Raw genomic sequence first — 69,651 nt, forward strand, 5'->3', positions numbered from 1 at the left:
ACTAATAGCTTAGCCCTCTGCCACATTGCAACAGAAAAACCACTGATAGAGGATAATACGGGCCAGGTGCAGTGTTTCATGCCTGTAATCCCAGGGCTTTGGGAGGCCGAAATGGGTGGATCACTTGAACCCAGGAGTTCAAGATCAGCCTGGGCAACATAGTGAGACCCTGTCTCTAAAAAAAAAAAAAATTAAAAAAGTAGCCATGTGTTGTGGTGCCCACCTGTAGTCCCAGCTACTCGGGAGGCTGAGGCAGGAGGATTGCTTGAGGCTGGGAGGTAGAGGTTGCAGTGAGCCATGATGTGCCGCTACACTCCAGCCTGGGCAACAGAGCAGGACCCTATCAAAAACATAGGGGTTAATATGGTTGATCATTGTACTATTATAACTCTTCTGCAGAGAATTAATTTTTCCCAAAAAAACTTTAGGGGGAAATTTGGGTGGCTGTTTGGTGTATCTGCCTGCTTTTAGGAGGATGTCCGGCCCTGAGGCCAGCAATTCCAGATCTGGACCCAAGCCCTTCCTGATTTTCTTTTTTTTTTTTTTTTTTTTTTTTTTGAGACGGAGTCCTGCTCTGTCGCCCAGGCTGGAGTGCAGTGGCGCAATCTCGGCTCACTGCAAGCTCCGCCTCCCGGGTTCATGCCATTCTCCTGCCTCAGCCTCTCCGACTAGCTGGGACTACAGGCACCCGCCACCACGCCCGACTAATTTTTTGTATTTTTAGTAGAGGCGGGGTTTCACCGTGGTCTTGATCTCCTGACCTCGTGATCCGCCCGCCTCGGCCTCCCAAAGTGCTGGGATTACAAGCGTGAGCCACCGCGCCCGGCCAGCCCTTCCTGATTTTCGACAGCACCTCTTGCCATGAGCACCTTGGTTGCTCAGCCAACAATAGCACCACACCTGTCGTAAGGTAGGCACTCAAAAAATATTTGTCCAATGAACAGATAAATGAGTCATAAGTAAATGATGAATGAGTAAATGAATCAGGAGGATCGGAGGGGTTGGGTTATAATCCCAAAAGACACAGTCCCAAATGCTGTAATTCCCAATGTTGAAATCAAAAAAGATCAAAATCCCTACAGTCTAAAATCCCCAAAATCAAAATACCAAAAGAACAAAACCTCAAAAATATAATTCTGGAAAAGACAATCTTTTAAAAAGTCTTGGCCAGGCACAGTGGCTCACGCCTGTAATCCCAGCACTTTGGGAGGCTGAGGCAGGCGGATCACCTGAGGTCGGGAGTTCGAGACCAGCCTGACCAACATGGAGAAACCCCGTCTCTACTAAAAATACAAAATTAGCTGGGCGTGGTGATGCATGTCTGTAATCCCAGCTACTTGGGAGACTGAGGCAGGAGAATCACTTGAACCCGGGAGGCAGAGGTTGCGGTGAGCTGAGATCGCACCATTGTACTCCAACCTGGGCAACAAGAGCGAAACTCTTGTCTCAAAAAAAAAAAAAAGTCTTTAAAAAGGCATTTGTTTGGCCAGGTGCAGTGGCTCACACCTGTAAGCCCAGTTCTTTGGGAAATGAAGGTAGGAGCATCGCTTGGGGCCAGAAGCTTGAGACTACCTTGGACAACGTAGCGAGACTCCATCTCTACAAAAAATATAAAAATTAGCCAGGCATGGTGGTGCCCACCTGCAGTCCCTGAGTCCAGGAGGTCAAGGCTGCAGTGAGCTATGATTGCACTCCAGCCTGGGTGACAAAGCAAGACCCTGTATTGAAAAGAAAAAAAGAAACTTGTTTACATTTTTAAAGAGGATTTATTTGAGAAACGTATAAAAACACCACAGACACTTCATCAGCCACTCTACACGGTAAAATAGACAATAATAACCTGCATATTTTTGCAAGCATAAACACTTGGTATAGTAATGACAGTCACACAGGTCAACAGTTATGAACAGACGAACTGTACTCGTAAAGAAATAGGTCAAAAAGCAAAATGTATGAACGAGTATCACTCTGGTTTGTAATTTTGTGCACCCAGCTGTATAACTGTGGTCATCTGAAATGCTGCGACAGACAACCTAAGTCTTTTGATGAGACCCATTAAAAACCACAACAGACTGGGAGCGGTGGCTCACGCCTGTAATCCCAGCACTTTGGGAGGCTGAGGCGGGTGGATCACGAGGTCAGGAGTAGTTCGAGACCAGCCTGGCCAACATGGTGAAACCCCGTCTCTACTAAAAATACAAAAAAAATTAGCCGGGCATGGTGGTGCATGCCTGTAATCCCAGCTACTTGGGAGGCTGAGGCAGAGAATTGCTTGAACCCAGGAGGCGGAGGCTGCAGTGTGCCAAGGTCACGCCACTGCACTCCAGCCTGGGCGACAGAGCGAGAGCCTGACTCAAAAAACAAAAACAAACAAACAAAAAACCACAATGGGTCAGCACTGCATATACGGTGGCCCAAAGAGTCACGACCTCGAGATTTCTTTCACAAATTCAGGTGTACTAAAAGAACATCTCTTCAGTTACTGAGGGAGGTCCAACGTTTTTACGTACACACACCACGCTTACCCATGAAGTCACTCTGATCACGCACTTTCCTGGAGTTAACTTTCCCCCAGAAACTGCATAAAATGAATTAGAGCTCTCTAAAAGTCTTTACACAATTTATACCTCCAGTATTGGAAATGATGCAAAAGCGAAATACATAGCATTGTGAATTGGTGACCCTGTGTGAAGGGGCAGAAGTCGTACATGATCGAATAATTTGGCAGGGGAGATTTCCTGTATTTCATTTTTCACCTGCATTTTCATTTCTTCTGTAACCTTCGAAACACTTGCTGGGCTTGTGTTTGGAGAGTGGTTGTGGTCTGCTGATTTTGTAAGTGTGTGCTGGCCATTTGAAAGTCTGGTTATTGCCTGGCCATTGCAATTAAGCGATTTTCTGCTTTTGAAGCACCAATAATAATTAGGCTTTAAACTTTTATCTTTCATCATTAAGTAGCCTCATACATATAATACGGCCTTTTTTTTTCAAGGGGACAGTTTCACAGGTCTCTTCCATTGTGTCATAAGGAATACAGGAAGAAGGAATGATATTCGGCTTTTCCCAATACCAAATCTCTATTAATCAGGGTTCTCCAGGGAGACAGAACCAACAAAATATGGATATGGATGGATGAGAGGGAATTTATTGGAGGGGTTGGCTTACATGGTTATAGGGGCTGAGAAGTCTTATGATAGACCATCTGCAAGCTGGAGACCCTGGGGTGATGGCAGCTTTGTGGTTCAGTTCAAGTCTGAAGGCCTCAGAACCAGGGGAGTTGATGGTGTAACTCTCAGTCCAGCACTAAAAGCCTCAGGACCCAGTGGGGGCCACTGGTGTAAGTCCTGGAGCCCACAGACCAGTGAGGCTGGAGCAGATCTGATGTCCAAGGCAGCAGCAGCAAAGTCTGTCCCAGCTCTCAGAGACCAATTTGACTTCTGTATTTGTTCTGTCTGGGCTCACAGCTGATTGGATGGTGCCCACAAACATTGAAGGCACATCTTCCCCAACCAGTTCACTCAGGCCCACACACTAATCTCCTCTGGAAACACCTTTGCAGACACACTCGAAGACAAAACGATGCTTTTTATTATAATCATCATCATCATCATCTTGGTTAGGTTTCTAGGTATTCCTTAATCCAGTCAAGTTGGCCCACAAAATTAAGTCCATATATCTATCCCTGTTCAACTTGGCACTCTGGGGATATGCTTAAGTCATACTTAATTTTCGGATAAAGACAATAACAAGATAATAGGTCCATCTCACATGATGTAACTATCATGCTACAATAAAAAATGCACAAAGTCCTTCCCCAGAATTAGGCTTTCGGGACTTCAACATTGGAAATTTTAAGCTTTGTGGATTGTAATTTGGGGGATTTTGATATTAGGTGGATCACCTAAAGTCAGGAGTTCAAGACCAACCTGACCAACGTGGTGAAACCCCATCTCTACTAAAAGTAAAAAACTAGCTGGGCGTGATGGTGCACTCCTGTAACCCTAGCTACTTGGGAGGCTGAGGCAGGAGAATCGCTTGAACCAGGAAGGCAGAGGTTGCAATGAGCCGAGACTGTGCTACTGCACTCCAGCCTGGGCAACAGAGTGAGACTCTGTCTCAAAAAAAAAAAAAAGAAAAGAAAAGAAAAGAAAAAGAAAAATCATCTCTTGGGTGCTGTGGGTATTGTGTTCACTGGGTGACAAGATCGTTAGAAGCCCAAACGTCTGCATCATCACACATGAGCCCCCTGAATCTAAATTGTTTTTTGTTGTTGTTGGTTTTGAGATGGAGTTTCACTCTTGTTGCCCAGGCTGGAGTGCAATGGTGCAATCTCGGCTCACCACAACCTCCACGTCCCGGGTTCAAGCAATTCTCCTGCCTCAGCCTCCTGAGTAGCTGGGACTACAGGTGCACGCCACCACGCCCTGCTAATGTTTTTGCATTTTTAGTAGAGACGGGGTTTCTCCATGTTGGTCAGGCTGGTCTTGAACTCCCACCCTCAGGTGATCCACCCGCCTTGACCTCCCAAAGTGCTGGGATTACAGGCGTGAGCCACTGCCCCTGGCCCTGAATCTAAAAATTTTTTAAAGAAACAACTCAGGACTGGGCACGGTGGCTCACGCCTGTAATCCCAGCACTTTGGGAGGCTGAGGCAGGTGGATCACGAGGTTAGGAGGTCAAGACCATCCGGGCTAACACAGTGAAATCCCGACTCCACTAAAAATACAAAAACATTAGCCGGGTGTGGTGGCGGGCGCCTGTAGTCCCAGCTACTCGGGAGGCTGAGGCAGGAGAATGGCGTGAACCCGGGAGGCAGAGCTTGCAGTGAGCCGAGATCGCGCCCACTGCACTCCAGCCTGGGCGACAGAGCAAGACTCCGTCTCAAAAAAAAAAAAAAAAAGAAACAACTAAGAAACAAAATCAAATATGGCATGTTCTTATTTATAAGTGGGAGCTAAATCATGTGTACACATGGACATAGAATGTGGAATAATAGACACTGGAGACTCTGAAGGGTAGGGGCAGGGGGAGAGAGGAATAAGAAATTACTTAGTGGGTGCAATGTACACTATTCAAGTGATGGTTACACTAAAAGCTCAGACTTCCCCACTGTGAAATATATCCTTGTAACAAGAAAACATATCCATGTAACAAAACTGCACTGTATCCTTTAAATTGATATGAATAAAAACTACCACAGGGAGGGCGCAGTGGCTGACGCCTATAATCCCAGCACTTTGGGAGGCTGAGGTGGGTGGATCACCTGAGGTCAGGAGTTCAAGACCAGCCTGACCAACATGGTGAAACCCCATCTCTACTAAAAATACAAAAATTCGCCAGGCATGATAGAGCATGTTTGTAGTCCTGGCACTTTGGGAGGCCGAGGTGGGCAGATCGCTTGAGATCAGGAGTTCGAGACCAGCCTGGCCAACATGGCAAAACCCCGCCTCTACTAAATATATAAAAATGAGCCGAGCATGGTGGCAAGCGCCTGTAATCCCAGCTACTCAGGAGGCTAAGGCAGGAGAATCACTTGAAGCCGGGAGGTGGAGGTTGCGGTGAGCCGACATGGTGCCACTGCACTCCAGCCTGGGCGACAGAGCAAAACTCCATCTCAAAAAAAAAACAAAAAAGAGCACATGATAGAATGTATATTTATCGTGTTGTACATGCTCATGTGTTTATAACTGTTTCGCTTTTATAAATGTGGATGTATTGTTTGCAAATGCCTTATATGCAAAATTAAATGTATGGAAGTTCACAAGTCAAAAAACATGGGAGAAAAACATAATTCAGCCAGTAACATGGGGAACCACTGAGGATGAGTACCTCTTCACTGCAATCCACAACACGACTTGCTGCCCTGCAGCTTCTGGAATATTCAGCATGCAGATAAAATTATGCAGTTTCTAAGATCCCTTTGACACATTCAGGATTTTATCTGGAGATGGAAGGCAATCCCAGAAAAAGAAATCATGTCTTTTCTGCAAATGAGAGTGAGAATATGGTGTGTGTCAGCATGTGCAAACCCAAATCATCTATCTTCAAGTCTTAGGGTAGTAAATCACTGACTGTAACCTTTGAAAAACACCAAGCCTGTGGATTAGAAGCAGTGCTAGAATTTGTTTTTCATGGTGTTTCTTTCTTTCTTTCTTTCTTTTTATTTTCCTTACCTAAAGCTTAGAGTTGCAGACGTTTTTGATGCACACTGCCAACCTGCTCTCCCTCCTGGTCAGAACCATTCAAACTCCCTGGGAAAGACACAGGGACCATTGTATCCACTCCCTGGTCCCTTGTCCTCATTTCCTGCTGGTTGCCTGGCCTGAGATTCTGGTCCTGACCCAACCCTTGCTTCTCCACCTTGCTTTATTTGGCCTCAGGAAGCAAGTATCTCAGGTACTAGGCTCTCCCCAGAATACCCCAGACAAGATCCCAATACGAGGCACAGCTGAGTCGGAGCACTCTCCTATCCCATGCTGACCCAGCTTCCTGCACCTGTGTGGCCCCAGCATTCCCTGCAAAGTCTTCCCCATGAGGCAGGCGATGCCTGGGCCTCCACTCAGCCTCCCAAGTCCCACATCGTTGGGGGCTCCCCCTGTCAGCACGGCACCTCCTCCCTGATGAGTCTCCTGGCCCACTTCCTGGAATGCCCAGGCCAGCCTCCGCCATGCCACAGTCACTTCCTAGCAGCCCAAGCCACGGTGTCCACCGCCTGCCCTAAAACTCCAGGGCTCCCCATATTTGCAAAGATCGGATGCCATGGTTTTGAAATTCAAAGTCCTCCTTGATCAGGTCCCAACCACCAGCCAGCCTTGTCTCCCTTCACACACTGCACAACACACACATACACACACACACACAATGCATGTGCACACACCACACATACACGTGCACACATGCATGCATACCACACAAGCACATGCACAAGCACACACACACCACTCACACACATATGCACACCACACACGTGCTCACATACACACCACTCACAAACACACATATACACACCACACACGTGTGCTCACACACACACCACTCAAACACACATATACACACCACACACGTGTGCTAACATACATATGACAAACTAGCATGCATGTGCACAATACACACATACATCACACACATGCATATACACAACACACATTCATGTGTGCATACACACATTACACATCTAAGCACACACATGCACACATGCACATATGCACACACCACACATGTACATATAAACACATACACACATCACATGCCTGCATGTGCATACATGCATGCATACCACACACATACAACACATAACACACATACACCACACACACAGGTACACACATACCACACACATAAGCATGCACAAATACATACACATACACAATCACACACACACACAAGCACACATCACTCTCACACCCCGGCACACAACCACCACCCTCTAAACCAACCGCTGCTGTGCATTTACCCTGCAGCCTCCCCAGCCCGAGACCCCCCACCTTGCTCCTCTTCTCCATTATTCAAAACCCTACTCACTTCTCAAGCCCCAAGTCAAATGCCACAGCTTCCCTGAAAAGCTTCTCACTCGCCCTAGCTTGCCCTGTGCCCTAGGAGGAATAAACCCTGGAGTCGTGATCATTTGTCCTGGACATTGCCGTGCAGGGCCTTCAAAAGACCTTCCCACAACTGCAAGGAATTCTCCCCTTGGTAAGCCAGGACTCAGCCTCCCAGACACCCTCGAGAGCCAGCACCTCGCACAGGCGCCACCCATCAGATGCATCTCCACAAGGCCCCCACCCAGACGAGAGCACCCTGAGGAAGGACATCACTCTATGGAAAGTGATATGGGATTGAGAGGCAGCCGTAACAGACCCCTGGTGGGGCATCCCCCACGTGGAGGGCTGTGGGGAGAAAGTGGTGGGAGGAGCGTATCCATGGGGTGGCCTGTGGGGTCAAATGGGTGTTATGCTGGCTCATCTGATCCTCCCGCCTCAATCTCCCGAGCAGCTGGGACTACAGGCACATGCTACCATGCTCAGCTAATTTCTTTAAATTTTGTGTAGAAATGGGGTCTCACTATGTTACCCAGGCTGGTCTTGAACTCCTAGGCTCAATCAATTCTCCCACCTCAGCCTCCCAAAGTGCTGGGGTTATAGGCGTGAGCCACTGTGCCCAGCCCATAGCCTCCAATTCTGATCTCTGATCTCTGTCCCAACCCCTTCCCACCCAACACGTCTCTAAGCTACCTAAATTCCTTTCTATCCAGAGTGGCCTGTGTTGTTTGCAACTATGAATCCTGCCCAAAATACCTGCTCCCTCTGGGTTCCAACTCGTGCCTCTGCTACAATGTCCTGCTTTGGTGCGCCATACATTGTATCAGGGTTGTGTCTGTGGATTCCCAGCTACACTGCATATGCCTCAAAGAAAGGCTGTCTTCATTTGCCAGTTCTGCTCCTCTCCACCTACCTTTCCTTTCTTACCTGGTGTTATCAGTAAGGCAAGCCACTGTAACAAACAGGCCTCAAACACTCAACAGCTTAAATGCCAGGCGTGGTTGTTCATGCCTGCCATCCCAGCACTTTGGGAGGCCAAGGTGGGAAGATCACTTGAAGCCAGGAGTTCGAGACCAGCCTGGGCAATACAGCAAGATCCCATCTCTACAAAAAAAATAATAAAAATTTAGCCAGGCATGGTGGTATGTGTCTGTAGCCCCAGCTACCCAGGAGGCTGAGGCAGGGGGATTGCTTGAGCCAGGTCAAGGCTACAGTGAGCCATGATCACACCACTGTACTCTAGCCTTGGTAACAGTGGGACCCTGTCTCTAAAATTTTTTTTAATTTTATTATTATTATACTTTAAGTTTTAGGGTACATGTGCACAATGTGCAGGTTTGTTACATAAGTATACATGTGCCATGTTGGTGTGCTGCACCCATTAAGTCGTCATTTAGCATTACGTATATCTCCTAATGCTATCCCTCCCCCCTAAAATTTTAATAAAATAAAAATGTACCTCTCACTCACGGAACAGGCCAAGGTGGGGGTGCTCTGCTCCACTCGGTCATGCAGGGATCCAGGCTCCTTCAAGTCCACATCTGAGGAGCTTGTCTGCTGTGTATGTGTGTGGGTGTCCCATGCCTCCCAGCTGGCCATGGGGAGGCTCATAGGACAGCAGGACACAGGGCAAGCATGTGTGCTGTGACTCTGAGCATGTGTGGACGCCTCTGGCAGTAGGAAAACAGGTCTCACGGAGGAAGACACACGTGTTAGCAGTGAATTTTACCCCAGCCTTTCGTTCAGAAGAGCCACCCTCCTTCGAAAGGATAAGAGAGTCCCCCTTTAATGGTATTTTTCCCCTGGAGATAGATAGCCCCTTTTTAATGAAAATATAAAGAGGCCGGTGGGTGACTCACACCTATAACCCCAGCACTTTGGAAGGCCAAGGCAGGCGGGTCACCTGAGGTTGGGAGTTCGAGACCAGCCTGACCAACATGGAGAAACCCCATCTCTACTAAAAATACAAAATTAGCCGGGCGTGGTGGCATATGCCTGTAATCCCAGCTACTCAGGAGGCTGAGGCAGGAGAATCGCTTGAATCCGGGAGGCGGAGGTTTCAATGAGCTGAGAGCGCACCATTGCACTCCAGCCTGGGCAACAAGAGTGAAACTCTGTCTCAAAAAAAAAAAAAAAAAAAAGAAAAAGAAAATATAAAGAAAGGAGCCATAAGATCCCCTGCAGTGTCAGAGGCTCTCACAGCCCGATTTCAGCTCCTGTTCCCCAAGTGCCTGGTGCTCCACCCACTCCAGGCCATCCCTTATGCCCCCAAACCTCCTACAGTTTCCAGCCTCCGAGCCTTTGCATGTACCATTCTATCACCATCAATGCCTATCCCTTCCTTGTCTAACTGGAAAATTCATACGCACCCTTTAAGACCTAGTGCAAGTGTTATGTCATCTCCAGGACATTCCCTGGCACCCAGCTCCCCTGCAGCATTGCATTATCCCACATCTGTGCCCGCACAGGACATCATCGGCCATGTGGGTATCCATTTCTGCCTACCCGTGGTACCCTAGAGGCCTGGGTCAATGCACAGCTCAAGGTGTGTATTTCATAAATGGTTGTTTAATGAGGAAATAGATGAATGAACACATCCAACCTGTTTCGACTTCCACCCTCTGGAAAGATTTCACACCCATAGTCACCCCTGCACCATCCCAAACCCCCTTCCTTCCAAAGGCGTCACCCTCTGCGTGAGTCATGGCGTTGACAGAATCCAGCCAGCCTCTTTATTTTCTTCTGAAGAGGGAAATTTTTCATTCTCATGGATGACTACTCCCACATAATGCAAATAATCACCTTTCCGTGGCCCAAGAAAAGCTTTATTTAATCTCGCTGGCAGATGTCTTCAATGGAAAGATCCAGTGCAAATAAAAGTGCGGAGCTGAAATGTCAGGAAACTGAGCCACTCCCTGAACCAGCATGCGCGTGACCCAGGAGCCCCTGCAAAGTCACGGAGGCATGAGAAGCAGGGAAGCTTCCACCCTGGGACCGACTCCAGAGGAAGAAATAAAAAGCCCTCCCGTCCCCCTCCTCCTCTTGCTTCTCCTCCACTGTCATCATCATGCTCTGTGTGTGCCCAGCATTTTCTCTTTCTCTAAACACTTTCATAGGCACATCACGTGGGATCCTCACCACGCCCCTGTGCGGGCGTCATGCAGGGCTGGTTATCCCACAATAGCCTGGTTAAGCCCTCTCAGCGACGCAAGACTGAACTCATTCCAGCAAGAGTGCGGGAACCACGGCCTCTGTGCCGTGGCTGGAATCAAAGATGAGCTGAGCTCCCTGCAAGCAGGAGGAAGACTTCGAAACCCCAGGCATGAATCAAGGCTGCTGACACCTGCCAATTTGAGAATGGTCTCTCCAGAAGAGGAGGCAACTTCATTCTGCTAGTCGACATGTAAACTGGCTCAACCTTTCTCAAGAGCAATGAGATCGGACACCTCCCAGACCCGGGAACGCTAAGACCCAGCGCTGGGTGGAGAAAATCCACGACACAGACTTCCAACCTGCCGCAGATGGGCCACCGTATGACCTTGTGAAAACATCAGGTCACTCTGGACACCCCTGGAAGATGATGGAGTAGGACTTGAGTGGTTTCCAGCCTTTAGGGTCTGAAAGCGTGTAACATCAAACACCAAAAAGACCCACATTTCCTAGAAAGATGTTACACGTTTAGCAATATTGCACTGACACATGGGATATTACAAAGCACAGGTGTTCAATCTAGATTGTACCTGGTGCTACCCGTGAAGGGGTTCTGATTCTAAACCAGATGATATCTGGGCAGAGGAGCAGAAAGACCCAAGAGAGCCCTGCAATTAGTGTGATCTTGGACAAACTGCAACCTCTTTAGCCTTCCATTTGCTTCCTTGTAAAAATACTTCTGTAAATGGAGCTAATCATAGTGTGTACATTAGGGCAGATAGTCATCGTGAAGATTAAATTAGATGACACAGCACCAGACATATAGTAAGTGCCCAATATACGGTGGTATTATTATTAATAGAATCATTCTCTTTTTTTCTTTCTTCCTTTTTTTTTTGAGATGGAGTCTCACTCTGTCACCCAGGCTGGAGTGCAGTAGCTTGATCTCAGCTCGCTCACTGCAACCTCTGCCTCCTAGGTTCAAGTGATTCTCCTGCCTCAGCCTCACCAGTAGCTGGGACTACAAGCACACACCTCCACACCCAGCTAATTTTTGTATTTTTAGTAGAGACAGGGTTTTGTTATGTTAGCCAGGCTGGTCTTGAACTCCCGAGCTCAGGTGATCTGCCCACCTCGGCCTCCCAAAGTGATTACAGGTGTGAGCCACCACGCCCAGCCTGATCATTCTCATTTAACAATAATGATAAATGGCCAAGCGTGGTGGTTCACACCTATAATCCCAACACTTTGAGAGGCTGAGGAGGGAGGATTGCTTGAGGCAATCTCCAATGCCCAGGCATTGGAGACCAGCCTGGGCAACATAATGAGACCCCATCTCTACAAAAATTACACAAATTAGCCACACATGCTGGCATGTACTTGTAGTCCCAGCTACTCGGGAGGCTAAGGCAGAAGGATGGTTTGAGCTGGGGAGGTGGAGCCTGCAGTGAGCCATGGTGGCACCACTGCACTCCAGCCTGGGCTACAGAGCAAGGCTCTGTCTCAAAAACTAATAATAATAAATATAAATAAATAAAATGTAGAAATGAAATTATCCTAGCCTACATGCAAAGGTGAGTGAAGGCCCTTTAAATAAAAACGGAATGTGTCATGTCGGTTCTTCGATGCTGTTTCACTGCTGTGCTTCCGCGGAATCTCATCAGCTGAATGTTTCACTCCAGCACAAAACAGGCAGGAGTTACTTTATTTTGCAATTGAATGATCGCTTTGAGTTGTTTTTTTTTGTTTTTTGGGGGGTTTTTTGGTTTTGTTTTTGTCCCTGATCAATGTCAAGACTGGCAATCACAAACGTTCATGCCTATAGTGCAAGGCCAGTACCACCAACAGGTTAAGACACTGGCGGCGGGGGCAGGGTGGGGGCAGGGGGGCTGGTGCTGCACTGTCCTCGTGTTGTACTTTTGCTATTGTTCTTGACAGAGGCATTGAGGATGGGAGACAATAGACAGTGGTGGAGACTGAGGCTAACTGGGGACACATATGCAGATCAGGCTCTGTATTTTAATATGGGGGCCGGGCGCGGTGGTTCATGCCTCTAATCCCAACACTTTGGGAGGCTGAGGCAGGAGGATCACTTGAGGTCAGAGTTTGAGACCAGCCTGGCAACATAATGAGATCCTGTCTCTACCAGAAATAATTTTGTAATTAGCCGGTCGGCCAGGTGCAGTGGTTGACACCTGTAATTGCAGCACTTTGGGAGGCTGTGGCAGGCAGATCAATTGAGGCCGGGAGTTTGAGACCAGCCTGAGCAACATGCCAAAATCTCGTCTCTACTAAAAATACAAAAATTAGCTGGGTGTGGTGGTATACTCCTGTAACTCCAGCTACTTGGGAGGCTGAGGCACGAGAATCACTTGAACCCGGGAGTAGAGGTTGCAGTGAGCCCAGATTGCACCACTGTACTCCAGCCTGGGTAACATAGTGAGACTCTGTCTCAAAAAAAAACAAAAAAAAGAGAAAGAAGAAGAATTAGCTGGGCGTGGTGGTGTGTACCTGTAGTCCCAGCCACTTGGGAGGCTGAGGCGGGAGAATCACTTGAGCCCAGGAGGCTGAGGCTGCAGTGAGCTGTGATCGTGCCACCACACTCCAGCCTGACAGAGCAAGACCCTGCCTCAAAAAATTAAAAATATAAAATATGCATTATATATATATATAAATTTGGGGATGACCGCCCAGTTTCTTTAGTTCTGCCTCTGGTTTTTCTGACTTTTCTTTCTTTCTTTTTTTTTTTTTTTGAGATGGGGTTTCGTTCTTGTTGCCCAGGTTGGAATGCAATGGCACAATCTCGGCTCACTGCAACCTCCGCCTCCCAGGTTCAAGCAATTCTCCTGCCTCAGCCTCCTGAGTAGCTGGGATTACAGGCATGCACCACCACGCCCAGCTAATTTTGTATTTTTAGTAGAGACGGTGTTTCTCCATGTTGAGGCTGGTCTCAAACTCCTGACCTCTGGTGATCCACCCGCCTCGGCCTCCCAAAGTGCTGGGATTACAGGAGTGAGCCACAGCACCCGGCCAATTTTTCTATATTTTTAGGCAACCACCATCCCCCAGTTTTAAAATGTTGGCCCAATATTTTTTGTTAACACTGTGAGTCAAATAAAACATAACTGCAGGCCAGATTCAACCCTGAGCCACCATTTTGTGAACTTTCACTGGGCTTCCTCCGCCGCAGTCCTCGCCGTTACCTCCAGTATGTGTTGACAAGAGTAGAGAACGGCCAGGGTCACCATGCATGGTTGTCTAGGGTGTGCACTGCCCAAGGGCACCATACCTAAGAGGATACCGTTTCTATCACAAGCATCTAAGATTCGTACTAAGAATTTCCACAGTTTTCCAGCAGAGGGCAGTCACATGTCATGCTCCAACGAAACTGGCACATCACAAAAATGTTCAGCAATTGGAATAATCTGTCCTTCTGTAATCCACACAAAGGTGTTACGAGAATTAGCAGCAGGCCAGGTGTGGTGGCTCACACCTGTAATCCCAGCACTTTGGGAGTACGAGGCAGGAAGATCACTTCAGCTCAGGAGTTCAAGACCAGCCTGGGCAACATAGTAAGACCCTGTCTCTACAAAAAACTTTAAAAATTGGTCAGGCATGGTATTGCGTACCTGTGGTCCCCGCTACTCGAAAGGCTGAGGCAGGAGAATCACTTGAGCCCAGGAGGTGGAGGCTGCAGTGAGCTATGATCACAGCACTGCACTACAGCCTGGACAACAGAGCAAGACCCAGTCTCAAAAAAATAAAAAAGTTTTAAACCTAGCAGCAGCCCTGAAGGTGGAGAATATTGAAATTAATGGTCCTACTCTTTTGAGTTGTAAAAATGGAAGTTCCAAATAGCAAGCATTGGTGAGGTTAGAGAGGAACTGGGGTCCCTCCATTGCTGGTAGAAGTTAAATAGGTACACCTCCATTTGGAACTTTTCGGCAGCCCTTAAACAAGTTGAACATACAAATACTCATGACCCAGCAATTCCACTCGGTGTATATCCAGCAGCACCCATACCGGGTGCACCCAAAGCATGTTCCAGACCATTCATAGGCACACTGTCTGCAATGGCCCACACTGCAATGAGCTCCACTGTCCATCAGTAATGGAAATGGTAACTTGTGCTATATTCATCTGGGAAATATATCCCGCTGTGCAAATACGCCAACTGCTACTATGTGTAGTAATATATGAGGACAAATCTCACAAAAGTCACCTTAAGTCAGTGAAGAGAACACCCCATGTAATTTTGTTCCTATAAAGCGTAAACAGCAGGCAAAGCTAATCTCTGGTGTTTGATGTTGCGATAGCAGTTTCCCTTAGAGGTAAATGGGTAGTGGCTGAAAAGAGACACAAGGGGCCAGGCACAGGGGCTCACACCTGTAATCCCAGCACTTTGAGAGGCTGAGGCAGGCAGATCACCTGAGGTCAGGAGTTCGAGACCAGCCTTGTCAGCATGGCAAAACCCCGTCTCTACTAAAAAAAAAAAAAAAAAATTAGCCAGGCATCATAACGCACGCCTGTAATCCCAGCTACTTGGGAGGCTGAGGCAAGAGAATCACTTGAACTCAGGAAGTGGAGGTTGCAGTGAGCCAAGATCACACCACTGCACTCCAGGCTGGGCTATAATAGAGTGAGACTCCATCTCAAAAAAAAGAAAAATAGACACAAGGGAATCTGCTAAGGCAACTCCTGGTACCAGTACCAGTTCTTGGCCTGTTAGGAACCCGGAGGTTCAGCACGAAGTGAGCAGCGGGTGGGAGGATGAAGCTTCGTCTGTATTTCCAGCCACTCGCCATCACTCGCATTACTGCCTGAGCTCCGTCTCCTGTCAGATCAACTGTGCAAACCCTATTGTGAACTGCGCATGTGAGGGATCTAGGTTGTGTGCTCCTTATGAGAATCTAATGTCTGATGATCTGTCACTGTCTCCCATCGCCCCCAGACAGGACCATCTAGTTGCAGGAAAACAGGCTCAGGGTTCCCTCTGATTCTACATTATGAAAGTTGTAGAATTATTTCATTCTATATTATAATGTAATAATAGAAATATAATGCACAATAAATGTAATCTGCTTGAATCATCCCGAAACTGTCTCCCCGACCCAGGCCCATGGAGAAATTATCTTCTATGAAACTTGTCCCTGGTTCCAAAAAGCTTAGGGACCGCTGTTCTAAGGGGCTGGGGAGGTTCTGTTTCTTGACCTGAGCGGTAGGCACGTGGGTGAGTTCACTTTCATCCTTTCACACTCCTGCTTTGCACGTTTTTCTGTCTACATGCTATACTCCAATAAACATCTCAAAAGACAATTACGTATGTGTGTGTTAGACAGAAAGAAGGAAGAGGGGAGGGAGAGAAAACCACCGCATTCAAGCATTGCCGCCTCTAGGTGTAAGGTTCATTCCAGGACTGCCTGGAGTTGGCAACTTTGTATTCCTGCAGAGGAAACCCACTTCCTTTGATTGCCTGTGTTCTCGGGCCGACTTCCCAGATCTGCTGACCAGAAATCCTTCCTTGTGGCCACCCCTGTAACGGGGCTGGCATTTGCAATTCAAAAGCGTCTTTGGCCTTGTTTTTCCGAGGAAATGAAAACGCTATGCGTTATCAGCATATCATCCAACAATGTATCACCACGTTGGCACCTGACAGTGTTGATTTATGATTCCAGCAAGAAGAGCAGCCCCCAACCCCCCCCCCCCCAGTTCAGAAATGGAGACGTCGAGTCCTGAGCAACAGGCAGGAGAGACTATGAAGTTATCGTAGACTTGATGTCCACAAGTGCTGGTGAGAATGACTGTGCAGAAGCCATCTGAGCTCCCTGCAGATCTCACGACTCTTTTCCTCCTCCCCGTGCTCCCGGGTGCTTTGTCTCTCACACTGGGCGCCTGTGGAGCTGTTCTGCCTATGCATGCAGAAATTGAGAGGTGCCTGGGGTTCTTGTCCCCCCAGCCAGCTCTTAGCCAATGACGGGCAGATTCCAGAATGTGAAAGCCCCGCTCCCTTTGCCTGAGTCTGGACAGACCCTGGAGCATAACTTCCGCTGCAGTGCCTTCCTGCAGAATCGGGCCAAAGCCACCCCAGGGGGATTTTGCCAAAGACCTTACTCTGGCTTGGCTCCTGGGTCCCCTCCTGCTACTCCCTTCCAGACCTCCCGGGACCACGGCATTCCTATGTGGCTTGCACACAATTCCTTACCACAGAGTTTGCTTCTGGGGAACCTGACCTAAAACCGAGGGGAAAATGGATTCTAGCATTTTTCAGATTCAGAAACGGGAGACCCAAATGGCCCGGGCCTCCCGCCTCCCGCACACAGTCCTGTGTGTCAAGTTTCTGCAAGCACAAGCAAGAGGCTTGCAACGTGTTTGCAAGCAGTTGTCATCATTTCCAGGATTGGCTATGACTCGGGTTGCAATGTTTTATTTCAGTTCACAGACAGACACGGGCCACACTCCAGGGCTCATGCCCACATCCGTGGCTTGGAACTCGAGATGCACTGTCTAGGATGGCCAACATCAGGACAGCACCCACCAGCGGACAAGCCTGTTCCCAGAACAGCCTTCTTTTTTATTTTTTTGAGACAGGGTCTGGCTTTGTGGCCCAGGCTGGAGTGCAGTGGTACAATCATAGCTCACTGCAGCCTTGACCTCCTGGGTTCAAGTGATCCTCCCACCTCAGCCCCCCAGCCCCAGTAGCTGGGACCACAGGTATGCACCACCACGCCTGGCTAATTTTTTTTTTTTTTTTTTTTTTTTTTTTTGTAGAGACCAGGTTTCACCATGTTGCCCAGGCTGGTCTCAAACTCCTGGACTCACATTATTCACCCACCTCGGCTTCCTGAAGTTCTGGCATTACAGACGTGAGCCACTACACCCAACCAGAAAAATCTTCTTAACCCATGTGTTACTGAACCTTGATTTTGTTTTATTTTATTTTATTTTTTATTTTTGAGACAGAGTCTCACTCTGTCACCCAGCCTGGAATACAGTGGCATGATCTTGTCTCACTACAACCTCCACCTCCCAGGTTCGGGTGATTCTCCTGCCTCAGGCTTCTGAGTGGCTGGGATTACAGGTGCCCGCTACCACACCTGGCTAATTTTTGCATTTTAGTAGGGACGAGGTTTCACTGTGTAAGCCAGGATGGTCTCGGACTCCTGACCTCAGGTGATCCACTCGCCTCAGCCTCCCAAAGTGCTGGAATTACAGGCGTGAGCCACGGCGCCAGCCTGAACCTTGATTTTAAATAAACTAATCTGAATTCCGGTGGTCTTCCGCTAGTTTGAAGTGGAAGATAGCTTTTCTTCTGGAATCAAGTCTGCTATGCAGTAGCAGGTGGAAGCTCTGGGAGCTCAGAGACCTGGGAGCACTGCCACTCACTAACCACACGCCCTGGGATAGGCCACTGGCCCTCTCTGCCCTCCAAATGTCCCATCTATGCAATGGACACAAGAATGCCAACCTCTCAGGACTAGAGTGAGGATTGTCCAATAATATTAGGCCAGGTATGGTGGCTCACACCTGTAATCCCAGCACTTTGGGAGGCCTAGGTGGGTGGATCATTTGAGGTCAGAAGTTTAAGACCAGCCTGGCCAGTATGGTAAGACCCCATGTCTACTGAAAATACAAAAATTAGCCAGGTGTGGTGGCACTCACTTGTAGTCCCAGCTACTTGGGAGGCTGAAGCAGGAGAATCACTTGAACCTGGGAGGTGGAGGTTGCAGTGAGCCGAAATCGGGCCACTGCACTTCAGCGTGGGGGACAGAGCGAGACTCTGTCTCAAAAATAATAAAAGTAATAATATTATTATTACTAAATGGAACTGGGCACGGTGGCTCACACCTGTCACCCCAACACTTGGTTGAGGGCTCCTCCAGGAGGATCGCTTGAGGCCAGGAGTTTGAGAGCAGCCTAGGCAGCATAACAAGACCCTGTCTCTACAGAAAAAAAAAAAAATTGTAATTAGCTGGGCATGGTGGCACACGCCTGTGGTGGCAACTACTCAGGTGGCTGAGATGGAGGATCGCTTGAGCCCAGGAGGTGGAGGCTGCAGTAAGCTATAATCACACCACTGCACTCTAGCCTGGGCAACAGAATGAGACTGTCTCAAAAAAGACAAAAAACAAAAAACAAAAAAAAACAATAGAGATGCATTGCTTCACAGTTCCAGAGGCTAGACACCTGAAACCAAGGTGTTGGCAGAGCCCTGCTCACCCTGATCCTGTAGGAGAGGACCTTCCTGGCCTTGGCGTGTGGCTGCATGACTCCAACCTCTGCCTCTCTTATCACACGGCCTCTTGTCTCTTTTCTCTGTGCGTCTTGTATGGACATCAGTCATGATGGATTAAAGGTTCACCTCCCTCTGGGAGGGTCTCATCTTAACCAACTACATCTGCAACAGCTCCATTTGCAAATAAGGTCCCAATCACAGGTTCTGGGGGCTAGGACTGCAAAGTTTGCTTTGGTGGGAAACACAGTCCAGCTGATACCAATGGATAGACAAATAAATGGTGGTATCCCATGCAGTGGAAGGTTGTTCAGTCATAAAAGGGAATGAAATTCTGATACATGCTACAGCACAGATCAAACTCGAAAATGTCATGCTAAATGAATGATGCCAGACACAAAAGGCCACATATTGTACAATTCCACTTATGGGAAATAGGCTGAACAGGAAAATCCATAGAGACAAAAAGTAGATTATAGGGGCTGGAGGGAAGGGAAGAATGGGAAGTGATTGCTCATGGGCGTGGCGTTATTTTTAGAATAAGAAAAAATGTCCTGGAATTAAACAGCAGTGACAGCACAATTTTGTAAATATACTAAAAACTACTGAGTTGTACACTTTAAAAGGGTGAATTTATGGTATGTAAATCGCATCTTGATTTTCAAAAAAAAAAAAAAAAAAAGACCCTGTTTAAGAGGATGAAAAGACAAGCTACACACTGGCAGAAAATGTTTGCAAACCACATACACCCCAAAGGACTGGTATTTAGAGTATATTTTTTAAAAAGGAACTCTTCAAAAATCAACAGTAAAAAACAATCTAATTAGAAAATGGGCAAAAGAAATGAAGAGACATGGCTGGGTGCAGTGGCTCACGCCTGTAATCCCAGCATTTTGGCAGGCCGAGGTGGGTGGATGACCTGAAGTCAGAAGTTCAAGACCAGCCTGCCAACGTGGTAAAACCCCATCTCTACAAAAATGCAAAAATTAGCCAGGCATCATGGCAAGTGCCTGTATTCCCAGCTACCTGGGAGGCTGAGGCAGGAGAATCGCTTGAACCTAGGAGGCAGAGGTTGCAGCAAGCCAAGATGGTGACATTGCACTCCAGCCTGGGTTACAGAGCGAGACTCTGTCTCAAAAAAAAAAAAAAAAAAAAAAAAAAGAAGAAGAAACATTTCACTGAAAAAGATACACAGATGGAAAATAAACACATGAAAAGATGTTCAATATCATTATCCACTGGAAAGATGCCCATCAAAACCACAACGAGATATCACGAGACACTTATCAGAACAGCTAAAGTAAAAAATAAAATAAAAATAGTAACGCTGGGTGCAGTGGCTCATGCCTGTAATCCCATCACTTTGGGAGGCCGAGGCAGGCAGATCACAAGGTCAAGAGATCGAGACCATCTTGGCCAACATGTGAAACCCCGTCTCTACTGAAAAAAAAATACAAAAGTTAGTTCGGCATAGTGGCGCACGCCTGAAGTCCCAGCTACTCAGGAGGCTGAGGCAGGAGAATTGCTTGAACCTGGGAGGCAGAGGTTGCTGTGAGCCGAGATTGTGCCACTGCACTCCAGCCTGGGCGACAGACGGAAACTCTGTCTCAACAACAACAAAAATGGTAACAATACAAAATGTTGGTGAGGATGCAGGGACTAGATCCCTCATATGTTGCTGGTGAGAATGTAAAATGGTACAGATACTCTGGAAAAGAGTTTGACTCTTTCTTCAAAAACTAAACATGTACCTATCATACAACCTAGCGATTGCACTCTTGGGCATTTAAACGAGAGAAATGGAAAGTTACGATGACACAAAAACCTATACATGATTGTTTGGAGCTGCTTTATTCACAATAACCAAAAACTGAAAACAACTCTGAATTGTAATCCCCATGATCCCATTAATCCCCACATATCAAGGGCGGGACCACGTGGAGGTAATTGGATGATGAGGCCGTTTACCCCAGGCTGTTCTCGTGATAGCGAGTGGGTCTCACAAGATCTGATGGGTTTTTTTTGTTTTTGTTTTTGTTTTTGTTTTTGTTTTGAGACAGAGTCTCACCTGTCGCCTGGGCTGGAGTGCAGTGGCGCAATCTTGGCTGACTGCAACCTCCACCTCCTGAGTTCAAGCGATTCTCCTGCCTCAGTCTCCCAAGTAGGTGGGATTACAGGTGCCCGCCACTATGCCCAGCTAATTTTTGCGTATTTTTAGTAGAGACAGGGTTTCGCCATGTTGGCGAGGCGGTCTCAAACTCCTGACCTCGTGATCTGCCCGCCTCGGCCTCCCAAAGTGCTGGGAGTACAGGCATGAGCCACTGCGCCCCGGCCGAGATCTAATGGTTTTATAAGCATCTGGCAATTCCCCTGCTTGCACTCACTCCATCCTGCCGCCCTGGGAAGAAGATGCCTGCTTCTCCTTTGCCTTCAGCCACGATTGTAAGTTTCCTGAGGCCTCCCCAACCATGCAGAACTGTGAGTCAATTAAACCTCTTTCCTTTATAAATTACCCAGTCTCAGGGGTTATTTCTCCATAGCAATGTGACAATGGACTAGTATAAACCCCTTGCCCTTCAATGAAACGGTAACATCCTCACCCCGAACACTTCTAATTTTATTAATTTATAATTAATTTATAATTAATATAAAGGAACAAACCATAGATACACATAATAACTTTTATGGTTCTCAAGGGAGTTATGCTGAGTGAGGAGAAAAAGCCAATCTCAAAAGGTTACATACTACAGGAATCCATTTATAAAACATTCTTTAAATGTAAATGACAACGTCACAGAGATGAAGAACAGATTAGTGGTTGCCAGGGATTAGGAACTGGAGTGAGTGGGTGGGTGTGACTGTAAGGAGTAGTGATGGAATAGTTCTGTATCTTGATTGTGGTGGCTGTCACACAAATCTGCACAGGGGATAAAATTATATCACACACACACACACACACACACACAGAGCCAGGCCTGGTGGTTCATGCCTATAATCCAGCACGTTGGGAGGCTAAGGTGGAAGGATCACTGGAGGCCAGGAGTTCAAGACCAGCCTGGGCAACATAGTGAGATTCTGTCTGTACAAAAATTTTACAAATAGCCAGACATGGTGGAGCATGCCTGTAGTCCCAGCTCCTCAGCAGGATGAGGCAGGGGGATCACTTGAGCCCAGGAGGTCAAGGCTGCGGTGAGCCATGATCTTGCTACTGCACTCCAGCCCGGGCAACAGAGGGATACCCTGTCTCAACACACACACACACACACACACACACACACACACACACACACGCACACACACAAATGTATGTATATTGCTGTTAAAATCAGAATTAGGTCTGTGGATTGTACCAATGTCAATTTCCTGGTTTTGATGCTGTACTACAGATATGCAAAACGTTACCATTGGAGGAAACAGAATGACGAGTACATGGGACTTCTCTGTACTCTTTTTCTTCAATTTCCTATAAACAGAATTATTTCAAAATAAAGAGTGTGCTGTTGTTGTTTTTAGAAACAGGGTCTCACTCCGTTTCCCAGGCTGTAGTGCAGTGGTGCGATCATGGCTCTCTGGGCAGGGAATGCATTGTTGTGATGAAAAATAAGACATAAGTGGAAGTCAGTGGGTTGGAACTCTGGGAAAGACTTTTTTTTTTTTAAGTGGCTGACTATGCCTTTTTTTTTTTTTTTCTTGAGATGGAGTCTTGCTCTGTCACCCAGGCTGAAGTGCAGTGGTGTGATCATAGCTCACTGCAGCCTCAAACTCCTGGGCTCAAGCCATCCTCCTGCCTCAGCCTCCCAAGTAGCTGAGACTACGGGTGGTTATCATTATGCTCGGCTAACTTTTTAACTTTTCTAGAGACAGGAGGTCTCACTATGTTGCCCAGGCTGGTCTCGAACTCCTGGCCTCAAGTGATCCTCCCACCTCAGCCCCCAAAGCTCTGGAATTACAGACTTGAGCCACAGTACCGCAGACAATGCCCTTTAAACCACTCTTCTTCCTCCTATCTGGAATGTGGATGTGATGGCTGGTGCTGCAGCAGCAGTTAAGACCATGAGGTAACCTTGAGAATGGAAGCCCAGAGAATGCAGAGGATGGCGGGGACAGAAAGACAAGGAGAGCCTGGGACATGGGGACTCCACAGAGCTGGAGACCTGACCTGGGCTGAGCTGCCCACTTCTGATATTTAAGCCACTCTTTTTCTGCTACTTGCAAACTCATCCCTCAGTCCCCAACCAGGGCTCAAAAGACCAGTGAGAATCTGGAGAACCAGGCTGGAGCAGGAACAAGAGCAAAGGCATACAGAGACTTAAGAAGCAAGGGGCCAGGCGCGGTGGCTCATGCCTGTAATCCCAGCACTTTGGGAGGCCGAGGCAGGCAGATCATGAGGTCAGGAGATTGCGACCATCCTGGCTAACACGGTGAAACCCCGTCTCTACTAAAAATACAAAAAATTAGCCGGGCGTGGTGGCGGGCGCCTGTAGTCTCAACTACTCGAGAGACTGAGGCAGGAGAATGGCGTGAACCCGGGAGGCGGAGCTTGCAGTGAGCCGAGATCGCGCCACTGTACTTCAGACTGGGCGACAGAGCGAGACTCCGTCTCAAAAAAAAAAAAAAAAAAAAAAAAAGAAGAAGCAAGAACCATACCCAGGAAGGTACGGGTGGCCCCATCATTGTCACAAGGCAAGTCCTCTCCTTGCAGGAGCAGCTGGGACTATAAACAGTCACTGGCAGGCAGAAGCAAGCCACACCCTTTCCTGGAAGCCAAGTCACGGGTTGGGACAAGAAAAGAGACTGCATAAGTCTGTACATTTTCCTTCTAAAAGTCCCTCTTTGGCCCAAGTGTGGTGACTCATGCCTGTTAATCCCAGCACTTTAGGGGGACCGAGGCTTCAGGATGGCTTGAGCCCAGGAGATTGAGACCAGCCTGGGCAACATAGCAAGACCTTGTCTCTATATTTTTTAATTTTAGAAATAACTAAAAATAAATAAAAGCCCTTCTTGGGAGATTTTGCTTGTTTGTTTGTTTGTTTGTTTGTTTGTTTGTTTGGAGACAGAGTCTCACTGTCACCCAGGCTGGAGTGCAGTGGCACGATCTCAGCTCACTGCAACCTCTACCTCCCGGGTTCAAGCCATTCTCATGCCTTAGCCTCCCAAGTATCTGGAATCACAGGCACCCACCACCACACTCGGATAATTTTTTTGTATTTTTAGTAGAGAGAGGGTTTCACCATGTTAGCCAGGCTGGTCTCCAAATCCCAACCTCAGGTGATCTGCCTGCCTCAGCCTCCCAAAGTGCTGGGATTACAGGTGTGAGCCATCGTGCCTGGCCAATTTTGCTTGCTTATAGTTATGATGTTTCCAGAGAGAAACATACCCACTCAGTGTCGCAAATAAAACACGAGTTACAAATAGATGTAACAGTCAGGAAGGCTTTCTCCACCATGCCGACCTGCAGATGGTGGGCGATCTCTTGTGCCCACATCAGATAAGCCTTGCCAGGTCAGAAGCCCAGTTGTTTAGACAAGCAACAAAGCCTGTCTCAGCAGAGAATTAGAAGCACTACAGGGAATGTCTCCATACAGCTTAATATACTGTTGTTCCCCCTTGTCCACGGTTTTGCTTTCTGCAGTTTCAGTCACTCATGGTCAACTATGACCCAAAAATATGACATGGAAAATTCCAGAAATAACCGGTTATAAGTTTTAAATTGCACGCTGTTCTGAGCAGCGTGATTAAGTCTTGCAACACTCGGCTCCATCCCACTTGGGACATAGACACCTTTGTCCAGGGAATCCACACTGTACATACTATCCACCTGTTGTCACTTAGTAGCCATCTCGGTTATCAGATTGAGAGATCACAAGAAAAGGAATAGTACAGTATAAGATATTGAGTAGGCTGAGCATGGTGGCTCATGCCTGTAATCCTAGCACTTTGGGAGGCCAAGGCAGGTGGATTGCTTGAGGCCAGGAGTTCAAGATCGGCCTTGCCAACATGGAGAAACCCCGTCTCTACTAAAAATACAAAAATTAGTTGGACGTGATGGAACATGCCTGTAATCCCAGCTATTTGGGAGGCTGAGGCAAGAGAATCGCTTGAACCCGGGAGGCAGAGGTTGCAGTGAGCTGAGATCATGCCAATGAACTCCAGCCTGGGAGATAGAGTGAGACTCCATCTCAAAACAAGCAAACAAACAAACAAAGATATTGTGAGAGAGAGAGAGACCACATTCACTTAACTTTCATTACAGTGCATTGTTACAATTGTTCTATTTTATTATTAGTTGTTTTTAATCTCTTACTGTGCCTAATTTCGAAATTAACCTTTATTATTGGAATGTACACATAGGATAAAACATAGTATGTTAGGGTTTGGTACTATCTGAGGTTTCAGGCATCCACTGGGGTTCTTGGAACATAATCCCCACAGATAAGGGGGGACTCCTGCAGTGTTTGTGAGGGAATAAAAGGATAGGAAATCCCTTTGAAGTCCTAGAATTTCCCTCTCATTGTAATTTTCAAAAATTTAAGGGTGCTCTGACCCCACAAGGGGAGTGATATGGTTTGGCTCTGTGTCCCCACCCAAATCTCATCTTGAATTGTAATCCCCAGGTGTTGAGGGAGGGAGGGACCTGGTGGGAGGTGACTGGATCATGGGCGCGGTTTCTCCCATGCTGTTCTTGTGGTAGTAAGTGAGTTCTCACAAAATCCAATGGCTTTATGAATGGCAGTTTCCCCTGTGCTTTCACTCTTCTCTCTCCTGCCGGCATGTGAAGAAGGTCCTTGCTTCCTCTTTGCCTTCCGCCATGATTGTAAGTTTCCTGAGGCTTCCCCAGCCATGCGGAACTGTGACTCAATTAAACCTCTTTCCTTTATATTAGGTTGGTGCAAAAGTAATTGTGATTTTTGCCATTGTAAGTAATGGCAAAAACCACACTTCTGTACCAACCTAATAAATTACCCAGTATTGTGTGTGTCTTTATAGTGTGAGAATGGACTAATCTAGGGAGGAAAGCCCTAATTTTGACACATTCTAAAACAAACGACCCCACAACAGGGACTGGGGAAGAAAGGCAGGAAAAAGCCCCGCTGACTTTTAGAATCTTTCTTCTTTTGCCGCTGCTTCAGTTTCTAGAGGAAGAGCAACCAGTTGGTTCTACCTGGGTTCACATGACACCATTTGGCTTCTGGAGGGGAGCCCTGCTTACAAATCTCAACCCAACGCCACTGGGTGACATCCAGGGGGTAAGGGATGGACAATTCCTCAAGAGGAAACCAAGGGGAATGGAGAACTGGGGAACAAAGAAAAAATAATGTCCATTCCAATTAATTTAAACTTTTTTAAAAAAGAAAACTGAAGCTCCAGATATGCAAGGTGATACTAAGATAGCATATTTGTGCTTTAAAAGAGTTTGAGGCCGGACAGAGTGGCTCATACCTGTATCCTTAACACTTTGGGAGTCTGAGGTGGGAGTCTCACTTGAGGACAGGAGTTTGAGACCATCCTGGGCAACCCATCTAGACCCTGTCTCTACCAAAAATCTTAAATTAGCCAGGCATGGTGGCGTGCACCTGTAGACACAGCTATTCCCAGAGGCTGAGATGCAAGAATTGTTTGAGCCCAGGAGGTCAAGGCTGCAGTGAGCTATGATCGCACCACTGCACTCCAGCCTGGGTGACAGATCAAGACTCCATCTATTTATTTATTTATTTATTTATTTATTTATTTAATTGAAATAAGGTCTTGCTCTGCTGCCCAGACTGGAGTGCAGTGGCATGATCTCGGCTCACTACAACCTCCACCTCCCAGGTTCAAGCAATTCTCCTTCCTCAGCCTCACAAGTAGCTGTGATCACAGGCATGCCTCACCACGCCCAGCTAATTTTTTCTGTTTTTAGTAGAGACAGGATTTCTCCATGTTGGCCAAGCTGGTCTCAAACTCCTGACCTCAGATGATCCGCCTGCCTCAGCCTCCCAAAGTGCTGGGATTACAGGCATGAGCCACCATGCCTAGCCACCATCTCTTTAAAAAAAAAAAAAAAAAAAAAAAAAAACGAGAGAGAGTTTCCATGTCCAAATGGATTCTATACTTATATCAACCTGGACAATTATGTGGTTCTCTCCAGTCACACAAAGAGAAGTGAAACAGTCCCTGATTATTAACAAGTTCCCAGTCTCGAAAGGGAGCAAGATATACATGCCACAGAGCAAAAAATGATTGGTAAGAACTGTTAAAGATAACCTACCCAAGCATCAGGGGAGAACAGAGACCGAGGTCGTTAATTCTTCAAAATCAGAGTACGCTTCCTGGTGGAGGTGGCATTTGAATAGGAGATGAGAATAGAGAACAGAAATTTGGAACAAATGATGTAGAGCTTTGAATGTCCTGCTGAATTTTTCTGTAACACTATTGTTGAAGGTTTTTGAGCATAGGAATAAACATGATCTTATCTCAGCAACAATGTAGAAATTAGATTGCCCCAGCGGGGGAGATTAAAGGTTAGAAAACTAGTAAGAATGTTGTTGCAACAAGGCAGATGAGAGATAAGCGCCTGCTTTAGAGGACTGGGAAGTGAGGGTAATGATGGGAAACCACATTTCAGGGAGCTGGACTGGGCAGGTCCTGATGAATAATTGGATGGTGGGGGTCAAACAGAACATAATGCAAGGCTTCTGTCTTGGGCGATTTGGTGAATGGTGATGCTATTATTCAATCTGGGACACTCAGGAGCAGTGTGCAAGGGGAAGAAGGTGAGGTTGATTGGGGTCAGATAGAGCTTGCGATATTTCAGAGATACACTGGCGGGAATATTCTGCAGGCTGCTGGAATTTTTCTTCTTTTTTTGAGACAGGGTCTTGCTCTGTTGCCCAGGCTAGAGTACAGTGGCACCATCTTGGCTCACTGCAACCTCAACCTGGTGGGCTCCAGAGATCCTCCTACCTCAGTCTCTCGAGCAGCTGGGACCACAGGCACTCACCACCACACCTGGATAATTGTGTTTATTTTTTGTAGAGACGGGATCTCACTATATTGCCCAGACTAGTCTTGAGCTACTGGCCTCAAGCGATCCTCCCACCTCAACCTCCCAAAGGGCTGGGATTACAGGCATGAACCACTACGCCCAGCCCAGGGTGTTGAAAATCTTGAGTCCGAAACTCAGGAAGAAGCCAGGTGTGGTGGCATGCATCTGTAATCCCAGCTACTCAGGAGGCGTAGGTGGGAGGATCACTTGAGCCTGGGAGTCCGAAACCAGCCTGTGTAACATAGGGAGGCACCATCTTTAAAAATTAATTAATTAATTAATTAAAATTCAGGAAGACTGGTCATTGGTCATCATTATCTTTGAACAATGAAATTATGGATGATTTTTATTTGATTATTTTTAGGGTTCTTGATAGGTACATGTTACTTTTATAGTTACCAAAAAGAATTTTTTTGAAGAATAACTAAAGGAGGAGACAGGTTACGATAAGATAAATCAAGATGATCGCAGACATGGCAGAACATGCGGACAGAGCTGCGGAATTAGAGTTTGTTCAGTTCAGATCCACAGTTACTGTACATTTCTGCTTTGTCAGGCTCCAGAGCCACTGCCATTAACAGGACAGTGAGTGACGGATGTGGTCCCCATCCTCAGAGAACCCCAAGGAGTAGGAAGGTGCAAGGAGAGGAGAGATGAACAGATGTCCCACTTTGCAAAAAAGAAAAAAAAAAAGGAAGGGCAGATTCTGGAAGCTGCAGAGCTCTACGTCTTGCAGCTAGGCAAAAATTCTAAAATCTTGCAAATCCTATGGGAACAAGGCACAGATGGGTGGTCCTTAGGAGACAGCCAGGACCCACCAGGAATATTCCAACCAAAGGAAGCTCATTTTCCTTCTGGAGAAGGGAAGACTAAAGAGATTGCTTATCAGGATTTCAGCCAGACATTTGACAAAGGTCTCGTGACAATCCCACGGGTGAGTTAGACGAATATGGGCTGGAGGGGAGTGGAGTGAGTGTGAGTTCAGATGCAGTAGAATGACCCACCGCATGCAAAGATTTGATTAATGAGCTGATGTCAATCCAGAGAAAGGTCCTGAGACCTCACAGTTCTCCTCTTGGCTCTGTCCTGTTTGTCATTTTCTTGACCAGAGAAACAGATATTGGCTGAGAATGAGGAGCTTAATGAAACCTCTTGGAAAAAAGGAGCTGGTTTGTCTTTTATGATGCGAAATTGCCACCACTGCATGCGTTTCTGCAGGTCCCAGACGACCAACCACCTCCCGTGAAGATGAAGCAGAGTCCAGCCCTGGGTGAGAGACCTTAGTGGTGTCCTCCACTGTCCTTCCCAAATCCAAGATCCTTCCAGTCTGCAAGCGTCCTTTGGACACTGTCACCCAAAAGTCTGCCATTTTTGCAAAGCCGGTGTGTCTACCCCAGAGCCCATCCTCTTAGGCTGAAGGCAGTGTGGTTTTAAGGGAGGCACAGGGTCTGTGCAGCCAGTGACACCTGAGTTCCCATCGCCAACCATGCTGTCCAGGTGTGTGCACTAAGACAAATGACTCCATCTCTCTTTCGGCCTCAGTTTCTTTTTCTTTTTTTTTTTTTTTTTTGTGACGGAGTCTCGCTCTGTCGCCCAGGCTGGAGTGCAGTGGTGCGCGGTCTCTGCTCACTGCAAGCCCTGCCTCCTGGGTTCACGCCATTCTCCTGCCTCAGCCTCCCGAGTAGCTGGGACTACAGGTGCCCGCCACTGCGCCCGGCCAATTTTTTTTTTGTATTTTTTTTTTTTTTCAGTAGAGATGGGGTTTCACCGTGTTAGCCAGGATGGTCTCGATCTCCTGACCTCGTGATCCACCCGCCTCGGCCTCCCAAAGTGCTAGGATTACAGGTGTGAGCCACCGCGCCCGGCCCGGCCTCAGTTTCTTTATCTGTAAAAGGGGTAGGTTCTACCTACCTCTTGGAGTTTGTGGGGCTTAAATAAGGACATGCTGTATACATCAAGTATTTGGATTGACCACCACAAAGACAAATCACTACTGAACATCTCTCAAGTGCCAAGTAGTCTATAGGTTGTGGGTGTACAAGAGACACAACCCCGGCCTTCACCGCAGCATTTACTATCCAGGGCAGACATGGATGGTAAATAGACATTTACAACAGGCAAATAGGGCCAGGCACAGTAGCTCACGCCTGTAATCCTAGCGCTTTAGGAGACCAAGGCAGGTGGATTGCTTGAGGCCACGAGTTCAAGACCAGCCTGAGCAACATGGTGAACCCTGTCTCTACTAAAAATAGAAAAATTAGCTGGGTGTGGTGGTGCGTGCCTGTAATCTCAGCTACTTTGGAGGCTGAGGCACGAGAATCACTTAAACCTGGGAAGCGAAGGTTGCAGTGAGCCAAGATCGTGCCACTGCATTCCAGCCTGGCTGACAGAGCAAGACCCTGTCTCAAAACTAAACTAAAATAAATAGGCTAATAGGCTGGGTGCAGTGGCTTACACTAGTAATCCCAGCACTTTGAGAGACTAAGCGGGGAGGATCACTGGAGCCCAGGAGTTGGAAACCAGCCTGCGCAACATAGTGAGACCCTGTCTCTATTATATATATAATATATATATTATATATTGCAATACATATTATATAATATATTATATATATTATATATGGCAATACATATTATATATTATATATTATATATTGTAATACATATATAATATACTATATAATTATATGTAATATACATGTAATATATATTATATATTACATGTAATATGTATTATATATATAATTTTTTAATGGGTAAATAAGCCAAAGAATATATAATAACAATCTGAGGGAAAGACGTCAGGGAAAAGGAGAGTGAGAAAATGCCTTTCTGTGGTGAGAAAAAAGAATCATCCTCGGAATCTGACAAATGGCGATCCATTTCCACACCACCAGGTCAGGGCGCTCAAGTCTGCTGGCTTTGAATGGGCATCTGTCTTGCACAATTCCAAGCTGATTTTCACTGGCACATCAGCAAGCTGCTGCTGCTGCCAGGGTCCCCTTCACAAGACCCCCTCCCAGCCAGCCCGTTCCTTCCCGTCAACCCCCATTCCTTCCCCTCAACCCCCCTCCCAGGGCCATCGCCAACCAGGTTCTTATCCCTGATCATATGCTTCTACACCCACAAACAGTGGATGAAACTCTGAGGACCCAAGTCTTCCACCCCCACTTTGGCATGGGTTTTGAAGTGTGGGCCATTCAAGGCCCTCTGTGATCTGTTCATGAGGCTGATCATCGTCACATCCAACATTTGCTGGAGCTTTATTATGTGCTATGCTGAGTCTTTTGCAGGCATTTACTCATTCAATACTCACCCCTACTCAGGTGATTCATCCCCGCTGACAGTTTTGGGGAGCTCAGTCAGGCACTGAGAGGAGAAGGAGCCCCCGCCAGGTCACATGGGTAGGTCTCATGGGATTTGAACCCAGGCTCCAATGCACCCAGGGAAGAAAATCATGCCCATCCCATCCGTCTGTCGAGTTTGGTGGGCGGCCTGCACCTAAAACGACTGCCTCTTCCTAAAGCCTCCATTTGTCTTGAGAAATAGAGAGAGAAAAAAAAAAACAATAATTGAATGAGCAATTCAAAACAGTATTTTTATGCTAAACATGCTTATATCACGGAGTAGAATGCAAACTATGTAGGACCATGTTTAAGACAAAGCTGACAGTTTCAGGAGGGTTTCAGAGAAGCGGGCCCTGGAGCGCTTCAATCTCAGGGTCTCAGGATACCGGGTGGGTGCAGAGAGGAGGCCTGGCCTCTCCCCTCCTGACTCCTGCTCTACCATCAGTCTTGCCCACCCACTCCTCAGTCTCTTTGTCCACACTGTGCTCCCCTCGGCCCCCACCCTACTGCGTACAAGACCCCCACTCTTCCCCAGCAACCGCCTTCTTTCCTCTGAACTTCCTGACTCTCTCCTCCACCCCTAGCGTCTGTTTCCTTTTCATGGGCAGTTTTCAATGTCTCCAATAAAATCAGCATCTCCTGGCAGCCAAGAGATGGTCATTGCTTCTCCAAATGGCCCAGAGCCACATCTTGCCCGTGGTACACGCTCTCGGGGACCACACGCTGAGAGCTTCAAGGGCAGGTATTTCCCTGTAGTTTGGGGCCATCCCTACCAAAAAGCTATAGCCCCCTCGGAGTAACACCATGTTCCATGAATTCCAGCTTTGTTTGGGTTTGTTTGTTTGTTTGAGATGGAGTCTCACTCTGTTGCCCAGGCTGGAATGCAGTGGCATGATCTCGGCTCACTGCAACCTCTGCCTCCTGGGTTCAAGCGATTCCCCTGTCTCAGCCTCCCAAGTAGCTGGGATTACAGGCATGTGCCACCATGCCTGGCTAATTTTTGTATTTTTAGTAGAGATGGGGTTTCACCATGTTGGCCAGGCTGGTCTCGAACTCCTGACCTCAGGTGATCCATCCGCCTCAGCTTCCCAAAGTGCTAGGATTACAGGCATGAGTCACTGTGCCCAGCCTATAAATTCCAGCTTTGACTGCCTAAGCCTAGTTCATTACCAGCGAGAAGGGGAAACTATCAAGAACTCCTTTTTTTTTTTTTTTTTTTTTTTTTGAGACAGGGTCTCACTCTGTTACCCAGGCTGGAGTGCAATGGTGCAATCACAGCTCACTGCAGCCCTGACCTCCGGGGCTCAAGCCATCCTCCTGCTTCAGCCTCCCAAGTAGCTGGGACTACAGGTGCACACCACCACACCCAGCTAATTTTTGTATTTTTGGTAAAGACAGGGTCTCGCCATGTTACCCAGGATGGTCTCAAACTCCCAGGCTCAAGCGGTCCTCCCACCTCAACCTCCCAAAGTGTTGGGATGACAGGCATGAGCCACCACACTCGGCCCAAGAACTCTCTGTTTCGTGTAAACATGCATAGCTGTGTTTTCGCTTTAAAGCCACTAAGCATGCTTCCTGCCCACTCCCTGCTGCTGCCCCCTAAGATCTCGCCTCCAGATGAGGTCAAAGCCCTTCTTAGGGCTGTTCTCAGCTCCCCCAGGTAGCACATCTGCATAGTTCACATGCATTGCTTTAGGGTGATGCTTAATTGCTATTTGTTTCTTTTGCATGGAATCTGGGTCTCTAGCACTCAGCAGGCTGCCTGTCACACAGTAGGTGATCAATAAACGTGGGTAGGATAATTAAAGGAATGCTCTCCCACTCCAGCTGACACATGCCAGCCTCCCAACCATGTCCCACGTTGTGTTTTTGAGAGCTGCTCAGGGCGGCGCTGCTGTAACTGGTGCTTTGGATGTATTCTAAGAGCTACAGCTCAGACCAGGAGCCCTGGAGAACAACAGGCCAGTTCAGACGATTACAGCAGGACTGATGGCGTGAAGTCGGGGAGAAGCCGCTGCAGGTTTTCTGTTCAATTCCCGTCCTGCACTGCCATCTCCAGGGCACAGGAGCCCTCGCCAGGATGATCAAAGCGGCAGCCAACCCAGCGGGAAAACATGCAACATCACCCTCGTGACCAGGGCTTTTGATCTGGGAAGGTCGGAGCGGATTGGGAACATTTGCTCATCATTCCTCTCCCTTTGCTGTGCAGCGGTGAGAAAACGGGGAAAGCCAGTTGTTCAAAGCACATCTCCTACGCTATTAGCTGGTGAGACTACAGGACCAAGACAGGGAGTGCCCCGGCCCAGCGCTCACACTCCATGGCAATGTTCCTAGCCAGCTACAGGGAGCTTGCACAATACGGATTCCAAGGCAGTCGCCTGGGGTGGGGCCTGCAAGCTGGCATTTCTAGCAAATCCCAGATGCAGCTGATGGTGCAGGTCTGAGCCATGGTTAATCTGTGAGGGGCAAAATGTGGTGCGAAGGCCAGCAGCAGCAGCGCCTGGAAGATTTTTTTTTTCTTTTTGAGACAGAGTCTCACTCACTCTGTCACCCAGGCTGGAGTGCGGTGTCGCAATCTCTGCTCACTGCAACCTCAGCCTCCCGGGTTCAAGCAATTCTCCTGCCTCAGCCTCCCGAGTAGCTGGGATTACAGGTGCCCACCCACCACCACGCCCAGCTAATTTTGTATTTTTAGTAGAGACAGGGTTTCAGCATGCTGGTCAGGCTGGTCTCCAACTCCTGACCTCTGGTGATCCGCCTGCCTTGACAAATGTATCTAAGTGTCCTTTGGCGTGTAGATTATTTTGTCACCACGAGGACACTTTAAAGATACATTGGTGGTGCAACGTTCCTGGTGCTGGTAGGAAGACATTTATTTCTTTATTTGAGTCAGGGACACCAGACCCCTGTGACATGCAATTTACCTACATAATAAACCTGCACATGTACCCTTGAACCTAAAATAGAAGTTTTAAAAAGCATTAAAAAATATATAAAAATATATATTATTCGGCTGTGTAAAAAAAAAAAAAAGTGTCTTTTTGTGGGGGGGAGGCGGCAGGACAGGGTCTCACTCTGTCACCCAGACTGTAGTGCAATGGCGCGATCTTGGCTCACTGTAACCTCCACCTCCCAGGTTCAATCAATTCTCCTGCCTCAGCCTCCCAAAGTGCTACGATTACAGGCATGCGCCACCATGCCCAGCTAATTTTGTATTTTTAGTAGAGACAGGTTTTCTCCACGTTGGTTAGGCTGGTCTCGAACTCCCGACCTCAGGTGATCTGCCTGCCTCAGCCTCCCAAAGTGCTGGGATTACAGGCATGAGCCACCGCACCCGGCGGAATTCTATTGTTTTTTTAAAAAATATTCACTGTGTACCCAGTTATCTTATTGAATTTTCTTTTTTGTTGTTGTTGTTTTTTGTTTGTTTTGTTTTGAGGCGGAGTTTCACTCTTGTTGCCCAGGCTGGAGTGCAATGGTGCCATCTCGGCTCACTGCAACCTCCGCCTCCCGGGTTCAAGCGATTCTCCTGCCTCAGCCTCCTGAGGAGCTGGGATTACAGGCATGCACTACCACGCCCAGCTACTTTTGTATTTTTAGTAGAGACAGGGTTTCTCCATGTTGGTCAGGCTGGTCTTGAACCCCCAACCTCAGGTGATCCACCCGCCTCGGCCTCCCAAAGTGCTGAGATTACAGAGGTGAGCCACTGCACCCAGCCCAAATTTTCTTATTGTTCATGGCAGTTTTCCAGTCAATTGCCAGGTTTCTAGGCATAGGTCATGTTATACACAAAAAGTTTTTAATCAGTCCTTTATTTCAGCTCTTCCGAAACTATCTGTGGTGAAGGATCATGTTTTGGTTTTCTAAAATAGGTGACAGCCAGGCATGGTGGCTCATGCCTGTAATCCCAGCACTTTGGGAGGCCGAGGCGGGTGGATCACTGAGGTCAGGAGTTCAAGACCACCTGACCAACATGGAAAAACCCCATCTCTACAAAGATACAAAAATTAGCTGGGCATGATGGCGGGTGCCTGTAAACCCAGCTACTTGGGAGGCTGAGGTGGGAGAATCACTTGAACCCGGGAGGTGGAGGTTGCAGTGAGCCTAGATCGTGCCATTGCACTCCAGCCTGGGCAAAAGAGCGAGATTCCATCCCAAAAATAAAATAGATGAGAAGTTCATGAAACCCACTTTTGACTAATTTCTTTTTTTTTATTTTTTATTTTTTAGACAGGGTCTTGCTGTGTCGCCCAGGCTGGAGTGCAGTGGCCCAATCACGGCTCATTGCATCCTCACAACCTCTCAGGCTCAGGGGATCCTCCCATCTCAGCCTTCCAAGGAGCTAGGACTACAGGAGTGCTGGTTTTTGTGTTTTTTGTACAGATAGGGTTTCATCATGTTGCCTAGGCTGGTATCAAACTCCTAGCTCAAGTCATCCTCCCTTTTTGGCCTCCCAAAGTGCTGAGATTACAGGCATGAGCCACCAAGTCCGGACTCTAAATGCTTAGCTTCTGTTTCTGTACTTAACTTGTCATAGACAAGTACACAATTGGCAGAGGAGAGTGGTCCACAGATCTCATTTTGAGTGTTATTGTTTCAGACCTGTCTAGCTCTAATGTTATGATGTTAGATTCCAAACCAATAGTACATTCTCTTTATTCTCTCTTTTTTTTTGGGGGGGGATGGAGTTTCGCTTGTCGCCCAGGCTGGGGTGCAATGGCGTGACCTCGGCTCACCTGCAACCTCCGCCTCTGGGTTCAAGCGATTCTCCTGCCTCAGCCTCCTGAGTAGCTGGGATTACAGGCGCCCGCCACCATGCCCGGCTAATTTTTGTATTTTTAGTAGAGACAGGGTTTGTCATGTTGCCCAGGCTGGTCTCGAACTCCTGGCCTCAAGTGATCCGCCTGCCTTGGCCTCCAAAAGTGCTGGGATTCCAGGCGTGACCTCGAATGTTGAGTTAGCAAGCTCTGTTTCTTACTGCAAGATCATTAACAAGGATTATGCAAACCTGGATCCATGAGTTTCCTAGTACTTGGTTTGTACATATGTGTTTAATACACTTTTTATGTCTAAAGCCAGGAAAAAAGGAAAAGAGAGAAGGAGATATATCTCCAGGGAGATATATATATATATATGTGTATATATGTATATATATATATGTGTATATATGTATATGTGTATATATATGTATATATATGTGTATATATGTATATGTGTATATATATGTGTATATATGTATATATGTGTATATATGTATATATGTGTATATATATGTATATATGTGTATATATATATATATATTTTTTTTTTTTTTTTTTTTTTCAGACGGAGTCTCGCTCTGTTGCCCAGGCTGGAGTGCAGTGGTGTGATCTCGGCACACTGCAACCTCCACCTCCCGGGTTCACACCATTCTCCTGCCTCAGCCTCCCGAGTAGATGGGACTACAGGCGCCCGCCACCACGCCTGGCTAATTTTTGTAATTTTTAGTGCAGACGGGTTTTCACCGTGTTAGCCAGGATGGTCTCAATCTCCTGACCTCGTGATCCACCCGCCTCGTGATCCACCCGCCTCGACCTCCCAAAGTGCTGGGATTACAGGCGTGAGCCACCGCGCCCAGCCGGGATATTTATATGGATATTGAAAAAGTTCATGGGTTTTCTCCAAGCTGGGGAGTAGAGAGGGGAGTAAGAGGAACTTGAGCCAAAAATAAGTTTTAGAACTTCTAACCATACTACAATTTGGCAGGGAGGAAAAACTACATCTTCGAAAACAGACGCTTCAATTAGTATGTCTCTTTTACTATTAACTAGTGTCACAAGTGACATTAATGGCCTAATCGTTCTGCTGCAGCGGAACTGTCTCCAAGTCTCAGATCCCGTAATTATACGTTGGACTGCGCGTGTCTTACAAGATCTTTGCGGTACCCTGCGGAGGAACGGCGTCTGGGATTCTGCCAGTTGCAGGGTTCTGCTGGCAGAGGAACATGACATGTGCAGCTCAGGGGTCAGGGAATTTTACCTGGAGGATCTTCAGGACCTACAGTCCTGGCCGGGCCTCCCAACCCTGCTGGCCAGCAGTGAAGACCACCGTCAACTCTGTGCAGGCCTGTTTTCCAAGGGTCTTCATTCTAAAATCAACCATTGGTGCCACTGAGGGAAGGGGGGTGCCACCAGACGGTGTGGCTACCCTGTCCCCAGGCTGTACCCCATCAGCAATATCCTCACTGCCAAGCAACAGCTCCTCTGCTTCTCCCAGACCATGGTCATCATAAAGTTGCCTCTTTATTTTTATTGTTATTTCCCTTTAGTCTCCAACCTCCATTCTCACACCCAGTTATTGTGTTTCATTCTGACACTCTTTGCTATCTACTGCTATGGGCCTGTTTAGCAACTTCTAGAAATGAGATGTGAGGCCAGGCGTGGTGGCTCATTGCCTGTAATCCCAGCACTTTGGGAGGCCGAGGTGGGTGGATCACCTGGGTCAGGAGTTCAAGACCAGCCTGGCCAACATGGTGAAACCCCATCTCTACTAAAAATACACACACACACACACACACAAATTAGCTGGGCGTGGTGGTGTTCGCCTAAAGATCGCACCACTGCACTTCACCTAAAGGTCCTGACCTGGGCGTGGTGTAGCTGTTTCCCAGCTACGAGAGGCTGAGGCGGGAGGATGGCTTGAACCCAGGATGCGGTTGCAGTGAGCTGAGATCATGCCACTGCACTCCAGCCTGGGCCACAGAGTGAGACTCTGTCCCCCCGAAAAAAAGAAGAAAAAAAGAAACAAGACGTGATATAAACAAACTTTTTTTTTGGGGGGGGGGGACAAGGTCTTGCTCTATCACCCATGCTGGAGTGCAGTCAACCAGGCTGGAGGTCCTAGCTCACTGCAGCCTCAAACCCCTGGGCTCAAGCAGTCCTCCCACCTCAGCCTCCCAAAGTGCTGAGATTACAGGCATGAGCCAGCGTGCCGGCCTCCGCCTTCTTCTTTACCTTAAAACTCCTTCCTGGCTGGGCGCAGTGGCTCACGCCTGTAATCTCAGCACTTTGGGAAGCCGAGGCAGGCAGATCACGAGGTCAGGAGATTGAGCCCAGTCTGGCCAACACAGTGAAACCCTGTCTCTACTAGAAATGCAAAAAATTAGCAGGGCATGGTGGCACGCGCCTATAGTCCCAGCTACTCGGGAGGCTGAGGCAACAAAATTGCTTGAACCCTGGAGGCAGAGGTTGCAGTGAGCCAAGATTGCGCCACTGCATTCCAGCCCGAGCAACAGAGTGAGGCTCGGTCTCAAAAAACAAACAAACAAACAAACAAAAAGCAAACTCCCCCTCACTCACATGCTCCCACTACCTGGTCTGGTCTATCTGTTCCACCAAAATACTCCTGGCCTCAGGGCTTTTTGCACTTGCTTTTCTCTGTCCCTGGAAAGTCCCTTTTGCTCCCTCCCAATCTCCCCATTGCTATCTCCTTGTCAAAGAGGCCTCAGGTCAAAGGGCCACTGCCAGAGAGTTCTTCAGGATCACCTGATCCAGATCACGGTATTTTCCTAACCACCAATGCTTACCGCCAACCACCTGATGGTTTTGTTTGTGTTTACTGACCACATCCTCTGTAGGAATATAAAGTCCACGAGAGAAGAGTCCTTACCTGTTTTCATCACTTGCGTCTGCCTTGCTCCTTTTATAATGCTTGGCATCTACAAAGCAAGGATGCCTGTTTATGCTAAGTGAGGGCTCTACCATTTGAGCTAATTCCCCAGCTCGAAGGATGCACGTGTATGAAACAAACAAATACACCAGGGGGACATGCTCATAAGAAGATAAGAAGAAGCATTTCACCAGGGGGACATGCTCATAAGAAGATAAGAAGAAGCATTTCCACCAGAGAGAACATCAGAGCAGCCCTGAGGCTGGGTGTTCGAGGTCAGAAAGGCAGCCAGGTGGAGCCGGAGGAGTTCAAGATGATGACACAGGCAGGGGCGAGACCCATCGGGGAGCAGGGCTGAGCCTCTTGGATCACAGAGAGGATATGGCCACGGGACAGACACAATGTGATCTGATCTGCACCGCGAGTGGTAAAATAGGCTTAGCATACAATTTAAAAGCTTAACCTTTTTATTTTTGAGATGGAGTCTCGCTCTATCACCCAGGCTGGAGTACAGTGGTGCGATCTCGGCTCACTGCAACCTCCGCCTCCCGGGTTCACGCCATTCTCCTGCCTCAGCCTCCCGAGTAGCTGGGACTACAGGCACCCGCCACCACGCCCGGCTAATTTTTGTATTTTTAGTAGAGATGAGGTTTCTTCATGTTGCCCGGGCTGGTCTCCAACTCCTGACCTCAGTTGACCCGCCCCTTTCGGCCTCCCAAAGTGCTGGGATTACAGGCGTGAGCCACTGCATCCAGCCAAGCTTAACCATTTTCAAGCGTGCAGTTCAGGGGCATTAAGCACATCCACACTGTTGTGTGATCACCACCACCCATCTCTAGCACTCTTTCATCTTCCCAAACTCAAACGCTGTCCCCATCAAACACTCACACCCCCTCCCTCGGCCCCCAGCCTCTGGGAACCACCATTCTACCTTCTGTACCTATGAACCTGATGGCTCTAGGAACCCCATATAAGCAGAATCATGCATGGTCTGTCCTTCTGTGTCTGGCTTATTTCACTCAGCACCATGTCCTCAAGGTTCATCCATGTTGAAGTATGTGTCAGAATCTCCTTCCTTTTTAAAATTGTGATCACGCCTGTAATCCCAGCACTTTGGGAGGCCAAAGCAGGTGGATCACCTGAAGTCAGGAGTTCAAGACCAGCCTGGCCAAGATGGTGAAACCCCGTCTCTACTGAAAATATAAAAATTAGCCTCGCGTGGTCTGTAAACCAGCTCCTTGGGACGCTGAGACATGAGAATCACTTGAACCCAGGGGGCAGGGGTTGCAGTGAGCTGAGATCGGGCCATTGCACTTCAGCCTGGGCAACAGAGCGAAACTCTGTCTCAAAAAATAATAATAAAAGAAAGCTGTGATAAAACATACAAAACATTAGGGTAGTTGGGGGGGGCTGGGAAAAGGGGATGGTTACTGGGTACAAAAATATAGTTAGATACATAAGATCTAGAATTTTCTAGCACAGCAGGGTGACCACAGTCAGCACTAATCTGTTGTACATTTTAAAATAACCAAGAGAGTGCAATTGGAATGTTCATCACACAGAAATGATGAATGCTGGGGGTGATGGAAACCCCATTTACCCTAATGTGATTATAATACAAAGATCTCATGTGTCCCATAAATCTATATACCTACTATGTACCCACAAAAATTAACAATTAAAAAAATTTAAATTAAAAATATAGGTCAGGCAAGGTGGCTCACATCTGTAATCCCAACACTTTGGGAGGCTAAGGTGAGAAGATCACTTAAGCCCAGGTGTTCAAGACCAGCCTGGGCAATATAGCAAGACCCCGTCCCTACCAAAAATAGAAAAAAAATGGCCAGGCATGGTCGCTTACGCCTATAATCCCAGCACTTTGGGAGGCCGAGGCAGGCGGATCACCTGAGGTCAGAAGTTCGAGATCAGCCTGGCCAACATGGTGAAACCCCGTCTCCACTAAAAATACAAAAAAATTAGCTGGGCGTGTTAGTGCACGCCTGTAATCCTAGCTCCTCAGGAGGCTGAGGCAGGAGAATCGCTAGAACCCGTGAGGCAGAGGCTGCAGTCAGCCGAGATCGCACCACTGCACTCCAGCCTGGGTGACAGAGCGAGACTCTGTCTCAAAAAAGAAAAAAAAAATTAGCTAGGTGTAGTGGTGCCTGCCTGTGGTCTCAGCTATTTGGGAGGCTGAGGTAGGAGGATCGCCTGAGTCCGGGAGGTGGAGACTGCAGTGAACCGTAATGCCACCATTGCACTCCAGCCTGGGCAACATAACAAGACCCTGTCTGAAAAATAAAAGTAAAAATTTAAAAATAGAGATATATAGATATACACAACATAAACTGCACTCCACCTCTTTTAAGGCTAAATCGTACTGCATGGTATGCTCCTCCCTAGGACTGATGTGTCTCGAGGGGGCCTCTTAGCTGCTGGGTGCAGCTGCCCAAGGGGGCACTGCGGGGCCCGATGCTGCCCTCCATCCAGGTCACCACTGCACCTCCACGACCACCTACAGGGGCCCCACTTTGCAGGCGAGAGCCCCGGGCTTAGAGGCCAGTGGCCGGCCTGCGCAAGGACACGCAGCAGGTGAACCCTCTGCAAAGCGAGGAGCAGGGCTGGGGCGGGCCGGGGGGCGCCTCTCGGCGCCCCTCCCCTGCCCGGCCGCAGAGCCCGGCCCCGCCCGGGCCCTGCTCGCCGCCCGCCCTGCGCCGCCACTGCGCAAGCGTAGGAGGAGCAGCGCGGCGTAGCCTTAAGGCGCATGCGCGGGCGGCGCAGACGCGCGGAAGGCTCCGGTCCCCTCGCGTGAATCCGCCGATCCGGGCTTTCGGGCCCGCCGGGAGCTCTGTTTATAAACATACCTAGCGGCTGCCGGCGAGGGGTAACCCTAAGGGGAATGGGGTCGGAGGTCAGAGGTCAGCGGGCGCGGGGTCGCCGGCCGTGAGACCGGCCCCTCCACCCTCGGGGACTGCTGGCTGCGCAGCGTGGCCGGCCGGACCGCCCTACCGCGGACCGGGGCTGCCGGGGCGCCACGTGGTGCGCACGTGGTCCGGCCCCGGCGCGGCGGCTCCCCTCCCCCACAGCGCGAGCCGGGCCGCAGCGCCCTCTGGCGGCGCCGCGTTGCATATTGCGCGTGCGCACAACCGTCGCGAGACGCCTTCCGGTGGCGCGGCGGGGTCCCTTGCCCCCTCGCGACGGCTGCGTCGGGATGTTCCGGGGCGGTGGGGCCGCCTGCCCAATGTCGGGCGCGCGAGTGACAGGTGGAGGCCGGATTTGTGCAGGTTCTTCAAGGCTCCAAAGGGAGGAGGGAGCCTCCGAGAGTCCACGTGGGGCCGGTGGGATTCGCAGGTCCCATTTTCTAAACATTGGGTGTTCTCGAACCTGGGGGGCGCGGGTTGTGTCCGCCCCCAGGAGGGATGACCATGCCTGGGTCAGTGGCTGCGTAAATAAATAAACGAATGGGGAGGAAATTCATAAAATATTAAAAGAGTGTTGTTTCAGATTTTTTACTATGTCACCTCTTATAGATTTTATGAGACTGTGTTTTTTTTGGAGAAGAGGTGTCTCCCTGTGTTACCCAGGCTGGTCTCAAACTCCTGGGCTGAATCCATCTGTCCGCCTCAGCCTCCTGAAGTGCTGGGATTACAGGCGTGAGCCATGGTGCCCGGCCTGTTGAGATTCTACATGAAATCTATTGGGCGTTTCGTAAGCCCTCAGTCAGTGGTAGTTGTTATAGTTGTTGCTTAAAAACAAAAACAGAAAGAAATGTTATACCCTATTCCAAAAGGATTTGAGCAAGGTTTATAAAGATTAAAAAGCAAGTGGCAGGGAAAAATAATACGCAAACTTCCTCCTGACTTTTTCTGCCATTTTATAGCAAAGGCTAAGAATTACATTGCCACTGTTGGTTGTTTCTGTAAAATTAGTGTTCCTCAATTTATCTACTCTAGGGTCGTTTTTTTTTTTTCTTGAGACAGGGTCTCACTCTGTTGCCCAGGCTCGAGTGCAGTGGCACAGTCATGGCTCACTGCAGCCTCAGCCTCCTAGGCTCAAGCGATTCTCCTGCTTCAGTGTCCCGAGTAGCTGGGATTACAGGCTCGAGCCTCCATGCCCAGCTAATTTTTGTATTAATATATTTTATAGAGCCAGGGTTTTGCCATGTTGCCCAGGCTGGTTTCGAACTCCTGGCTTCAAGTAATCCTCCCACCTTAGCCTCCCAAAGTGCTGAGATTACAGGCATGAGTCACCACGCCCAGCTCAGCAGCATCCTTTATTATTTTATTTTTTATTTTTGTAGAAACAAAAGTCACTGTGTTGCCCAGGCTGGTCTCAAACTCCTGGCTTCAAGCAGTGCTCCCACCTCAGCCTCCCAAAGTGCTGGCATTACAGGTCTGAGCCACCGCTGCCAGCCCGTCTTAAATACAGTCATGCATCGCTTGAGAAAGGGGATACCTTCTGAGAAATACGTTGTTAGGCAATTTCATCCTTATGTGAACATCATAGTGTGTAATTGCACAAACCTGGATGGTACAGCCTGTTGCTCTTAAGCTACAAACCATTAACATCATGTTAATGTGCTGAATACTATGAGCAATTGTAACACAATGGTAAGTATTTACGTATCTAAACATAGAAAAGAGAAGGTGGGCCGGCGCGGTGGCTCACGCCTGTAATCCCAGCACTTTGGGAGGTCGAGGCTGGCGGATCACGAGGTCAGGTGATCGAGACCATGCTGGCTAACACGGTGAAACCCCCGTCTCTACTAAAAATACAAAAAAAAAAAATAGCCGGGCGTGGTGGTGAGCGCCTGTAGTTCCAGCTACTCGGGGGGCTGACGCAGGGGAAGGGTATGAACCCAGGAGGCGGAGCTTGCAGTGAGCTGAGATCGCGCCACTGCACTCCAGCCTGGGCAACAGAGTGAGACTCCATCTCAAAAAAAAAAAGAGAAGATAAAGATATAGTATTATAATCTTACGGTGTTATAATCTTAGAGGACCACTGTCATATATGGCGTGAATGGTTGGCTTATTGCGTGACTGTAAATACCTACTATGTGCCAGATATAGCTCCGGACTCTGAGGAGCCTGGGTTACCTCTATTTAGGTCAACGGAAAATCTAAACGTGGTTACATTATAAAGGAAAGCCAGGAAGTACATATCCTAATGGTCAGGCTGATGGTACATGTTGAACAATCAGCTGGGGAAGGACTGCATATATACACACACATTTATTATAAATGTTACTGGTATGAAGCGTGTGTATCATATCAATTACAAATAATGATAAAACACACAATACTCTTTTTGTAAATTCCATAGTCAGTTGATTCTCAGAGAATGCTTTCCTTTAGCATTGCTGAACTCCCGTGTCCATAGCCAACCAGTGCTTGAAATTGAATTGTAATCTGCAAGGTTGAGTTGCTACCCAACCCACCATTTTCCCAGTAAATAATGTTTGGTCTGGTGGGGTGGCTCATGCCTGTAATCCCAGCACTTTGAGATTGTATGGGAAGCCAAGGCAGGAGGGTCACTTGAGCCCAGGAGTTTTTGTTGTTCTTGTTTTTGTTGTTGTTGTTGTTTGTTTGTTTTGAAACGGAGTTTCGCTCTTGTTGCCCAAGCTGGAGTGCAGATGTGATCTCAGCTCACAGCAACCTCTGCCTCCTGGATTCAAACGATTCTCCTGCCTCAGCTTCCCAAGTAGCTGGGATTACAGGCATGCGCCACCACGCCCAGGTAATTTTGTATTTTTAGTAGAGAAGGGGTTTCTCCATGTTGGTCAGGCTGGTCTCAAACTCCCGACCTCAGGTGATCCTCCTGCCTTGGCCTCCCAAAGTGCTGGGATTACAGGTGTGAGCCACCACACCCAGCCAAGCCCAGGAGTTTGAGACCAGCCTGGGCAACGTAGCAAGATCCTGTCTCTACAAAAAATAAAACAATTAGCAAAGCGCGGTAGCATGCACCTGTGGTCTCAGCTACTTGGGAGGCTGAGGCTGGAGGATTGCTTGAGCCCAGGAGTTGGAGGCTGTGGTAAGCCATTATCACACCGCTACACTCCATCCTGGGCAACAGTGAGACCCTGTCTCAAAAAAAAAAAAAAAAAGTAAAATAAATGTAATATTTGAAAGGAGTGTTGATATTTTCACTTATGTTAACAAGTAAGAAATGAAGCAAAACACATATAGATCCGAACTTTGTTTGTTCCTCAATGATGTCAGCAACTTCTTTGCTGTATTGGAGCATGGTTTTCTATTACTGGGTGAATAGTTCCTCAACATTTTGTGCTATTCACAATGTAATGGCTGTAGACATCACAGAATTTGAAGTTTAACCACATTGTTAGTTTTCTCTATTAATTTCTTATGTCTAGGGTTTGGCAAATGGATTCTGCAGAGTCAGATGGTAATTATTTTCCACTTTTCCAGACACGTACAGTCTTTGGCGCAGTCTCTTTTGTTTTGCTTTGTTTTGTTTTTACCACCCTTTAACAATGTAAAAAAAAAATTTTTAGCTCAAGCAAGAGCCAGATTTTGCCTTCAAGCCCTGAATTGTAGCATTTTCAGATTTTCACAGTGTAAATATCTCTGCAATAATTGATCCAAGCTGCCAAGTGGAGTATCTGAACCAATGCAGAGTATCTGAACTTGGAGTTGGGAAGATAATTTCCAGTATGCAGATGGAGTAGAGTAACCTCAAAAGCATAGATTACAGTAAAATAATTAGGACATGATAAGTGTTGAGACCCTTTCAATAGAATTTATGTCACTGCAAGTTTAATGTAATTTTTTTTTTTTTTTTTTTTTTTTTGAGATGAAATCTCTCTCTGTCGCCCAGGCTGGAGTGCAGCGGCGTGATCTCGGCTTATTGCAACCTCCACCTCCTGGGTTCAAGCAGTTCTCCTGCCTCAGCCTCCCTAGTAGCTGGGAGTACAGGTATGCACCACTGTGCCTGGCTAATTTTTGTATTTTTGTAGAAACGGGGTTTTGCTATGTCACCCAGGCTGCTCCCAAACTCCTGAGCTCAAGTGATCTACCCGCCTCAGCCTCCCAAAGTGCTGGGGTTATTACAAGTGTGAGCCACTGTGCCCAGCCTAATATAATTTAATTTTTAATAATGACTGTTTAACAGCCAATTCACCGAAATTCCTGAAAGTTCAACAGTTGGCTCTCGTGAACAGCTCCAACTCAGCATTAGTCTTATCTGTAAGTGGAGATGGGCTTTGGGGATGGTAGACAGAGTTCCATTTCTTAGCATGGGTTACCCTTAGACACACCTGAAAGTGACCCCACCCAAGGAGCCACACCCCTGTCTCACCCCCTCCCTTGAGTGTGTGCAGGGCCTGTGATGGGCTTCTAACTGGTGGAACATGGCAGATGGGGCAGGTGCCATTGCTCGGATCTGGTTATGTTATATGGAAAGGGCAAGGGGCTCCTATTCCCATCGCTCCCATGTTCACATGACATTATAGGAGACCCCAACTTGGTCCACTGGAGACAGAGATGCTCCTGCTGGCCTTGCAGAAGCAAACAGCATGTTGTGAACAGCCCCTGGAGAGGACCCCATGGCAGGGGACTATAAGTGGCCTCCAGGACCTGAGGGCAGCCTCCAGCAGAAGGCCAGAAAGAAGCTGGGGCCCTCGGTCATATGGCCACAAGGAAATGCATGCTGCCAGCAGGCTGAGTGACCTTAGGAGAGGATTCTTGCCCAGTTGAGGCTCTGGATGAGAATGCAGCCCAACTCAACCTGGATTACAGCCATGAGAGGCTCTGAGCAGAGGACCCAGCTGAGCTGTGCCCAGATTCCTGCCCCAGGGAGACCGTGTGGTACTAAATGGATGTTGGTTTAAGCTGCTAAACTTGTGGTCATTTGTTACACAGCAATAGCAAACAAATACATAATTATTCAACATATGGATGCACCTTTCTGTGTGTGTGTTACATTTCCCTTTTTTTTTTTTTTTTTTTTTGAGACAGATTCTCACTCTGTTGCCCAGGATGGAGTGCAATGGCATGATCTCATCTCACTGCAACTTCCGCCTCCCAGGTTCAAGTGATTCTCCTGCCTCAACCTCCAGAGTAGCTGGGATTACAGGCGCCCACCACCACACCTGGCTAATTTTTGTATTTTTAGTGGAAACAGGGTTTCATTTATGTTGGTCAGGCTGGTCTTGAACTCCTGACCTCAAGCAATCCACCTGCCTCAGCCTCCCAAAGTGCTGGGATTACAGGCATAAGCCACCGCACCCAGCCCATTTCCCAATTTTTAAAGGTTAAGAGACAAAACATAAACATTAAAAAGGGCAGAGAACTGTACCAGAATGTTTTCAAGAATGCCCTCAGATGGCCTAACAATGGGGAAAAAACTGTGGTGGGTTTTGGTTGGCTTGTTTGCCCCTAAAGAGCTTACTGTCCCAACTCCATCTCCACGGCCTTGGGACTGAAATGGCTGTGAAGTTGGGAGCTAGAGTCTAGTGCCTGAGTTTTGACCTCAGCTCCGACACTTCCTAGCTACCTATGTATCTCCACGAGCCTGTATCCGCTTATCTTTAAAATGAGATGACAGTAGTACCTGACTCATGGAACAGCTGTCGCGATTTGGTGAGCCAATTATTTTCACTGTAGCCTTCATCCACTATGGGGCCATCAGGGGCAGGGGCTGACTCCAGCTTCTGGTGGACCTGGATATTTCTACACCATGGGTGATGAGCCTCTCCCCTTTGCCAATGAGTGGTTCAAGAATCAAAGTCAGGCCTGGCGTGGTGGCTCATGCCTGTAATCCCAGCACTTTGGGAGGCCAAGGCGGGCAGATCACTGGAGGCCAGAAGTTTGAGACCAGCCTGGCAAACATGGTGAAACCCCATCTCTATTAATATAAAAATTAGCTGGGCATGGTGGCGTGCACCTGTAATCCCAGCTACTTGGGAGGCTGAGGCATGAGACTTGCCTGAACTCAGGAGGCAGAGGTTGCAGGGAGCCTAGGTCGTGCCACTGCACTCCAGCCTGGGCAACAGAGCAAGACTCTGTCTTCAAAAAAGAAGAGTCAAAGTCAGTTAATATCCGCCATTCTCGAGCCATTTGAGGAGGATCAGGCATCCAATTTGTAGGGGCCTATGGTCAGAGATTCCAGAAAAGGGTTCCTATCTTCCAAGAGGCATCTGTGGGAAGAGATGGCCTTTCCCTCTCTGGACACCATGGGAAAGGGTGAGCTATGGACAGCCTGGGGTGATGCGGAGCCTGCTTCTGCAGGAGAGCAGCGCAGACCCCACCATCCATGGAGGGAGCTGGAGCCCTGGGTCAACTCACCTCAAAACTCCTCCAACATCCAGATCCCAGTAATACGGACAGAAACATTTCAGCATTGTTTGGACCATTTTCAGTTGGGTTTTCTGGTACTTGATGAACTAAATTTACATCCCTTCTACCAGGGCTCTCCACTGTGGGGACGGGATAAGGGACGATTGACATTGGATTTGGTGTTCCCCTGGAGTTGGGCAAGGTGAGAGTGGCACAGCAGCTGGCATTTGATCACAGCCGAATGCCACGGAGGCTCCCTGTGGGCTCCTGCAGTTGCCTTCATGATGACATTAGTTCCCCCCACTAGTAGATCATTGTGTTAGTTCCCTGATAAGACAAAGCACCAAAGAACTCACTCTCCCCTCTCAGCATGTAAGGACCCAGCAAGAAAGGAGCTGTCTGCAAACCAGGAAGTGGGGCCCACTGAACATCAGATCTTGGACTTCCTGACTCCAGAACCATGAGAAAAAAATGTTTGAGCTCCTGCCTGGATTCCCAGCACTTTGGGAGACCAAGGTGGGAGGATCACTTGAGCCCAGGAGTTTAAGACCAGCCTGAGCAAAAAGTGAGACCCCTTCTCTACAAAAAAAAAAAAAAGAAAAGAAAAAAAAAGAAAAAAATTAGCTGGGTGTGGTTGCTTGTGCCTATAGTCCCAGCTACTCAGGAGGCTGAGGCAGGAGGATCACTTGAGCCTGGGAGATGGGGGCTGCAGTGAGCTATGATCATGCCACTGCACTCCAGCCTGGGTGATAGAGTGAGACCATGTCTCAAAAAAATTTTTTAATGGTTAAGCTGTCCAGTCTATGGTATTTTTGTTATAGTAGCCCAAGCTAACAGAGGCAGTATTCCACATCAACTGCTGTATGCTACTGCCTCTGATAACTTGTCATGAAACAGTTATGTGCTGGTGTGAAATTGCTGTTAGCCATATTACTTGCTCTCCGTATTGTAACTAATGATATATTTGGAGCTGAGCAAAGGCTCCATAAGTCCTGCTGAGCATCTGACTTTTGAATTTGCATCAGATGCTACTACCATCATAGACAGGCACTCAGCAAGCAATTGTTCTTCTTTTTTGTTTTTAGAGACAGGGTCTTGCTCTGCTGCCCAGACTGGAGTACGGTGGTATGATCATGGCTCACTGCAGCCTCGATCTCCTGGGTTCAAGCAATCCTTGAACCTCAGCCTCCCAAGTAGCTGAGACTACAGGCACACATCACCAGCTATATTTTAAAAATTTTTTTCTTTTTTTTTTTTTATTTTTGAGATGGCATTTCACTCTTGTTGTCCAGGCTGGAGTGCAATGGTGCAATCTTGGCTCACTGCAACCTCCACCTCCGCCTCTGCCTCCTGGTTTCAAGCCATTGTCCTGCCTCAGCCTCCTGTGTAGCTGGGATTTTTATTTTTTATTTTATTTTATTTTTATTTTTTTGGGGAGACAGAATCTTGCTCTATCTCCAGGCTGGAGTGCAGTGGTGCGATCTGGGCTCACTGCAACCTCCGCCTCCTGGGTTCAAGCAATTCTCCTGCCTCAGCCTCCCAAGTAGCTGGGATTACAGGCACGCACCATCATGCCTGGCTAATTTTTATATTTTTAATAGAGATGGGGTTTCACCATGTTGGCCAGGATGGTCTCGATCTCTTGACTTCGTGATCCACCCACCTCAGTCTCCCAAAGTGCTGGGATTACAGGCGTGAGCCACCACATCCAGCCATTTTTTTAAAAATTTTTGTAGAGATGGGGGAGGGGGTCTCCCTATGTTGCCCAGGCTGGTCTTGAACTCCTGGCCTCAAGTGATCCTCCTGCCTCAGCCTCCTAAAGTAGTGGGATTACAGGCATGAGCCATTGTGCCTGGCCTCCAGCAATTGTTAAATGAATGAAGGAAAGGCACCTGGGCTCTGAGAAACAGAAGCACCCCCATTTGATCCTCACTCTAATGCGACCAAAACAACATGATCATTCCTGCCATCCAACCTCCGGGACAAACGCAAGCCAAGGAAGCACCAAGCCAGCACGAGAGCCACACCAGCGAGGGTTTCCCGGCCTGGGCCTGCTGACCGCTGCCTTCCTCCCTCTTTAACTCTGCTGTACCTTGTCACCCTCCTCTCGCTTCCAGAGCTCCCCCTCGCTTCTGCTGTGATATTAAGAGGCCCACAGAGCCTGTTCAAAGCTCAGCCAAGGCTAACCAAAAGCCATCTTCCCGTTCACAAACCCACATCTCCTCTCCACCACCCCAGCCTCAGAGTCTCCTGTCCCCCTTCCCTGGAAGCCAAAACATCACGGCCCTGCCATTGCACATTTGCTCTCATCTGCAGAATTTCACAAAAGAAACCAAGGGCCTCTGGGCCCCCATTCCAGCTCCAAGCGCTCTGCCAAGGAGGGAGGCCCCTGCTGTTCATGCTGCCCCGTGTGCAGGCAGACGGATCTTCCCAGGCCGGCTTAGGTCGTGAGGTTGGCCTGGCAGGGATGAAATGGGGCCGGATGAAGACTGGATTGCAGCAGGCAGCCCGTGGGGCTTTATCGCCGTTTTCTGCAGAACAAAGGGCCGGCTGGCCCTGGGAGCTGATGCTGCTGCTCTATTGAAATCTCGAGGTGGTTCTCTATTAATCACTCCCCCTGGCGCCTCAGAGGCCCAAAAAGGAGTCAAACAAAACCTCTTTTCTAAGCAGGATGAGGTTTGCAGAGGCCTGAGCAGAAAGATTCCCCGGCCCCTCTCACCAACTTAACACACAAGAAAAGCCTGCCTGGGTGCATTGAGGAGGGGAGGTTGGAACGTGACCAATTCCACTGGGGACCCCAAAGAGCTCCATGCAGGCAGCAGGGTGGGTGAGCGAGAGGTCTCGCCTTCCTGCAGCCCCTCCCTTGTTTTATTTTAGAAACTGCAAAGACCCGATCAAATGATTTTTTTTTTTTTTAGTACACATTTACTAGGAGCAGGGTAGAAAAAAAACAAAACTCCCATTTTCTTTCCTCCTTAGACATAACCTTGAATCACAACTTCTTTGTTTCTCTTTTTTTTTAACCTGATGTTGCTGTTTTGCATTAACCAATAACTGATACTGCATTATTCATTAACCTATAAATATGAAGTTTGGCCTCTATTTTTAAACAGACTAAAACACCAAGCAATCTTTTCCCCTGATAAGGCCTCACAGCCCCCCGGGACCAGGCCTGCTGCTCCTGGGTGTGCGTTTGTCTGTTATTGAGAAACAGCTCCCTAATTTTTTTTTTTCTTTTTTTTTTTGAGACAGTCTCACTCTGTTGCCCAGACTGGAGAGCATGATCACTGGCATGATCACAGCTCAAACTCCTAGGCTCAAGCAATTCTCCCGCCTCAGCCTCCCAAGTAATTGGGACAACGGGCGCATGCCACCATGCCCAACTAATTTTCCTTTTTTTTTCTTGAGATGGAGTCTCGCTCTGTTGCCCAGGCTAGAGTGCAATGGCATGATCTCAGCTCACTACAACCTCTGCCTCCCGGGTTTAAGTGATTCTCCAGCCTCAGCCTCCTGGGTAGCTGGGATTACAGGCATGGGCCACCACACCCAGCTAATTTTTTGTATTTTTAGTAGAAATGGGGTTTCACCATGTTAGCCAGGCTGGACTTGAACTCCTGACCTCAAGTGATCCCCCCACCTCGGCCTCCCAAAGTGTTGGGATTATAGGCATGAGCCACTGGACCCGGCCTAAAGTTTTTTTGTTTGTTTGTTTTGTTTTGTTTTGTTTTGTTAATAGATAGACACAGGGTCTCACTATGTTGCCCAAGCTGGTCTCAAACTCTTGGCCTCAAGTAATCCTCCCACCTCAGCCTCCCAAAGTACTGTGATTACAGGCGTGAGCCACCACACCTGGCTGCAACCAAGTTTTATTTCATAACTTACTTGATGACACTTTGCTGTCTCCTTCCCTCCCTCTTGCACACTCCTTTCCTCCCTTCCTTCTCATTCTGTGTTCTGCTTTTGTTTCATTTTTGGCTTAAAACAACAGAAGTTTGTTCTCTCACGGTTTTTCAGGCCTGAATTCTGAAATCACGGTGTTAGCAGGGCCCTTGGGAGGAATCTGTTTCAGGCCTCTGTCCCAGCTCCTGGCAGCCATGGGCGTTTCTTGGCCCATAGATGCATCATTTCTTCAATCCTTGGATCCCTCCGTTCTCTACCTTTACAAGGCCATCTTCTCCCTGTCTTTTCATGTCATCTTCCCTCTATGTGTATCTTTTTCTGCGTCAAAATTTCCTTTGTATTTTTATTTATTTATTTTTAGAGACAGGGACTCACTCTGTTGCCCAGGCTGGAGGGCAGTGGTGGAATCACAGCTCACAGCAGCCTCGAACTCCTGGGCTTAAGCAATCCTCCCACCTCAGCCCCCTTAGTAGCTGGGACTACAGGTGTGCACCACCACGCCTGGCTAATTTTTTTTTTAATTTTTTTGTAGAGATGGTGGTCTTGTTATGTTGCCCCAGGCTGGCCGCGAACTCCCTGGCTCAAGAGGTCCTCCCCCCTCAGCCTCCCAAAAGTGCTGGAATTACAAGGCATGAGCCACAGTGCTCAGTGGGAAAAGGATTTATCATGTGAGATTGGCTCCCATGATTGTGGAGGTTGTGAAGACCTGCAGTCGCCCATCTGCAAGGCGGAGCCCCGGGAAAGCAGTGGTGCAAATCCCAGTCTGAGTCAGAAGGCCTGAGAACCAGGAGCATCAGTGTCCAAGGGCCAGAAAAGATGGATGTCTCTGCCCAGAGAGTGCCAAGTTTGCTGGTCCTCCACCTGTTTGCTCTGTCTGGGCCCTCAAGGAATTGAACGATGCCCATCCACACTGGTGAGGACAGATCTTCTTTTTTTTTTTTTTTTTGAGACAGAGTCTCGCTCTGTCACCATGCTGGAGTGCAGTGGAGCCATCTCGGCTCACCACAACCTCTGCGTCCTGGGATCAAGCGATTCTCCTGCCTCAGCCTCCCGAGTAGCTGGGACTACAGGTGCGTGCCACCACACCCAGCTAATTTTTGAATTTTTAGTAAAGACGGGGTTTCACCATGTTGGCCAGGATGGTCTCGATCTCTTGACCTCGTGATCTGCCCACCTCGGCCTCCCAAAGTGCTGGGATTACAGGCGTGAGCCACTGCGCCCGCGGAGGATGGGTCTTCTTTAATTAGACCTACTGATTCAAATGCTAATCACTCTTGAAAACACCGTCACAGACACACCCAGAAATAATGTTTTACTAGCTACCTGAGTAGCCCTTAGCTCAGTCAAGTTAATACATGAAATTAACCATCACAGGTGCATGGATAGTCTAGCCCACCATGTGCTGTGATCAAATCACAGAGGGAAATCTTACCATGGTCGTCAAAACCACTTCTACTAGGCCGGGCGTGGTGGCTCACGCTTGTAATCCCAGCACTTTGGGAGGCCGAGGCGGGCGGATCACGAGGTCAGGAGATCAAGACCACGGTGAAACCCCGTCTCTACTAAAAATACAAAAAATTAGCCGGGCGTGGTGGCGGGCGCGGTGGTGGGCGCCTGTAGTCCCAGCTACTTGGAGAGGCTGAGGCAGGAGAATGGCGTGAACCCAGGAGGCAGAGCTTGCAGTGAGCCGAGATTGCACCACTGCACTCCAGCCTGGGCAACAGAGCAAGACAAGGTCTCAAAAAATAAAAAAAACTACTTCTACTATTGTGAGATTTTTTTTTAACTAAAAAAAAAAAAAAGACACTAATTAGAGAGATGATTATAATAATGCCTTTACGGTGCTGCCTAAGGATTAGACCTATAAAAGTAAAAAATTTACAGTATAGCTGAGGGTTTACTCATTGTTATTTGCCAGGAAGAATTCAAAGAACTCTCAGCTGATCTTTCTGGTTTGTTTTTGTTTGTTTTAGACAGAGTCTCGCTCTGTTGCCCTGTTGCCCAGGCTGGAGTGTGGTGGCACGATCGTAGCTCACTGCAACCTGGAACTCCAGGGCTCGAGCGATCCTCCCACCTCAGCTTCCCAAGTAGCTGGGACCACAGGTGCATACTATCATGCTCAGCTAAGTTTATAATTTTTTTTGTAGAGATGGGGTCTCACTATGTTTCACAGGCTGGTCCCAAACTCCTGGCCTCAATTGATCCTCCAGCCTTGGCCTTCCAAAGTGCTGGGATTGCAGGTGTGAGCCACTGTACCCAGCCCTCAGCCGATTTTTTTTTTAATGCCAGTAATGATTGGAAAGTTTCATATTTTGCTTTGTGGTTTGCAGCACAAATCAATGCACAGGATTTTACAAAAGAAAAATTCAGATAGGCTGGTCGTGGTGGCTCATGCCTGTAATCCCAGCACTTTGGGAGGCTGAGGCAGGCGGATCACCTGAGGTCGGGAGTTCGAGACCAGCCTGACCAACGTGGAGAAACCCCCGTCTCTACTAAAAATACAAAAGTAGCCGGGCATGGTGGTGCATGCCTGTAATCCCAGCTACTCGAGAGGCTGAGGTGGGAGAATCGCTTGAACCTGGGAGGCGGAGGTTGCGGTGAGCTGAGATTGCACTATTGCACTCCAGCCTGGGCAACAAGAGCAAAACCCCGTCTCAAAAAAAAAAAAATTCAGAGATGTTTCTCTTGCTCCATCCTCCACACAGGCTTTTGTTTTCCCCAGAGTGAAGAAGACATTAGAAAAATGCTAAACCTTTGCCTAACTTCAAAGTTCAACAAATAAGAATAGTGAGGCAAAGGTTTAGCATTTTTCTAATGTCTTCTTCCCTCTGGGGAAAACAAAAGCCTGTGTGGAGGATGGAGCAAGAGAAACATCTCTGAATTTTTTTTTTTTTTTTTTTTTTTTTGAGACGGAGTTTTGTTCTTGTTGCCCAGACTGGAGTGCAATGGTGCGATCTCGGCTCACCGCAACCTTCGCTTCCTGGGTTCAAGCGATTTTCCCACCTCAGCCTCCCGAGTAGCTGGGATTACAGGCATGCACCACCACACCCGGCTAATTTGGTATTTTTAGTAGAGAGGGGTTTCTCCATGTTGGTCAGGCTGGTCTCGAACTCCCAGCCTCAGGTGATCTGCCAGCCTTGGCCTCCCAAAGTGCTGGGATTACAGGCGTGAGCCATCGCACCCGGCCTATCTGAATTTTTTTTTTTTTTTGTAAGATCCTGTTCATTGATTTGTGCTGCAAACCATAAAGCAAAATATGAAACTTTCCAATCATTACTGGCATTTTTTTTTAAAGATCAGCTGAGGGCTGGGTACAGTGGCTCACACCTGCAATCCCAGCACTTTGGGAGGCTTTGTTCTCTTTTCCCCTTCAGTATTCCTCCCAAAGCACAAATTCGTAGTGTTTTGCAAAGAGTACCTGATTAATGCTTGTACTATACAGTTATTTAAAATGGTGTTGGCCAGGTGCAGTGACTCACACCTGTAATCCCAGCACTTTGCGGTGGGGGGGCAAAGCAGGAGGATCATTTGAGGCCAGGAGTTTGAAACAAGTCTGGGCAAGATAGCAAGGCCCTGTCCCTACAAAGAATAAAAAAATTAACCAGGCATGGTGATGCACGCCTGTGTCCCAATTCCTCAGGAGGCTGAGGTCAGAGGATCTCTTGAGCCCATGAAATCGAGGCTGCAAGTGAGCCATGATCATGCCAGACAAGGTGACAGAGAAAGCCCTTGTCTATTAAAAAAATGTTTAATTATGTCAACTAAGAATTTTTAAGAACATGGGGAATACCACATAAAGTGAAAAAAAAAAAAAAAAGGAAGAAAAGAAGCTGAAAATAGCCAGCTGTAAGGTTAGGCATAAGATTTGTTTCTTTTATGTATATATTTCCTAATTCCCTACAATGAATGCATGCTGCAGTTCTAATTGAGAGAAATATCATTTTTTAAGCGAGATATAACTGAAACGGGAACAACGCTCTAATATTCGTTTTCTCCCAGATGCTACCTTTTTCTGATGATTGACTTTTGTAGTCCATTTGAGTTCCTTGTATGCAATTCTTGAGATGCTAGCTTGTTGCTTGGTAACAGTCATTTCTAATGAGGCCTTTTTCTCACTGGTCCCCTTCAGCAGGGCTGAGCTGCAGAGCAATCTGGTGTGAAATGATTTCAGGCCAGGGCCACAATGAAACTACCTGGTCTTCTGAATTACCAAGTGGACGTTGGTACCATTGGCAATTTCCCAAAACATTACGTTGAACAAATGTACTGGAAAGAATAACACCTTCAAGATTCATGGTTCCCTGTTTTTTGCTTCAACTTGCAGGTGTGCAAATCTCTCCTTCTATCTGTCCCTTGGACGCTGCTGTTCCCCAGACTTCTGTCTCTGTCCTGTTGCAGCACATACCTTTTGGTTGCCTACCTATCAGCCCCTTCCTCCTTTTCCTATCCAGAGAACCCAGATTTTGTCCAGATACTCATTTTCCATCAGCTTCAGGGGAGGTGGACCCCAGTTCCTAGGAGAGAATCATGGCAGAGCCAAGAAAAGCAAGGTGATCCCAGACACCTCTCCAGGAATTGGGTCCAAGCATGGACACATGATGTCATTGTGGTGAGTGAGACAAGAGGGGAAACATGCTAGGGGAGGGGAGCACCTAAAAAAAAGGGTCCTTGTTCCTAAAAGAGATGAATAAAGCAAAAATGGTATCTGGATCCTGCATTGTGGATGGAAGGCCTACAGTCCCTGCAGCCATCTTGAAATAATCAGAGCCAACATACCAGGACAGAGGGGATGAATGACAGAAAGAAATGGAGTCCTTGGCCGGGTGCAGTGGCTCCCACCTGTAATCCCAGCACTTTGGGAGGCCGAGGCAGGCAGATCATGAGGTCAAGAGGATGGTCAATACACCATCCTGGCCAATATGGTGAAACCCTGTTTCTACTAAAAACACAAAAAATTAGCTGGGTGTGGTGGCATGCACCTGTAGTCCGAGCTACTCAGGACGCTGAGGCAGGAGGATCGCTTGAACCTGGGAGGCAGAAGTTGCAGTGGGCCAAGATCACGCCACTGCACTCCAGCCTGGTGACAGAGCAAGACTCCCGTCTCAAAAAGAAAAAAAAGAGAGAATTTGGGCTCATGCTTGTAATCCCAGCACTTTGAGAGGCCAAGGTGGGTGGATTGCTTGAGCCCAGGAGTTCAAGACCAGCCTGGGCAACATGGCAAAACCCCCATCTCTACAAAAAAAATCCAAAAAAAAATTAGCCAGATGTGGTGGTGCACACCTGTAGACCCACCTACTTAGGAGGCTGAGGTGGGAGCATTGCTTGAGCCTGGGAGGTAGAGGTTGCGGTGAGCCTCAATCTCTCAGGCTCAAGCAATCCTCCAAACTCAGCCTCTCTGAGTAGCTGAGGCTACAGGTGGGTGCCACCAAGCCCGGCTAATTTTTTTCATTTTTTTTTTAAGAGATGGGGTCCCACTATGTTGCTCAGTTTGGTCTCAAACTCCTGGGCTCAAGTGATCCTCTTGCCTTGGTCTCCCAAAGTTTCAAGATGACAGGCATGAGCCACCATGCCCATCCATTAAACAAGTTATTAAAAACATTAATCTCAAAGGAAAATAGTGATATATTTGACTGAATTAAAATTAAGAAGATGTTCATCAATGTACAGCCACAAAAAGAAAATGAAAATCAAAAGACCAGTCACAGAGAGTAGTAGGAGATACCTGCAACACATATAGCCAACCAGGACTAGTAATTTTCCTACTGTTCAAAGAACTTCAAACCAATAAGGACAAAAGAGAAGACCCTATAAAAAAAAATGGGCAAAAGACTGGAATAGGCACTTCACAAAATAGAAATATCATTTCTTAAATGAGATGTGACAGAAATGGGAACAGTGCTCTAATATTCCTTTTCTCCCATATGCTTTCTTGATGACTGACTTTTGTGGTCCATTTAAGTTCCTTGTATTCACAAAGGGGGGCAGTCCAAATGGCCAATAAACGTTTGAAAAGGCACTCAATCTCATTAGACGTCATTCAAGTGCCCATTAAAACAGTAGTGAGATACATTTATACTCTTTAGGCTGGCAGAAATTTTAAAGCCAAGTGATAACAAAGATGTAAAGCAATGAGAACTCTTAGACACTACAGGTGGGAGTGTAGATTGGTGCAATCGCTTTGGAAAATAGCTTGGCGTTACCTAAAAAATTTGAACTTTGCATATCCTATGACTCAGCAAATCTGCTTCTAGACTCATAACCTAGAACAATCGTTCTTAAACCTTAGCCTGCATCAGAATCTCATGGAAGGCTTTTGAGCTCCCCTCCCAGAGTTTGAAGCAGTAGATCAGGGGTGGGACCTGAGAATGTGTATTTCTAACAAGTTCCTAGGTGATGCTGATGCTGCTGGTCTGAAGATCACACTTTGAGAAACATGCACACCACCCAGATATACACACAAGACCTGCTAATAGAGTAACAACTGAAAATGTCCAACACCAGTTGAATAAATAAAGTATGGCAGTGGTCCCCAACCTTTTTGGTATCAGGGACCAGTTTCATGGAAGACAATTTTTCCACAGACCAGAGTGGGGGCGGTGGTTTCAGGATGATTCGAGCACATTCCGTTTATTGTGCACCTTCTATTATTATTACGTCGTAATATAGAATGAAATAATTATATATCATCATAATGCAGAATCAGTAGGCACTTGTTTTCCTGCAACCAGACAGTCCCATCTGGGGGTGATGGGAGATCATCAGGCATTAGATTCTCTTGAGGAGTTGCACAACCTGGATCCCTCGAATGTGCAGTTTGCAATAGGGTTCACCCTCCTATGAGAATCTGATACTGCCGCTGATCTGACAGGAGGCGGAGCTCGGGTAGTAATGTGAGCGAGGGGGAGTGGCTGTAAATACAGATGAAGCTTCACTAGCTAGTCTGCCTCTCATCTCCTGCTGTGTGGCCTGATTCCCGGTCTGGGGCCTGGGGATTGGGGACCCCTGAAGAATGGGATATTTCTGTAACAGAGTACTGCAAAGCATTGGAAATGAATGGACTGTAGCTAGGATCAAAATATAGATGCGTCTCCAAACAATTCCCAAAGCCCAAAGATAAAAGACCATACACAATAGAAACCCAATCATAAAAATAAAAAGAGCTGGCCGGGCACAGTAGCTCATGCCTGTAATCCCAGCACTTTGGGAGGCTGAGGCAGTGGATCACGAGGTCAGGAGTTCGAGACCAGCCCTGACCAACATGGTGAAACCCTATCTCTACTAAAAATACAAAAATTAGCCGGGCATGGTGGCATGTGCCTGTAATCCTAGCTACTCAGGAGGCTGAGGCAGGAGAATCACTTGAACCTGAAAGATGGAGGTTGCAGTGAGCTAAGATTGTGCCACTGCACTCCAGCCTGGGCAACAGAGTGAGAACATGTCTCAAAATAATAATAAATAAAAATAAAAAGAGCTCAAATCAAACCACATTATTTAGGGTTGCATGCATGTGTGATAAAACTTTAAGGAAAGGCAAGGAGATGATGATCAAAGTCATTGGCATAGCATTTTCCTCTCAGGGAAAAGGGAGAGAACACGTGCCAGTTATTAAGTTGTGACCCTTTTGGGGACAGGCTTTGTGATGTTGGGGCTGGGATCTGCAGCACCCTTTTCCCTTCACCCAGTGGGCTCCTTCTCAGGCTCTTGCCATAGGTGGCGCCAGAGAAAGACTTCAAGGCTGGAATAGGAAGGAAGAATTTCCTCCTTCCTGTTTCTCCCCTTTGGGTCTCCAGCTGTTTCCTGTCCCTTTTTAAGGTTCCCAGCAAAACTTCTTTACCCTTGCACCATCAGTTCCTTTGTGCAGCAGCAGCTAAATTCTGCCTGCCATTTTTCCAGCACTTCACAAAAATAGCCTCATTGTGACCCTTCACCATCACCAGCTCCTGCCAGCCCACTCTTCAGAAATCAGAGTTTCAGCTCCCGTAAGTTCCTAAATTTCAATAATTCTGGTGCCTTCCCTCCACTCATCCCTACCGGGTAATAGCTACTTCATCCGGTTGCTACCTCCAAGATACACTTAGAATTCTGTTTTTACTATGTCAGTTACAGAGGTCACAATTTTATACCTAGCTAATGGTTCTTTAGATCAAGTTCTTTCTGTTAAAATAACTTGGTAGCTCTTGAGTTCATGCTTGTTGCTTCATAGTCACCTCTAGCATTGAGCTGACATCCCATGCAGTGAGAGAGGGAAGTGGTGTTTGAGAGCCACATCTGCCCCTTTCAAAGAGCTTTCCGCTGGGAAGACTGGTTGTCCCTGATTGTGCAGGACTGAAGAGTTCCCCAGGATGCAGGACTTTTGTGGCTGAAACCAAGAAAGTCTGGGCAAACAGGGATGAGTTGGTCACCCTAAACTCTGTGACTTCTGCTTAAACACATTGACTGTAGCTATTTCTATGGTCACTTTGCTCACCTCTGGCTTCAAGGAAGGCAGGGATATGTAGGTTTTTAGCAGTGCTCATTATCACCCCAGTCAAAAACAGAGTCCTGTTAATTAGAAGGAAGGGCAGAATGGATATTGGAAAGGCAGCTGGTGGTCCTGCCCTTTAACTCCAGATAGCAATCATTAACCACCCCACAACATTGCCTGAGAGCACATGGCTATCATTAGAGATGTGACAAGAAGCCAAGTCTTCTGCTGGTGGCCCCCATAGGATACACTGCCTGTTTCTCTCTTTCAAACAATTACTCATTTCTGGCAGCCAAGAAAGAAAACCATTTCCATGTGTTAGCATTTTCAATCTTCAATGACTAATTATATTCCAAAGGTGAGAGGTTTAAGCAGGAAACCTTCCCACTATGTCTTGGCCAGTTACCCGGTGAAAATGGTCACCAAATGGAACCATGGCTATTTTACATACACACCATTTTTCTTTCTGTGTTTGCAGTCATGCTTGGCTCTTTCTCAATGGGAATTCTGGTTTTAAGATTTTAGTTTTGGGCTGGGGGCAGTGGCTCACACCTGAAATTCCAGCATTTTGGGAGGCCAGGGTGGGTAGATTGCTTGAGCTCAGGAGTTTGAGACCAGCCTGGGCAACATGGCAAAACCCTGCCTCTAAAACCAATACAAACATTGGCAGAGCATGGTGGAATGTGCCTGTAGTCCCACCTGCTTGAGCCCAGGAGGCAGAGGTTGCAGTGAGCCGAGATCGTGTCACTGAACTCCATCCTGGGTAACAGAGTGAGACACTCTCACAGACACACACACACACACACACACACACACTTTAGCACAGATTTTAGTTTTGGCCAGGTGTGGTGGCTCACACCTGTAATCCCATCACTTTGAGAGGCCACGGTGGGCAGATTACTTGAGCTCAGGAGTTTGAGACCAGCCTGGACAACATAGCAAGACCCCATCTCAATTTAAAAAGCAAAACAAGACCAGCCTGGGAAACAGCAAGACCCCATTGCAATTTTTAAAAATTGTTTTAGTTTTGTGATGGGTTCAAGAATCCTGTGTCCTGTACTCTCTTTTTATTTGGTGTTTATCTGGGTTTTTTTCTCAAACATTAAGTATTGTTTTATCCTAGATGTCTTTATTCTAGGTTCCCTTTGGTGCCTACATTTACTCTTATTGACTTGGTAAGAAAATGCTTGTTTGGGAGGATTCCAAATCCATGAAATCCATATGCCGGCTCACTTTCATTTCAACAGCCAGATGCTTTGGCTGTATGGCATTAATATACATAAAAAGAGGGAGGCAAACTTACGTCTCATAGATTGAATATTTTTTACTAACTTTGGAAGACTCTCTTGGCCAGCTTGGTTTGTTCCTTTGAATCATGAATACGATAAACTGCAGAGGGAAAAATATGATCAATAGGTATCAGCCAAGGGATGCTGGGCCTTGTACATTTCATGTATATTTTGTGGCCTCGCCATGACACATCATCATTGGAGCCTGCATATCTGCAAGGTACACACAAAATAGGCTGCATTTCATCTGCTTTCTATCACCACAGCACCGTGTATGTTTGGTACAACCACACTTCTTATAAACAGCCGAACAACGGGGCTGGAAGCCAGAGCTTCTCAAATTCCATTTCCTTCTCTAGGATACGAATTTCCTCTAGATGTAGGAAGCTACGTTTCCTCTTTCCTTTCCTGTCACTTCAAAACAGTGAACATGTGAATATATATTTAAAATAGCATGAGAAACAAGCAGTTCCTACATCTTGCATGTAATTCACTAATGTCCAATTTCATTTTCTCTCATTGCCTCCATGTAATTCCTTCTTTCCTGTTCAGAGCTCTGAAGATTTGTAATTAAACTCCCACACTTGGTATTTTTTTTACTTCAGCTTTGATTATAATTTTAGGTTGAGCCATATGAAAGTAATGACAATTAACCATATGTGACCTTCTTTTTTTTTTAGATGGAGTCTCGCTCTGTCGCCCAGGCTGGAGTGCAGTGGCTCGATCTCGGCTCACTGCAACCTCCACCTCCCAGTTCAAGCGATTCTCCTGCCTCAGCCTACCGAGTAGCTGGGATTACAGGCACCTGCCACCATACCCGGCTAATTTTTTTGTAATTTTAGTAGAGACAAGGTTTCACCATGTTGGCCAGTCTAGTCTCCGTCTCCTAACCTCAGGTGATCCACCGGCCTCAACCTCCCAAAGTGCTGAGATTACAGGTGTGAGCCACCACGCCCTGCCCTCACATTTGACTGTATTTGAATGGCAGTTGTATCTGATTCAACCTAATTATAAGCTGCATACATTGAGATTGTGCTTATATTCACAGCACTGCACCAAGTTTTTACACATATAACCCCCAGTTAGACTGCAGATTCACATAAAGTGGGGAAACTGAGGCACGCATGGAGATTAAGTGATTTGACCAGGGTCGTGCAGTTAATAAGTGTTGGAACTGCAGTTAAAACTTAGGGGTCTGGCCAGGTACGGCAGCTCACACCTGTATCCCAGCACTTTGGGAGGCCAAGGCAGGCAAATCACTTGAGGTCAGGAGTATGAGACCAGCCTTGCCAACATGGCAAAACCCCATCTCTATTAAAAACACAAAAATTAGCTGGGAGGGGTGGCATGCACCTGTAATCCCAGCTACTCAGGAGGCTGAGGCACAAGAATCATTTGAACCCAGGAGGCAGAGGTTGCAGTGAGCTGAGATCGCATCACTACACTTCAGCCTGGGTGACAGAGTGAGACTCTGTCTCCAAAAAAAAAAAAAAACAAAACAAAAGAGATGGAGGTCTCCCTATGTTGCCCAGGCTGATCTTGAACTCCTGGCCTCAGGCAGTCCTACGGCTTTGGCCACCCAAAGTGCTGGGATTACAGGCGTGAGCCACCATGCGTGGAAACTGGTTTCTTTGGAGAAGGGTCTGACTTCCTTATCGCTGTTCTCACACCTCTCAAACAGGTGGCTATTTGTCACTTCAGGGTAAGAGGATGTGACATATGGCAGGATCTTATGATCTACATTAAAAAGCTGCTTACCATGAATCCACTTAAAATGGAAACCAAAATGTTTTAATTCTGCGAAATTTTGTGAGATTTGTGGGGGAAAAAACAACGTATGAATCAGACTTTACCTAGAAAGATGATTCCAGTAAGTTGGTTTAACTTACGCTTCACTGAATTTAGTTCCTACAAAATTTTTGCTAACTTTTAACAGCTGAGACAAAATGTACATATCATATAAATTACCCATTTTAAATATACAATGCAATGGCTTTTGGTATATTCACAGATCTGCGCATCCATCAACACAGTTTATTTTAGAACGTTTTCTTTTTTGTTGTTGTTGAGACAGAGTCTCACTCTGTCGCCCAAGCTGGAGTGCAGTGGTATGATCGTGGCTCACTGCAACCTCCGCCTCCTGGGCTGAAGCAATCCTCCCGCTTCAGCGTCCCAAGTAAACAAGACTACAGGTGAGCACCACCAGGCCCGGCTAATTTTTCTAGAGATGAGGGTCTCGCCATGTCACCCAGGCTGATCTCAAACTCCTCGACTCAAGCAATCTGCCTGCTCAGCCCCGTAAAGTGCTGGATTACAGGCGTGAGCCACCATGCCTAGCCTTACAACATTTTCATTATACCAAAAGGAAATTCCTCGCTCTTTAGCTATCACCTTCGTCTCCCACATCCCCATCCCAGCCAGCCCTAAGAAACCACTGACCTGCTGTCTCTATGGATTTGCCTGTTCTGGACATTTCACATAAATGGAACCACACACAAGGTGGTCCTTTGTGATTGGCTTACTTCACTTGGCATAATATTTTCAAGGTTCATTCGTACTGTAGCATGCATCAGAACTTCAATCCTGCTTATTGCCAAATAATATGCCACTGTAGCCAGGTGCAGTGGCTCACGCCTGTAATCCCAGCACTTTGAGAGGCTGAGGCAGGTGGATCCCTTAAGGTTAAGAGTCCGAGACCAGCCTGGCCAACATGGTGAAACTTTGTCTCTACTAAAAATACAAAAATTGGCCAAGTGTGGAGGCAGGTGCCTGTAATCCCAGCTACTTGGGAGGTGAGGCAGGAGAATCGCTTGAATCCAGGAGGCAGGGGTTGCAGTGAGCCAAGATCGTGCCACTGCACTCTAGCCTGGGCAAGAGCAAGACTCCATCTCAAAAAATAAATAAAATACAATAAATAAAATTGCCTTCTTTGACTTGGAATCGGAAGCCTGACTTTTTAGGTTCTTTCGTCAGATCCCAAAGAAACCAACTGCCATTTCCACTGCTGAAGCCTCTCAACAAACATCATTGTGCATTGGTCTGGTCACCAATGGGGGTGTCTTTCCCACGAGTTCCTCCCACATCCTCAATAAACAAGCAGGAATAATTATTGAATTTTTTCTTTTGGCCAGGCACGGTGGCTCATCCCTGTAATCCCAGCACTTTGGGAGGTTCAGATGGGAAAATTGCTTGAGCCAAGGAGTTCAAGACCAGCATGGGCAACATAGCAAGACCCTGCCTCTATTATTAAAAATTACATTAGGCCGGGCGAGGTGGCTCACGCCTGTAATCCCAGCACTTTGGGAGGCCAAGTTGGGTGGATCACAAAGTCAGGAGTTTGAGACCAGCCTGGCCAACATAGTGAAACCCCGTCTCTACTAAAAATACAAAAATTAGCTGGGCGTGGTGGTGCATGCCTGTAATCCCAGCTACTCGAGAGGCTGACGCAGGAGAATCGCTTGAACCTGGGAGGTGGAAGTTGCGGTGAGCCGAGATCGCTCCACTGTACTCCAGCCTAGGCAACAGAGTGAGACTTCCACCTCAAAAAATAATAATAATAATAATTAATTAATTAAATTACATTAAAAAACGAAAAACAAAGAAATTTTTATTTGGTCTCTGCCAGGAAAAAAAGTAGCTTCCACTTAACAATCAGCTTGTTTTTATCTTATGGAGAGTTAACCTCATAAGTGAACATGTTTCCTTCCTTGTTTGGGCTACTAGTTAGCTCAGAACCAAAATTGGAATCCATCTCTCCCAACTACATTAACCTTTACGGTTTGTATTTTATGTACTCACTATATGCATGGCTTAATCTTATGTTTTTGGTCAGTATTTCTCTGTTTTTCAGTTTTCTCATTTACTGATCTACTTTTATATTGTATGTATATATCTGAGTAAGCAATCAGAAATGCATTTTTTAAAATTTGAGTTCAGATGAACTTAACCACCATGATGCAATCAGCAAAAGTCAGACTGTGGGAAACTCTAATGAGCAAATGACCCAGTTTCTTGAAAGGGGAAGAAAAGGAAATGGATAGGGAAGCCTAGACTAAAAGCAATGACAAGAACCCTCATATGTTGTTCTTGGGAATGTCAAATTCCGCAGCCGCTTGGGAAAGCAGTCTGGTAATTTCTTCAAAAGGTAAACATATACTTAGTATGTAACCCAGCAATTCCATCCCTAGGAGTATAACTGGAGAGAAATGAAAACACACGTCAAAGACTAGTCTATGAATGTTCATAGCAACTGCATTATTCATGGGGCCAAAAACTGGAAGCAATCCATGTGTCCATCGAGTCGTGGATTTATTCTTTTTTTTATTTTTTACTATTTTAAATTTTTTCTTTTTTTTTTTGAGACAGATTCTCACTCTGTTGCCCAGGCTGGAGTGCAATGGCATGATCTCAGCTCACTGCAACCTCCGCCTCCCAGGTTCAAGCGATTCTCCTGCCTCGGCCTCCCGAGTAGCTGGGATTACAGGCATGTGCTACCACACGCAGCTAATTTTTGTATTTTTGGTAGAGATGGGGTTTCACCATGTTGGTCAGGCTAGTCTTGAACTCCTGACCTCAAGCAATCCACCTATCTTGGCCTCCTGAAGTGCTGGGATTACAGGCATGAGACACATGAAGTGCTGGGATTACAGGCATGAGCCTGGCCCATTTCTACTTTTCTATCAATTTACCAAAATTTCCACCAATTCTACCAAAATTAGCCGGGCGTGACGGTGGGTGCCTGTAATCTCAGCTACTCAGGAGGCTGGAGAATGGCTTGAACCTGGAAGATGGAGGTTGCAGTGAGCTGAGATCCAGCCATTGCACTCTAGCCTGGGTGACAGAGTGAGATTCCATTTCAAAAAAGAAAAAAGTAGAAATAGTCAAGCAGAAAGTAGATGCTGGAGTGAGGATTGACTGCAATTGAAGAAAATTTTTAGGATGATGGAGGTATTCTTTTTTTCTTTTCTTTTTTCTTTCTTTCTTTCTTTTTTTTTTTTTTTTTTGGTGAGACAGGGTCTCTACCCAGGCTGGAGTGCAGTGGCACGATCATAACTCACTGCAGCCTTGAACTCCAGGGCTCCACCGACCCTCCCACCTCAGCCTCCCAAGTAGCTGGGACTACAGGCACACACCACCAGACCCAAATAATTTTTTTAAATTTTATTTACTTATTTATTTTGAGCTGGAGTCTCACTCTTTTCCCCAGGCTGGAGTGCAGTGGCACAATCCTGGCTCATTGCAGCCTCCGCCTCCCAGGTTCAAGCCATTCTCCTGCCTCAGCCTCCCCAGCAGCTGAGATTATAGGCACTTGACACCACCCCCTGCTAATTTTTGTATTTTTAGTAGAGACAGGGTTTCACCATGTTGGCCAGGATGGTCTCGAATTCGTAACTTCAGGTGATCTGCCCCCCACCTTAGCCTCTCAAAGTTCTGGGATTATAGGCATGAGCCACCACACCCAGCTTAATTTTTTTATTTTTTGTAGAGAGGCAGAGGTTGCAGTGAGCAGAGATTGCACCACTGCACTCCAGCCTGGGCAACAGAGTAACACTCTGTCTCAAAAAAACAAAAAAGTTTTAAAAGACAAACTGCCAGACATGGTGGCTCACACCTATAATCTCACCATTTGGGGAGGCCAAGGAAGGATTGATTGCTTGAGGCCAGGGGTTCGAGACCAGCCTGGGCAACATAGGGAGACCCCCTATCTCTACAAAAAACACAACAATTAGGCCAGGCATGGTGGCTCACACCTGTTAATCCCAGCACTTTGGGAAGGCCGAGGCGGGCAGGTCACCTGAGGTCAGGAGTTCGAGACCAGCTTGGCCAACATGGTGAAACCTCGTCTCTACTAAAAATACAAAAAAATTAGCCGGACTTGGTGGCGCATGCCTATAATTCCAGCTACTCGGGAGGCTGAGGCAGGAGAATCACTTGAACTCAGCAGGCACAGGTTGCAGTGAGCCGAGATCGTGCCACTGCACTCCAGCCTGGGCAACAGAGTGAGATTCTGTCTCAAAAAATGAAACAAAATAAAACAAATTAGCGGGCCTGGTGGCAAATGCCTGTAATCGGGAGGACCACTAGAACCCAGGAGTTCAAGGCTGCAGTGAGCTATGATCGCAGCACTGCGCTCTAGCCTGAGTGAGAGAGCGGGACCCCATCTCTAAAATAAATAAATAAATAAATAAATAAATAAATAAATAAATAAAGATAAACTAAAGAGTCTTTTAAAAAACAAAAATGAAGCTCCGGAGCACAGGTCACTGATGACATCTGGCTGGAATGAGGCAGTGAACATCTAGTTTTCGCCTGCTCAGCATTCATTTCCCCTTCTGCTAACAGGAGTCAGGCTTTGCTTTAAGGAGTGGCCAGCCCTTCACATGCAGCCTTCCAGAGTCTGCCCCTCAAGGTAATATACACCGGTCCACCCTTAGCCCAGGCCTGGGCACAGAACCTCTGCTAAGCCGATTGCTGCTTGGGATCCCTTGGGGATTCCAGACTCCAGTCTCATATAGAATGATGCAAGAAGGGAAGAGCTCAGAGCGGATTGATTCCCGTGGGGCATCCTGAGACACCAGCCTTGAGTTTTTGCTGCTGAATCCCACAGCAGCCCTGACTCCTGTCTTTTCTGAAGCCTGAATCTTGGCATTCTTCTGTTATGTGAACTACAGGCTAATACATTCCCTTTTTGTTTAAGTTGGCTGGGGTTGGTTTCTGTGGCTCAAAACCATAGCACCCCATGGCAGAGCCTCTGCGGATCGTCAGCTATTCTGTGTGCTTCTTTTCCTGGACTGTCTTGGGCTGATACAGCTACACACCCAGAACCCCTTGGACATTAAGACTTATACACAAGCTGTGATCAGGGCATGGTGGAGTGAGCCTGTGGTCCCATCTACTCAGGAGGCTGAGATGGGAGGATGCTTTGGGCCCAGGAGGTGGAGGCTGCAGTGAGTTATCATTGCACCACTGCACTACAACCTGGGCAACAGAGCAAGACCCTGTCTCAAAAAAAAAAAAAAAAAATTCAGCCGGGCGCAGTGGCTCACGCCTATAATCCCAGGACTTTGGGAGGCCAAGGTGGGTGGATGGGTGGATTATTTGTGGTCAGGAGTTCAAGGCCAGCCTGGCTAACACGGGGAAACTCTGTCTTTACTAAAACTACAAAAGTTAGGCCAGGTGGGGTGGCGCACGCCTGTAATTCCAGCACTTTGGGAGGCTGAGGCAGGCGGATTACGAGGTGAAGAGTTCGAGACCAGCCTGACCAACATGGTGAAACCCCATCTCTACTAAAAATACAAAAATTAGCTGGGCGCAGTGGCACATGCCTGTAGTCCCATCTACCCGGGAGGCTGAGGCAGGAGAATTGCTCGAACCCGGAAGGCGGAGGTTGCAGTGAGCCAAGATCGCGCCACTGCACTCCAGCCTGGGTGACAGAGTGAGATTTCATCTCAAAAAAAAAAAAAAAATTGGCTGAGTGTGGAGGCAGGTGCCTGTAATCCCAGCTGCTCGGGAGGCTGAGGCAGGAGAATCGCTTGAACCTGGGAGTGGGAGGTTGCAGTGAGCCGAGATCTCGCCACTGCACTCCAGCTTGTGCGACAGACCAAGACTGTGGAAAAAAAAACAAAAAAAAATTCCATGGGAACCAGTAGCAGGGTAGGAAAATGTAAGCAATAACGAATGAATTCCTGGAGGCTCTGGATGGACAAGTCTGAGTGTTAAAATCTCCAAGGGGACCCAGCCCTAGAGGGCTCTCATACTTTTGTGTTTTGCTC

General features: G+C 47.4%; 1 protein-coding gene across 1 annotated transcript; it reads left to right on the plus strand.

The window, feature by feature from the left end:
- The first annotated feature begins 31,961 nt into the window (after positions 1 to 31,961).
- Positions 31,962 to 46,835, plus strand: LOC129490546 (uncharacterized). Its single transcript, XM_063609948.1, has 11 exons — positions 31,962 to 32,031; positions 33,349 to 33,500; positions 37,140 to 37,432; positions 41,366 to 41,423; positions 41,490 to 41,663; positions 41,802 to 42,271; positions 44,555 to 44,669; positions 45,304 to 45,335; positions 45,768 to 45,865; positions 46,062 to 46,135; positions 46,402 to 46,835. The coding sequence occupies exons 1-11, from the start codon at positions 31,962 to 31,964 to the stop codon at positions 46,471 to 46,473; spliced, it is 1,608 nt and encodes a 535-aa protein (XP_063466018.1). The 3' UTR covers positions 46,474 to 46,835.
- Positions 46,836 to 69,651: the final 22,816 nt, after the last annotated feature.

The sequence above is a fragment of the Symphalangus syndactylus genome, chromosome 9, assembly GCF_028878055.3.
Source record: "Symphalangus syndactylus isolate Jambi chromosome 9, NHGRI_mSymSyn1-v2.1_pri, whole genome shotgun sequence".
NCBI lineage: Eukaryota > Metazoa > Chordata > Mammalia > Primates > Hylobatidae > Symphalangus > Symphalangus syndactylus.

Coding starts and splice junctions, on each gene's coding strand:
- LOC129490546 (XM_063609948.1), top strand. CDS start 31,962: ATGGCCCAGAGCCACATCTTGCCCGTGGTACACGCTCTCGGGGACCAC. Junction 45,866..46,061: donor CCTAGTAGCTGGGAGTACAG/GTATGCACCACT, acceptor ACTGTTTAACAG/CCAATTCACCGAAATTCCTG. Junction 46,136..46,401: donor ACTCAGCATTAGTCTTATCT/GTAAGTGGAGAT, acceptor ATGACATTATAG/GAGACCCCAACTTGGTCCAC.